The sequence below is a fragment of the Manis pentadactyla genome, chromosome 7, assembly GCF_030020395.1.
Source record: "Manis pentadactyla isolate mManPen7 chromosome 7, mManPen7.hap1, whole genome shotgun sequence".
Classification (NCBI taxonomy): Eukaryota; Metazoa; Chordata; class Mammalia; order Pholidota; family Manidae; genus Manis; species Manis pentadactyla.
In genome coordinates, this window is record NC_080025.1 from 97,831,754 (window position 1) to 97,903,842 (window position 72,089).

Consider the following 72,089-nt stretch of genomic DNA (forward strand, 5'->3'; position numbering starts at 1 on the left):
AAATAAACCAAAGCATTCAGAACTTAACAAGCCTGCCCTCAGGGAAAATGACTTACCTGGAACCTAACCTGCTGGGGTATTATCAAAGCCTAATTGACTTGGGAGGTGGAACATACCCAAGCCCAACCACTGTAGCCATCCTGTTCCACCTAAGCAGGGAGAAAATGAGAAGCCCTTATGAAGTTCACAGCCCTGAGGCATAGCCTCACCAAGAGACTGAGACTCATCACTGGTTCTAGAACACTTCTCCTTCCCCACACTTCACTGGCAATACTAAAGGCCTATATACAGTAGCTCCTTTGCCTAATACATCATATTTGGCTATCAAGAAAAATTACAAGGCATACTAAAAGGCAAAAAAAACACAATTTGAAGAGACAGAGCAAGCATCAGAACCAAAGATGGCAGGAATGTTGGAAATATTGGACCAGGAATATAAAAGATGATATGATTGATATGCTAAGGGCTCTAATGGAGAAGGTGGACAGCATACAAGAACAGATGGGCAATATAAGCAGAGAGATGGAAATCCTACGAAAAACAAGAAATGCTAGAAATCAAAACCACTGCAACAAATGAAGAATTTCTTTAATGGGCTTATTAGCAAGTTGGACAACAGGTGAGAAAAGAATATTTGCACTAGAGTATCAATAAAGGTTCCAGGCACAAGACTTCTCCATGAGGGACTTTGTTTTCTCTTCTTAAGAGCCTTTAACAATATATTCCTCCCTAACAGAAGTTTGGATGAGTAATTAATAAAAATTGTGCAAAAGCTAAGCATTAATCATGAAAAAAGATTTATCATGGTAACCATAACCATGGTAACCATTATGCACTTCTGGCAGACCACTGGAAAAGTGCCACACTTTTATCTTGTTTAAATCATGAAGGTTATATGTGCTCAGATAATGTGAAATAGAGAAATTTTCTTTGACAGAAGTTTCCTGAACCTAACCTGCTGGGGTATTATCAAAGCCTAATTGACTTGAGAGGTGGCTTAAATTAAATTTAAAAAGACTAGCTGGTTCTGAGTAAGCATGCTCCATCATGTTTTTCCCACTAAATGCAGCTATAAAACCTGGAAAGAATGTGATGAGGAGCTATTGAAGGCCTCTGAAGAGTAACTCCTTAGAGGAAAATTTACACCATTAAATGCTTACATTAGAAAAGAAAAAAGCTCTCAATAAACTTTGTCCTTAAGAAAATAGAAAACAAGAGCAAAATAAAACCTACACAAGCAGAGGAAATAAAATAATAAAGAGCAGAAATCAATGAAATTAAAACCCAAAAAACAAAGAGAACCAGTGAAATGAAAACTTGTTTTTTGAAATAGCAATAAAATTGATAAACTTCAAATAAGACTGACCAAAAAGAAGGAAGGAAGGAAGGAAGGAAGGGAGGGAGGGAGGGAGGGAGGGAAGGGAAGGAATGAGGAAACTAACAAATTATTATTATTATAAATAAAAGAGGGGAAATCATTACAAGCCCTGCAGATATGAAAAAGATAATAAGCAATACTACAAATGATTCTTAGATAAACAGCTAACAACTTAGATTAAGTGGATTTAAAACAAAAACCATGGATTATCAAAACTCAGCCATAATGAAATAGATAATCTGAATAGTATTGTATCTGTTTTTATAGTGAATTCTTAGTTAAAGTTCTCCTGAAAAAGAAATCTGCAGGATCAGATGGTTTCATGGGTGAATTTTATCAAACATTTAGAGAAGAAATAGCATTAATTGTATACAATTTCTTCCAGAAAACAAAAGAGAAGGGATTATTTTCCAACTCATCTTATGAGACCAACATTACCTTGATGCTAAAACCAGGCAAAGACAATACAAGAAAATTACAGACAAATATCCCTCATGAACATAGAAACATCCTCAGCAATGTATTCCAGCAATATTCATCAATAAAATCAAAACCGGCAATGTATTGCAAAGAACAGTACACCATGGCAGGTACAGTTTGTGGCTAGAACGCAAGGCTAGTTCAATATTAAAAAATCAATGTAACACACAATAACTTGGATGAATCTCAAACAATCTAAAGAAGAAGAGAACATATGATTATATTAATTTTTGCAGGAAAAGTATTTGACGTACTTTAACACCTATTCACATTAAAAAACTCTCAGCAAACTAAGAATAAAAGGAGCTTACTCAATTTGGTAAAGGGCATCTATAAAACACCTATAGCTAACATAACATCAATGATGAAAGAGTAAATGCTTTCCTGCTAAGGTTAAGAGAATACAAGGATGTCCACTTTCACCATCCAAATGTTCTGCAACTAATGAATGGATAAACAAGCAGTGGTAGATTAATACGATGAAATGTACAGCAATACAAAAGAACCATTGATACACACAATAACTTGGATGAATCTCAAAGATACTATGCTTAGTGAAAGAAACCTAGTTTCAAAAGTTTACATATTGCATTATTCCATTTATTTGACATTCTCAAAAAGACAAAAGTGCTGGAAGACAAATCAGAGGCTGCCAGAGGTTATTGATAGAGGAAGAAATGACCACAAAGATGCAGTTTCTATCGATTTATTGAGATTGTGGAACTATTTTATAAGGTGATGATGGTAATGGTGGTTACACGAATCTATACACATGATAAAGTTCATAGAAATGTACACACACACACACAAGAAAGAAGAGTTTAAAGAAAATTCCTGAGAAATAATTCAAGTTACTTAAATTCTTTTAAGTAGGAAAATATGTAAACAAACCATTGCAGCTAGAATATATGGCTGAAGAAGAGGGTTCTCCAATCTCTCTGGGTAACAATTCTAGGACCAACCAGCATCCCTTTTCCTTCATCCTTTAGATTTCCTTCCTGCCATCTGTCTTTCTGTGTGTTCGTCTTTAAACCTACTCCCAGAAAATGTTTTCATGTCAACCACTGGATGTAAGTCAGTGAGTTACCTTGTTCTCAACTATTTGAACTTGGTTTTCATTCAAGATATGTATTAAAAGTTTCTTTCTCCTTTAAGGTAATTTCAGGCATATCTGAGCAGGAAGGAGTTGTTCTGGGGGCATCCTTCCAGTACCTCTGAAATCACTTATTTAGGCAGCTGCCTCTCTGCTGTTGGGTAATGTTGATCCCACTGATGGCTGTCTGGGAACTTCTGTTTTTCTCAGCATTGGCTTCAAATTAAGGCTCTTACCTCATGTCACAAAACATAAGCCAGTGGAATTAAGGGCCCGTGCTTCCTTATTCACTTTCAGTAGGAGAGAGCATTAACCTATCCTTCAACCACAGAATGTGACTTATTCTTTTCAGGAGACCCGAGAATAGATGGCCACCTCTAAACCAATAACAACTGCCAAGAAAAGTAATGGGCTGCATGGCTTGGTCTAATCAGTAGAGGGGAAATGTCCCTCCCCACCCCAGTGTTTATGTCAGTAGAAACATCAGTGATTTGGGAGCCTCCCAGACCTGGGTCCTAATCCTGGCTTGCTACTAGCTATTTGAAAGCTAAAGATTTTCTTTTTAAAATTCGTTTTTAAAAGCTGTGTATAATGCATTTGATAGTTACGAGGCACTCAGTAAATGATAATGTTATAGCTATTCAGGGACTAGCTCAGTCTGCTGCCGAGATCAGAAAGCACTGTTGTAATGGAACCAGATGTGAAGGGAAGCAATGCTATGACATGCATGTGGAACTTAAATAAGGACAATAAGATATTTCTAATTTATTATTCCCTAAGGTGAAACTTAAGCTAAATAAGATATATTTAGCCCATTAGTTTCTGAATTGTTTTTTAGCAACCTCTAGTATACGAAACAATTTAGATGAATTGTTCCTTTGTCCACTCATATGTATAGAAATAAATTAGTAGAATATTGAAGGTGTAGTGAATCACAGAAATGTACATAAATAAGGAGACCAGAATTTTAGTTATTGGGCCTTAAGGTGATAATGAAAACTTTCTACATCAGTGGTTCCCAGCCTTGCTTGTGCATTGAAACCATCTCCGGGAGCCTTTAAAAGCCGTGAGGGTGAGACAACATCCCAGACCAATAACAGAATCTCAGAATGGAAGCCAGCTGGCTATACAGCCAACATTGAATGCTAGGGCTGTCCAGGTCTCTGGTGCTTTGTGCTGATCACGGGGAGCTTTACAGGAATGAATGCATTATTAAAGAGCTTCCATTGAAGTCATGGAGGTGATACATACTCTCAACTGATGAAGACTCTTAAAACCACACCCTACTGGGAACTTCAAAGAAAATGCAGGCACAAATAGTTTTTAGGTGATCTTGAGAGAGCTGAATTAACTTATTTCTGCTTCTGCTGAATAATTTGATATTTTCTGCCCAGCAAGAGCTCCATCACTTTTTCTAGGGCTCTTCTCTATTTGCCGCTCATGGGTGAATTTCACATTCCCAAGAGTTGAAGGCAGGCAAGGAACATACTGAGAGATGGAGAGATTATGCAGAATAAAACAGAAAGCTGTATGATTCAAACAGACATTTGTAAAACAAAAAACAGTCACTCTAGCAACTTCAAGGAGTGTGGCAAGTAATTAGTCATAAATGTTTAATTTCAAATTGACAGCCTCACTCCCTGCTGTTTTGCTGGAGGGAATGAATATCTTAATTTAAATATGCCAAGATAATCTAGGTTTGCCTTTGTTATTATGAATTTAAATAACAATATCATTGAGCATGTCATCTCTAACTTTCTTGCATCTCTTTCCTGGAAACCCATTTTGAAGTTTATCAAATGAACGCTTTTTAGGTAATTACTGTTACTGCATTTTAATCAATGAGTCTTTAAGCAGTTTTACTGAATTATGGGACTAGTTTAATTATATTACAATTATCTGCTATAATTGTCTACATAAAGGAAGGGAGATATAAAAAGTTTCATTTTTCTTCTACCAAATTCTCACAATATTCTGATGAATAAAGTTATTACAGCAAAAACTGTCTTTGTGTAGAATTGCCCAAACCATTACAAAATATTTTATATAAGGAAAAGAAGAATACTATTAGTTTACCTTGAGAAAATAGTCTGCAAGAAAAAACTTAGAAAGCAGAAAAGAATCATGAATGGATGCTAAGGATGAAAACTTGATGAGAAACTGGATATTTCTGTAGTCTTAAAGTACTTTCCTACAAATCATTTACCAATAAAAAACAGCCACATTACTGTAGAAACTACCTAACAGACAACACCTAACCAAAGTATTCAGAGATAACAGCACTGGTATGGAACAAGTCATGTGCCTCCTGATATGATGCACTGAGAAGGACATGACATCATTGCTGTCGTATTCCTACCAAGAATGCACAACTTCAGTCTAATCATGAGGAAATGTCAGGCAAACTCAAGTGAAGCGGCATTCTACGAAATAACTGACTAGTACTCATCAGAATTGCTCATGACAGATGAAAGGAGTTAAAGAGACATGGACTGGATTTTATCTTTTTGCTATGAAGGACATCAGTGGGAAAAATGGTAAACTTGCACAAGTATTGTGGATCAGAGAATAATATAGTATCAATGATGATATCTGATTTGGGTAATTTATACCATGATTATATAAAAAATGTCCTTATTTTTAGAAAAACACATCTTGAATTATTTAGGAGTAAAGGGAAAGCATGTATGTAACTTAGTTTCAAATGTTCATTAAAATATATATCTGTATATAATAAGGACAGAAGGATGATGGGAAGGCATAAGGGCAAACCCTACAAGCCTTAGCCATCTGGCCCATTTAGGGAGTGTAGGAAGGTCTGGCTAAATTGGGGAGGATGTTAAAAGGAAAGCTCAAGCAATGTACTGTGGAAGCTCATGAGTGTAAGTCTTCTTTTGACTTAGGAATCAAGGCTCTGAGAATTTGTGCAACCCCTTGAGCATTTTGGAAACTTGAATTCAAGTTGCAACACTCATTTTCATTCCATACCTCCAACATTTTTAGGTAGAAGAAATCATATGAATTTTATTCTAACACATCCTGTTTAGATTGTATCAGTTAAAACAATGTGACTTTGACACTGTGAATCATATAAAGTGCTTGGACCTTTAGAAATATGTCATTTACTATTGTTATTTGCAAACATCCATGTAAATAAGTATGAGATTCAATCAGTAAAACTGTTTTCCCAGCCAATCATATTTATGTAGAAATATAATGAAATAAATGAAATGATTGTTCTCTTCTACATACCTAGAATATATTTTTATCCACTTCTAGAGGTGAGCAGTTATATCTGTGTGCAGCTTATTTTCTAGATGCTTAGATAAGTTCAAGTCATAATACTGACCCTAAAGTCTATTGGGAGATATTATCTTAAGTGTGCATTTCTTTCAATTGCTTTAGTTGGAACCAGTAGGGACCAGTTTCTGAAAAAAATAGGTCTCTATGCAGTAGGAAGTGATTCAGTGGCTGAAAAATTGCCCAATGATTTCAGCACCTGCATGTTGCCTTGGCTCTGAATCTGTATCATCCTACCACATCTTTCTCGTCTATTCACAGCTGGCAACATTGCACCAAGCTTTGTATGTAAGAGTCAGATTCATGAATGAGAATGTTTAACAAAGAATTATTGTCTGCAATGTGTTTGGTATTTGTGCTAGTTTATATGAAGCATGTTTATATTAAAACTTATTTAAAATGGAAAAGAAGAAATATTTTATACCTAAAATGGTAAGACTCAGTGCCAGCTTCAGTAGATAGAAAATGTAAGCTAAGTATCCATCAGGTATTTGCTAAGCCTGACCCAGAAGTTTCAGTCCAATGAATGAACGGGAAGGCAAAGCAGGGGAGGGATTTACATTAAACAGAGAAGAGAAACAAGAGCTTGGTCCAATGCTATCATCAACCCCAATCTGTTGCAGAGAAGAGGGTGAAGAAAGAGATTGGAGAATAGTGTTCCCATAGATAGTAAAGATAGATAAATGATTTGTTTTTGTTTTTTTTGACAGAAGAGAAAACTCATTTGATTAAGGATATTCTCTAAGAATTAAAAGGGAAGGCAAGTAGCGTAACCAACCCCATGGTCACCAATGGAAGAAATGAGGTGAATTATAGAGAATACTTGGGCCCTCAGGCGAAACCTGAAACTTCAAGTATTTTTACTTGGGGAGAAGATTCGATGCTCACCATCCTGCACTCTTAGTCATAGGTATTCAAATTATTGAGGGTAGTGAAGCAGGCACTAGTGACAAATGGGTGCCTAAAACAGCAGACCTTACAGCCAAGTCATGAGATTAAACATATGTAGAGTCACCTCTTCTCAGCTCTTTTAAACTCCAGCAAGATAATTGAGAAATGTGTTCAGAGAAAGAGGGCATTATGAGCCTTCCTGTTCCTTTAACCTTAGGCTTGTAGGCAATGTACTTTCTGGATAATGCCTAATGCCTTAAAAACAACAACAAAAAACCCTGCTCAGGGCTATTGTGCTATCAGAAAATTACACTTAAACTATGTACTATGTGATTACCAAAAGCTCTCATGGCCGTAAACAGAGCCATGGTTTGGTTGTAGCCTCTTTAGAAGTAATATTTTTTATGTTTGTTACAATTTACTCTCGTATGGAAATGCATTTTTGATAAAGTTAAATATACCATTTCATCCACAAGAAGGCTTTATCAGTGGAGTTAGAGTTGCTGAGTAGAACTGTGAAATTACTCATACATAGAACTATTGCATTTAATGTAGCCAGAATGCAAACCCACTCACCCGGAAAACGGAAATTACTTCAGGCGGAAAGTACTGCTGCAGTAAGGATGAACCTTTTTCTCATTTCAGCTTTCTTTTCCATTTAGCTTTAGTGCCCATATCTTTGAAAAGCTCAGTTAATTTATTTTTAAATCACCAAAATATAATAACTTTAGGTACTTTTCCCAGAATTGTTTTTGTGCCGAATCCTGTACAATTTCCACATGTATGTACCTTTTGTGGTGAATGGCCAAATGCAAACTTTAGTTCTGGGGCAGTTTGGATGCTACAAGGTGAGCTTTCTCTTCTGGTGGATTAAGGAATCAAGTGTTTTTCTCTCAACAGTGTGTGAGGAAGTTTGAGTAGCTTAACCAAGGCACCACAAGAGTTCTTCCTGTGAGATCGAGGACTCAGGAGGGCAGGCAGGATACTTAATGATGGAGGCTTTGATGATGGTCTCCTGGGAGAAACCCAGGCTCTTGTTAGGAAACTTGGCTAACTCTCTCTCTAAAATGTCTATCTTTTGTTCTGTAGATTGCCTATATATTAAAAAACACTGTTTAAATCAAATTCCATTTTTTAGCTTGGTTATTATTTACGTATTTTTTTCATATTTTAATTTTTTGGTAAATGAAAAAGGAATATATATGTGCTCCATACTAAAACAAATCAAAGATGGTTTAGATCCATTTCCACTCCTTTGAGTTAACAATGTAATATAATTCTTCCTTCATGATCAAACAAAGAAACAAGTATAGGGTAATTACCTCCTTCAAATTAGACTATGGCATATATAGATGTATCAATGTGTCTCTTTTGTTCATCAGTATTTCATGGATATTTTCTAGATACAGCTCTACCTCACTTAAAAAAAATATAGTTGCCTAATATTCTTTACCCTCATGTACCATAATTTAGTCCCCCACTTCTCTTTGGTGGATATTCAGTTACACTCTTCTGCCAACAGTGTTGTAACAGACATCATGTACATAAATTCTTACATTCTCCTGCCTTTATTTCTTTCTGTTAGATTCCCCAAAATGGGATTGCTGGTCAATAAGTATTAATACTTTTAATATTAATAAATAGCTTATAATTCTTTCCCAAAACATTATAAAATTTTAAGTCCAACCAGCAAGCTTTGAAAACATTTGACTTCCCACATCCTTGAAATAACTGGATCATATTACTCTTTTAACTTTTGTCCAAGTCTTGGGCAAGGGTTATAGCAGTTGAGCTTGGGGTATCTTTGTATGTCAAACCCAAGGATGCTGTCAGACACTAATGGTGTTCTGCCAATGAGTCACATAAGCTAGTGTGAAGAGTTTCCCACAATCAAAATTGGCACAATTTAAGTGTCAGAAAGAATAATTACTGCAATGGATTAAAAGACATCATACTGAAATACATAATATGTACAAAATAGGTATTTTCTTCAATTCCCTTCATCAAAAGACCACCAGGAACACCTGTAACTGAACAATTTGAATTTATTTTTCTCACTCATTGCAGCAGGGGAGAATGTACACCATGGGGCACAGGGAGGACAGGCGTCATCTCAGTAAAAGAGTGTTAGGAAGAACCTATTATGGGATTTGGGCTTTTCGGTGGGTAGTTAGGGGGAGGGCCTAAGGAAGCAGAAGTTTGTTGTAGATTGGGTGTTGTCAGAAAGCAGAGGCAATTCTATGAATCTCAATAAACGTTCGTTATCTTTAGGGAGGGCAGAATAGAGTAAAGATAAAGGTGAAATTGCTTAAGAAGCATAAGTCACTGGTATTAGCTGAGAGAGGGAAGTGTTTGGTGTTTTGTGGGTGGCATAGTGACTCTGAAGTGGATGTTCTGTGAGGTTATTTACATTCAACAAGAGAACAGCATGGCTTAGCTGTAAGCATTAGATCAATCTGTAATAACACTGATGCCCAGCTGTGAGTGTCAGCTCATTCTTGGACATCAGGGGCTGCTTATTTTCCAGCTAGATAGGTAGGTAAGTGTGTAGGAAGGTAGGTAGGTAAATATACAAAAACAGAAAGCCACTTTTTTTAAAAAGAAAAACAAGACCCTCATCAGTTATCACTGGGGGTAGTTATTAGGTTTACTACTTCCTCTGAAAATTAGTTATGAAGCAGAAAGAATTGATTCCTTATCCTGCCTTTTCAGAATAAGCTCCATATCAGGATAACCCAATAGCCTCTTGATGATGAGGGATAGCTCTTCTTAGAGAAGAATGCAAGCTGATAAACATTGAACAAAAGATAAAACTAGTAAGTCGCCATTCTTTAACCCATAAGGAGAAAATTCATTCAGGTTCAGATTATCAGTGGATGCTAAAGCAATTAGAGACAGATAAATGGAGAACTGGCTATTTACATTTCACCAAAATATCACTTCACAAATTACATGCTGGTTACAACTGGGAAAACAACTTTCCAGCATAGGATCAGGTTATTACCACCTGACCCAATGAACAATCCTAGAACCATTTATGGTGAACACAAAACATTCTCTGCACCCTGATGTTGTGCAACAGGCCAGTGCACAGGGTCACCTGTGAAAATGTCTTGGCCAAAATGCTTAACCTAGATCTAATTAAGCCTTTAGATATATCTTCAGTTTATAGGAGATATAGGGAAAATCACAAGGAAGTAACCCAGGTGGGACATTCTCCAATTCAGCTGAATTCAGTGTCTTCAACAAGTCACACCTTACTTAAAAAAGGTAGAGGTGGGGTTCCATTCAAGATTAAAAGAAGTTCAAGAGATATAATAGCCAAATGCAATTAGTGGGCCTTGACTGAGTCACACTTTGGACAAACTATCTGTAAAAGATGTTTCGGGATCAAGTGGGAAATTAAAATGGGTATTAGATAATATAAAAGAAACTGCTAATTGTAATGGTATTATAGTTATTTAGGAAAATGTTCTCTTTCTAAGAGGGACTTATTGAATCTTTAAGGACAAATAGCATGATATGCTCAATCAAAAATATTGCATCAAAAGGAAAATAGATTAAGGAAGGTGACAAACTATTAACAATTATTATATCTAAACAATGGATGTAGATGTTCTTATGCTATTCCCCCTAATTTTAATTGAAAACATTAAAGTAAGGAATAACAAAGAAATTATGTGATTGTAACTTCTTTTAATGTGCATGCCTGTGATACTAGCAATGGAAATTTGGGGGTGAAGGGGAGATCCTGTGGCTCTCCTTTCCTCCTGCCTTCCCTCTCTCCCTTCCTCCCTTCCTCTTCTACCAAGGTTTGTAAACCTGGAGATATCACTGACTGCTTCCTCTTTCTTGTTTCTTTTACAGAAGAAGAATAATATTTAAGGGTACAGATGGAAAAATGAACAGTCTGGGCTTAAACCCAGGCTCTGATTTTGCCAGCTCTTTCTCTTTAGCAGGTTTTGTTCTCTGCATTTATAGTGTGGATGGATGTGTGTGTGTTTCATTTCATCCTTGCTGTCCTTTAGAGAGGATATTCAGATATGCAGAGATTCATTTGTTCAGCAGTGTTTATGGAGCACCCAGCTGTGTAAAGGTGCTGATTTAGGTGTCAAAGATACAGCATAAACAAGACAGATAAGGGTCCCTGGTCTCCTGAAGCTGATATTCTAGGGGAAGACAAGACAGTAAGCAGATAGATAGATAGATAAACAGAAGAGAGATAGACGGCACACAGAGTAACTAAATAAACAGGAAAATATCAGAGAGTGATAAATGTTATACAAAGAATTGAAATATTGGGGTATTTGTGTTCTGGTTATCTGTTGCTGTATAACAAACTCCCCCAAAACTTAGTAACTTAATAAAACAATAGCCATTTTATTTTCTCAGAATTTTGTGGGTGAGAAATTTGGAGAGGGCTCAGCCAGATGAGCCTTCTGTTCCACATGGTGTTATCTGGGTGGTATTCAGCTGATGGTCGGTCTTGTCTGGATTTTGGTGCCCGGTGGGGTGGCTGGAAGGCTGGGGTTGTTGACTGGAGGAGCTACACATGGCCTGTCCAGCATGGCAGTGTCGGGGTAATCAGACTTCTTACATGGCAGCTTAGTGCTCCAAGTGTGTGCATTTAAGAGGCCTGGACAGACATCGCACCTAGCTTCAGAAATCTCACACAGCCCCTTCCACCTATTCTGTTGATGAAGCAAGTGGCCACGGCCAGCCCAGGTTCAAGGGGAAGGCAATTAGACGCTTCTTTTCAAAGTAAACATGACTTAGGTAATCAGGAAGACTGATGGAGGAGGTAACATTTAAGCTGAGAGCAGAGTAATAGACAGGATAGGGCCTTGAAGATAAAAAGAAAAGTTCACCAGTCAGGGGACCATGGAGAGCCAAGGTGTGGTGTGCTTCAGGAGTAGGAAGTGACCAGCAGCACATGAGCAAGGCGGGGAGTGCCAGGAGATGCAGTCAGCAAAGCTACGGGAGACCAAATTGTGTAAGATTTGTAAGCCACCCTGAGATATTCGGACTTTATTTTAAGTGCTTCTTATCCCAAGAATCAACTAAAGGAGTTCTAGCAGAAGCCAGTGGAATCTGTAAATTCTCTACAGAATTGCATGTCAGGGAAGAGGCAAGAGCAGAAGCAGGCAGGCTAAAAGGCATTTGCAGTAGTCCAAGGAAATGATGGCCTGTGGACCTGTGTGCTCACGGGGAAGGTGACCCGCTTCAGTAATTTGATATATCCATACTATGCTTATTGATAGATTGCATCTTGATAGGTAGATATTGATAGATTGGAACCATCTTCCTGGGCTCAATAAATTCAGTCACTTTCTTTCTCCAGGCCTCTATCATGTGACTGCCTGGTCAATTTTTCAAAAACTTTGCATAATCATTTCATATCTCCTTTCTAACAGCATGGTACCTGATCACTGTGACCTTAGAGTCATTTCCTTCATAGCTGGTCTCTTGCAATCTTCTTTTCCAGCTTAATTTCCCATTAATTCCTGGTAGGAACCCTTGCCCCCAGCCAAATTGTTATACTTGCTCAAAACTGATACATTTCCATGCCTGTGAGCTGACCCAGACCTTTGCCCCATCTATCCCAAACCTTCCTTACTATTCAAAGTTGAGCTGGAATCTCTTCTCTCTGGTGACTGCCTTAGAAGCAAGAGCCCCCTCTCTCTCTGAGGAGTCCCATGTTTGTTTTCCTCGCCCCCTCCCCATTTGGACCTTGTATTGGCTCAGTCATATTTTACTAACTATATGCTTTGTATATGAATATAGTGGTATACTCAGTCCTGTTTTCACAAATACATAGCCAGTATATCCAGTCAGCCACTTTAGTTTAAGGCTCTCAGTTGAATTCCTGCCCTTCTCCTCATTAATCTGCACTCAGACACATTCTGTAATCTCTCCAAGTTTCTGTTTGCTTTTCAGTAAAATGGGGATAATAGAATGTATCTCAAAGAGCTGTTATTAGAATTGGATGAGTTCAAGAACAGTGATTAATACACAGTGGGCCTCCATTAATCGTTATTATTGCTTTTTGTGTTGCTCACACTGCCACTTCATAGTGTGGCTGATGGATTTTAAGTAGGCAGAGAAATATCTGCAACAGGCATTATACCACCAGCTAGCCATATCATGCGTGTTTCATGAAGACTACTGCCTTCCAGCCAGCATTTATTCTCGGTGCCTCCCTCTGCCTGTCTTACTTTGGACATTACTGTTTTCACTTGGCCGATGATGCCAGAGTCCATCTGGGCAGTGCCAAGTTTCCCCTACCCCATGGGAGTGCTCATCACAATGTCTTTCTTGCAGTGAGGGTGTCAGTGATGCAGGAGGGTAGGAATGGTGACAGGAATGACCACTTTTGCAAACAGATTTCTGGAAGGTAAATGATTCACAATATGGTTCCAGAAATCAGCTTATCTGAGCAGCATGACCATCCGCTAGGAATGACTCAGGCACATATAGTCTAAAGATTCCTTCTCCATAGTCTCAGGTTCTGGTAAACCTCATCCCCACAATACTGAGCAGGCTCCTTCCTGGCTTAGTGCCCCCCTCTTTTTTACTGGAGTATAGTTGACGTAACATTATAATAGTTTCAGGTGATGATGGTATAATCTATGTTTTTATTCTTCCTAATTTACCCTCTGATTTCAGTAGTCAAGCTGTTGTTGGAGGTACTATTCTGTCCTTTCCATGCTAGTGAATCTGTAGAGCAAGGAAGATACGGATGAGGGAAACTGCATAGTTGTTGCTGGGTGTCAAGCAGGAGTCAGTGTCTGCACGGGGGCTGCGTGGCACAGGCTGATGGATCGCTGGGCAGGAGATTCCCTTTGGACTGCAGTGTCACAGAACTGGTGGGGCAATACTGTGTTCTTTGTTTCCCTCCCCCATAATGACGAGGTGGAGGGTTTATAATGCGGGACCAAAGTGGTGCAGTCAGGTTAGTCAGCTGGGATCTCAGCAGCAGATAGCACACTCCAGTAAAGGACTGAGGGGAGCTCTAGCGGGGGCTGCTAACCTGGGTGCAGGCAGATGGAGCAAAACAAGGGCTGGTGCAATACTCCAAGGCCGGCCACAGTGAGAGCACTTACCCTCTAGGCCAAGGCTAAGAGAAAGGAGGTATTATCAGAACGCAGAGAAAGTACCTGTAGATCTGAGAGAGAGCCCCCTCATAGACGCTGTATCTTCAGGAGAGGTGTCCCTAGCTCATGGTGGCCGTGCAGGGAGCAAGCTGGAGGAAACGAAGACCTGGCGTCCTCTTCTCCCCGTGCATCTCCTGATGGCTGAACCCAGTCTGTTAGCAGCTAAAGGACAAAAGCACCTGCTGATGCCAGTCATAAAGGTCAGGCTCCCTTGGCACAGAGCAGGGTGGAGAAGCGTAAAATTGGGTCTGGAGAGCAGAGGAGAAATGTTTAGCATATGGGGTTTGTTAGTTTAGGTATTAGTGATTCTGATGGATCAGGAGGATTGGCCTGTGGAAATGTATTTGAATGAATTAACTTAGCATTTGGGGGCGTAAAGAAAAGAGGATGTGAACTTGAAAGAGAAGGAAGGGGGTGGGAACAGAATGGTGTAGTGTGCTGTCTGGCATGTGGTTTCATGGAGCCCTGCCCATGGACTCAGGCCCAAACCTTAAGAAGGCATAGACTTTTCACAAGAGAAACATCCCATCCCCATCTACTTGTCCCTCATGCAATCTCACCTTCCCCCTTCATTAATCCCTAAACCCCAAATTGACTCTTTGAGCCAAGGAGGAAGTCCCAGCTTCTAGAACTTGGTGTAAAATGAGTAGGGAACTATGCCCCCTATTTCACTGAAGTGAGGTGGAGAATTTCAGGGACTGTGGCACTTTCCCAGCAAATGGGGATTTGTAATTTAGGAACTTTAGGAGATAACCTTTAATTCTCAAAGAAGATATCCAGAGTGGGAGCATAATGGCTCATCGAGACCCCTCACGCCCCGTCCCCGCCACACATACACCAGAGGCTCTGGGCATAGATGCTAACAAGTGTAGCTCAAGAGGAAGAATATGAGAAGACTGTGCATGAACTCACACAAGACATTTACAGGAATTCTCATAAAAACAGAGATTTGGGGCAAAGTGGGAGACCCTGCATTGGCTGGTGGGCACAAGGGAAACATAGCTCTTAGAATTAACATGACCCCATTTATATCCGCAGGTGAATGAGGTCTGGGGCAATACAAGTTCAACTGCAACAATTTTTGCACATTGGTATATGTTTAGTTATCTTGTACAGTAGTTAGCAGTAACTGTCTAACTTTTCCCCCCATCTCTGTTGTATACATATTCTATAAGTTGTATTCCCAGGACAGGGGTTCTTAAACTTACTTTCTTCCACCAACTGCTTTGGTAGTCTGGTAAAAACCCCTCCTTACAAAAATGTTTTTAAGTGCATAATTAAAAACATAATATTACAAAGAAAATTTTAATATTGGAATAGAATTGTCAAATATTTTGATGTGATATAATAAGATAAGCACTTCTTTATTAATGCATTAGATAACAAGATCTAGTGGTGGGTCTAATAATCACCACACTTTTGAAGTTTCGTAAGTATAGTGCCATTTTGAGATTTCCATATCAACTTTAATGTGATGTGAAACTTACTGTAATTTCTGTGGGCTGAAGTCAAAGATCCCACTAATACACTGTGGTTATTGCCTACTTTCATAAATGAATGAAACACTAAATAGCAGTTAAGGAGTAGTGACAACAAACGTGTTTTTCATTCAAGTTCATGGACATCCTGAATTCTATCTATGAAGAACTTTCGCTAGGATCTCTTCCTTTCTCCGTCTTCTATGTCCTGTCACAATTGAGACAAAAACAAAGGCAGCATGAGGCTAACATTTTCAGATGTATGATTTCAGAGGAGTCTGATCTACCCTGTCTCTTGACTCCTCCTCTCATGCCGTGAAAATTCTCGATAGACAATAATGGGCTGGAGAGAAAGGGCTGGATCCATCCTTGAAGAGATGAGAAGGTTCTGGGAGACTCCACCAGTCCTGGAGAACCATGTCAGCTCTGAGATTCCCCTGAAGCTGTGACTGTGGAGGACCTCCTTCTCCCACCACAAGGCCAGCCTGTTAGCCAGTGAGCGTGCAGTTGGGACACCTTCTCTGGTCGATCCCTCAGTAATCTGCCTTGCATGTCCCCCTTCTCATGTGGACTACCCACTAGAAGAGAAGGTAGTCCATAGTGGGTGGACTTACCTCATAGGCATGGTCTGAAGGGAGGTCCCACCCTCTGACCAAAGTTAGACTAAACGGAATTTATGTAACTAACCACTTTATACCTGTAATACTGGCAAACCAGCTGCAAAGTGGAAGATGCCTGGGCTGAAATGAAGTCAAAAGGGGAGACCAAGGGCCATAGTTGCAGAAAATATCTGAGAACTAACACAAACTCCATACCCCCACATGGACACCAAATTATTTAGAAGAGACAGTAGTTGTATTCTCTTGCATACTTGGACACGTCCGTCTTCAGTAATCCTGCAGGATCCGGGACAGTTAAACAAGTCACAGAAGATGACAGAAGACAACATGCTTATAGGCATGGCTCAGGAAAAGGCTTGTTACATCCAAAGTGCAGGCTGTGGTTCCACAGCAGCCTCCTGGGCCATGCTGGGCAAAGAGGCAATTAAAAGCTGGTAGATGACCCCATTTTGTTGGCTTGACCTCTAGATTACTCTTGTGATCTCAGAGAAGCCAGAACTATCTTGAAGGGGGAATTGTGGTTCTAATAGAAAGATTGGATTAGTCCATACCTTTAAGGCAAGTTACAGCAGGGCAATGAGAAATGCTGTTAACTACACAGATCCTAAATCCCTGTTACAGCCCTCATTTCTCCCTGTCCAAGTGCTGGGAGGTCCTAAGAGACGACTAGGAGCGAGAGGGAGATGAGGATGATGGGCAGCACGCTGAGGCTTCTCTTTGGGTCCAGCCTCTTTGAGTCCCCAAAGTAACATGGGTGAGAGCTGGTTTAATAATAGGCATTTGAGAGCCTATGCAAGAGGGGAGAAGATTCAAGTCCAACTCCTCTGATTTATAGATGGGAAACTAGGACTCAGAAATGAAGTAGTTTGCCTGAGATGAGACGTTTTGGGGTAAATAATACAAGAGTAAAATGCAGATTTTCTGACATCTGATCATTGTTCTCTTTCTATCATTCAGAAAAAATTCTAAGCAAACCACAAAGACCATTTATATCATGGCCTTCATCGCCCTGCCTCAGCAGCACAAGGGGAAGTGGTAGCTGTGGGCTCTCAGTGGCACATGAAGGCCAAACCTGAAATGAGTAGGACCAATGCCAGAAAGTACGAACTGACTAGGTGCACACTGCAAACTGGTTCACCCCAAACCCACTCACATACTGCTCCATGCCTTCCTGTACCATAGATGCTAGAAAGCTAAAACTTACCTTCCCAGAGTCCCTTCAGCTAGGAGAAACCATGTGAGATCTGAGTAAGACAGAAGCTCAAGATAGCTGGTTCTGCCTCCTCTGCTTTCTGTTTCTTCCCGACTGCAATTTGAACTTGTTGCTGGACGTGTATCAGTCTTTCTCAGGATGATGCGTCAGGAAGAGAAAGAGCCCAGTCCCTCAACGGCACTTCTGAGGTTCTGTCCTAGCCCTGATTTGCTTAAACCCAGACTTTTTCTCACATGATATAAATAAATCCCTTCCTTGTATAAGTCCATGTTCATCATGTTTTTGGTACTTGCGTCAAACATAATCCTAACTTATATTTCACTCTATGAATCAAGAGTGGACTCAAGGTATGCTAAGATAAATTTCAGTAGGGTAAGTTCACATGCTCATTGAATTTAAAGTTGATCTGAGTTGGCAAAGAGGCCCAGTTGAAGAAGGTAAGACTGTCTAGATATGAAATGCTGAGTTTGGATGGGGTCGTGTTAAGGGCCATAATGAAACCTGTGGATGTGCCTTAGTTGGATAACTCTCTAACATTAATTAATCAAGGCAGCATGATTCAAGGATGTCATTACTGTATTTGGGACCATCTAGCCTATAAATAAAATAGCCACCAGAGGGTGTGGGAGAGGAAATAGTGAGGCAGACACATTCCGGCAAATCAGTCTGCTTGAGGAATTTGTCGAAGTGCGGCCTGGTGGTAGCCTGTTGAGAAGACAGGATAAAACACAAATGTCAGAAGCAAGCCTTAAGAATGAGGTTAGAGAACTTTGGTTTCTTAGCCTAATTTCATCCCACGGGGGACAGTTATCTTCTGAGGTGATATTAGCTGTAGCACTGAAGTTTAAAGAATAATATTCTCATGGGTAGGTTGCTGTGTGTCTGCATCAGAGAGCATCTTCTGATCATTTGTTAAGTATAGCTGAAGGAACATGCCACGTGTGCTTCCTTCAGTAGTTCCTGAAGGGCATCTCATTTCATGGGTTTTAAATGATCTCCACCAGGACCCAACAAGAAGGAAAAAAGGAATTTGAATCAGAAAAGAGACTTGGAACAATTAAAAATGTTTCCAAATTAAAATCAAACACTATCTTCACTCCTCAAATAAGAAAAAGGACAATGAAAGAACAGAGCTAGGAATATCATGCATTGATGTATCTGGGAAAGCTCACAAATTCATCTGTCCTTAAGGTGCTGAAATACATTTATAAAATCTAGATCATTACTGCCCAATAGTGTAAAATCCTCAGAACTATATAAGGAGAAAAGTTGTCTTTCAAAATTTGAACTTTAAAGTTATTTGAAGATTAAAGAAAAAAAAAAACTTACCTGAAACTAACACTGAAACAATTAGAACCATGGGTATTTTGAAAAACACTTCTGGGGAACCCATCAGAGTTTGAAAGATCTGTGACCAGCACCTTAACAGAAACAGCAGGAATTCTCTAGCCTCATTTTGGGTCCATTCATGAACCTGGTCTGCCCTGTGGCTCACTTCTCTTGGGTTCCCATCCTAGTATGGAGCAAAAGGTGCTTTGGGCACAAACATGGATTTTCACTTGGGAAAGAGTCCCTACCACACTGTGCTAAGGCCAAACAGAGGCACCACGAATCTAATTCCTCCACTTAGCCTCTGATCCACCATTCATAGAAGCAGCCCCTATACCTCTTCCATCAACATGCTCTTTGGGGAAACATGTTCTCTCATACATTATTAATTGAAAATTTCTTGGGAAGACAACTTGGCAAGAGCTATCAGTCCAAATGTTTGCTTTCTTTGACCAAGAAATTCCATTTCTAGGAATCCAACAGTTACATCTACACACATGGACAAAAACAGATATCCAAAGTTACTTGTTACTGTATTTTCTATAATAGGAGGATATGGGAGAAAAAAAGCAAGTGTTCATCAGGAAATGACAGAATATGTAAGCTATTTTCTTCAAAAGGATGTCAGTAAATCCAGATGCAACCAGAGTTGGGGTAGACATCTAACAACCATGGGGGCAGCTGGTCTCTAAGTCTTCACACTGAGACAGTGGAGCAGACAATGGAAAGAACTTAGGTCTTGATAGAACTGAGCTGCAGAACTAACTTTTGATAGAAATGCCCTATCGCTGGCCTCTTTTTTTTTGAGATTATGAATTTTCTTTATGATTTTAGACAACTGAACTTAAGTTCTTTATTACTTATTATATCAGCCAAACATCCCAAGAGAGCATCCTTTGAGAAAGAAGGTATGGAGGAATGCTCTGAGATGACATTCCTGTTGCTGGATGAGGATGTTCTATGGCTCTGTATGCACCTTCATACGCTGAGATACCAATTACCATTACAATAGCTTGTATCTCAGTGAAGGGTGCCCTAGTTTCCCACATGACCATTTTTCATCAGCTTAAATGGACCCATGGAAGTAGATGCAGGGGAAACACCTCACAGAGGCCTGCACTTCCCATCTCAGACTAGAGATCCAATCTGTGGTAGCAAAGTCCCTAACTTAGCACTGTTTCTCCCACAGTCCCATGAGTGATCAGAGTTCTTAGTTTCAGGTCTCAGAATCTGTTCCAGTTTCTTCATGCAGGAAAGGATTTACTAAAGAGTAGACACTTTGGGAGTAAGTGCTTAAAAAAACAAAGCAGACTCTAGGTTGAGCTTCCAGAAACAATTCCTAAAATCTCACCACGTGACTAAGCTACCAAAAACATTGCTATCTTTGCCTCATCAGGAAGCTCCACAACCTGGAATCTTCCATCAGGGCCATGTGCTCCAGACCACACTGCTTCTGCCTCAGTTTGGGTTAGGGAGAGGATATTAACAACCTGTTTCTCTCCCCACATAACTTAGTTCTTTCATAACTTGGGGTTGTTTAAAACATTTTTTTAAATGCTTGGTAGTATATGTGGAGAATGTGGGACATCTCATAGTGTTATCACTCAATTTTGAATCAAGGTCTCCAACAATTGCATCTGAACTAAATCACATCTGAACCCACAAGTGAGTCTGGAAAATGGATGCCACATTCCAGCCTTTGGAGCCCTGGGAGGCTGGAAGTGTCCTGCAGTGGGACTGTAAGGACATCCAGTCCACAATATTCACATCCCCTAAAATGGAAACAACACAGCCTAAACTGAATATTATTCAGATCCAACCGTATCAGAAGTGAAGATGACACTCCTCAGGGAGCCTGCCAGACAGTCAGTGCTGTCACCCGAGGTGCAGGTTGCTCTGCACAGCATGTTGGCCATCTACATATTAGGAAATCACAATCCTCCTAGAAAGTCTGCCTTCAGTGGGGCAAAATGCACCTGTCATTGCCACAATCCCATTTATGGTTCTATTCTCAGCAAAATAAGGATTCTATTGTATGGGTTGTTGTGACTAGAAGCATGGGACTTGAGCTGATAATAATAATTATATATATATATATATATATATATATATATATATATATATATATATATATACAAAATGGTGACTGTCCAGAAGAACACAAAGCCAGTCTCAGCTCAGCACTGTGGGTGCTATTTTGGAATCTTCAGTTCGTGCCTGCACATGCAAAGTAGAGAAGAGAATTGCAGCTATTATCAGAATACTTTCACATTTTTAAAAATGGTGTTTTCCTGTAATTATCCGGATGTTTCAGATACATTTTGGGGTAATTTTGGTCGAAATGATCTTCATAATTGCTCCAGTTCTCTTTTACATGTATTTCTAGACACTGCTACAAATGCATAGCAATTGAAGTAGTGCTGTTGGTAAATCCTGTTTGAATTTCAGAGAAACTGGGAAAAAAACATAGGGATCAAGAAATTTCTCTCCCTTCAAATGTAATAAAAATAAGATGAGCAAAAACAAAAAAGTCCAAGAAAGTCAGATGCATCCAAACTAAGGAGGGAGCACAGACTCATAACATAACAGTTTAAAAATATCATCTACATAGAGAAGATTCTAGAAATTGGCTGTAGTGTCTACCTACTCCTTCAGAAGCAGTGCAATGGGCAAAACTGTGAAGAAATAAAGTTCTGAAAAAACTAAATGACACCCCCACTTTCGAGGGAAGGAGGCTGATGGTGTGAGGGATGGGATTTGGAAAACAAGCTCAAAAGAAAAGCGTCAGGAGTCTCTTTAATGGTTGCCTTCCTCCACCATGAGAGAAAAACAGATATTTATTCATTATAGGTGGGAAGAACTACTACGAATTGGTATTCTTTGTTTTACTAGCTGGGAGAAACAGAATAGAAGCAAGGAAAGGACACGTGAGATGAATTTCTAGTTTGTCTGTTTTTAAATGCCTCTTCTCCCTGCATCCCAGAAGGAAGCAGGAGACACAAGCAAGAAGGGAGGAGAGGAAATGATCACCCTAGGCAGCCTGTCACAGACAGAAGAAGAGGCTTTGGGTTTGTCTGGAATCTGGTCAACAACCTGAAAGCCAAAGGCCTTTCTCACTAGATCAGATATACTTTCAGCTATTCAGAGGAAACCTCAGTACAGCACTTTAACCTAAATCACAGAGAGACTTTGGTGACCCAAATCCCCCACTGTGACACTGACAGCCCTGGTTCCACCCTTCCTCCCCAAACCCCATTTAGTCCCGTCCTTGCCACCCTCTCAGGAAGCAGAACAGCAGATGGTAACACAACCCATGAATACAACAGGCCCAAGTTAGGCCTAAGGGGAATAAAGGAAAACATATTATACATAGGAAGATAAATCTGAGGCTTAGATTCCCTTATCCAAAAACAGATAACCTGAAAAGAGAAAAAAAACAAATTACCAAAATTAATAGAGGAAAAAGTAAAGAAAATCAAGTACTGGAAGCTGAGTTTGCTAATGAGGAATGCTTTTGGCTTTAAGTGGCAGAAAACCCAGCTAAAGTGGCTTAGACCATGTGGACATCCATTATTTACTTGAGGAGACACCCAGTGTAGGCTGCCCCAATATCAGCTTAGCAGCCCGTTGATTTCACCAAGGACCTGGTCCTTTTGATCTTTGCAGTCTTCACCATCAGTGAATTTGCAATATTGTTCCTCATGACCAAAAGATAGCAGCCACCACTCTAACACCCATGTCAGTACTCAACAGTGTCCACAGCAGGAAGAGAGGGGAGTCTTGCCAAAGGATGTGCCTCTTCCTTTTCAGAGAGGAAACACAGTCTCACCAGCCAATTTATCCCAGTATTTCATTGGCCAGAAAGGGGTCACATGTTCACCCTCATGCCAATCACTAGGAAAGATAAGAGAGTTCTCATAGTCCAACTCCTTGGCTGGAAACACTGAGGTCAGAACAAAATTGGGGTCTGTTAGCAAAGAAGAAGGCAGGGGTGACAACTAGGTGGACAGCCAAAATAACAGCCATTGTTCAATTCAAATTATTCAAGTTTGTTATGAGAATCACTAGAATAAATAAAACAGGTCATACACTTCCAAATTGTCAGAAATAGGAAATAAAAACTATCCCAGGTCATAAAGCAAAAAAAAAAAAAAAAAAAAAGGAAACAGCAATACTCTATTAATAAACAAAAAATCCACAATGTAAAAAAAGATGATACAATATTAAAAATATACCCAGTCTAACAAAAACATTACTAGTAAATCAAAACCTCTAAAAAGGGAGCAATGATGGGTGATGTGGAACAGCCTTAACTATACATTAACCCATCTTACTAAAGCAGTGTGATACCTGTGGGTAAAATTGTAATATTTCCAGAATCTCTGGCCTGGCTTTAGTGCATCTGCATATCAATAGGTGTTACCAAGGGGCGGAGAGAATTATGCATCTACATATCAATAGGTAATTATAAGGGAGAGGGAGGGTTTATCTGGACTGGAGAGGTTGGGTGGAGCTCTCTGCTGCTGCAGCCTGGTCAAGAGAGAGACGGGATGACTGCTTGTAAGAAATAAACAGGTTTCTTAACTTTATTTCTCCCTTTGACTGATTTCAGTTTCAGAGGTAGTTTGCCCTGGGATTTTCCCCTGGAGTTACATACCTGTGCTAGAATAGACAGAAAGACCAATGGAGAAAGTTGGAAGTCTAGAAATCAACAAAGATATTTATAGGAATTTATTATTGTAGATGTTAAAGGTAGCATTGCAAAGATTTGGGGGAAATTATGAATTTTTTCAATAAATGTTGAGAAGACTAATAGACAATCTAGAGAAAAATTAAATTAAAGCCCTCATTTATTCACTATACTAGGATAACATATGGAATTTATTCCAGGTCTTAATGTAAACAAACAAAATGAAATCATAAAAGGACAAATAAAAAAAAGGCAGATTTTTTTTTTTTTTACTATAGAGCAGGAGGAGTTAGCAAAATTTTTTCCTGTAAATGACCAGATAGTAAATATTTTAGGCTTGTGGGCCACATGGTCACTGTTGTAACTACTCAGTTCTGCCATTGTAGTGGGAAAGCAAACAAACATTATGTAAGCAAGTGGATGTGGTTATTTTCCAATAAAACATTTATTTACAAAAACAAAAGAAGGGCTGAATTTGGCCCTTACGCCCTGTTTTACAAACCCCTAATGTAGCATGCGGAGGGTGTTTTACACTAAGACTCAAAACTCAGAAGACACAAAAGAAAAGACTGATACGTTCAATTACAGATTAAAAAGTTCTGCAAGGCCAAAACAACACATTAAGCAAAACCAAAAAATAGATGACAAACCACAACTTGCAACTCATTTCACAAAGAGATAAAATCCCTAATATACAAAACCTTCTAGAACTCTCTCCACTGTCATTTGTCCTCCTCCATCAATCCCTTTCACAGGTCTATGTGCACCTTTTGACCCCCATTTTAAAAGAACTTTCTCTTGACCCCAGTTCCTTTACCAGTTACTGCCCAGTTTTCTACTACTCTCTGGAGACATTCCTGGGAAAAGTGGTCTCCAGTAGCTGTCTTCTTTCTCCTTTAAACTCTGCCCGTACACCAGAGCTGCTCTTGTCAAGACCCCCGCGTTGCTCAAGGTAGTGGTCAATTGCAGCCTGTGTCTTACTTTACTTTTCAGCAGCAGCTGACGTAGATACTTCTTGAAAAAAAAATTTGCATTTGGCTTCGTGGACACCAAACAATAAAACACTCTGTTTTCCTGTAACTCTCCCGTCCCTTCTAGAGCCACTTTTGCTCATCCTTTCTTGCCTCCTGACTCCCAGTGCTGGCTCACTCCAGGACTTGGGGCTCTTCTTGTCCCTTTACTCAATTCCTTGGTAATATGATCTATTGTCACAGTTTTAAATGTCACCTAAAGGTAAACAACTCCTGAATTTAGGTCCCAAGGCTAAATTTCTTTCTTTAACTCCAGATTCATACATCAACTGACATTTACCCTTGGGGTCTAACAGCCATCAGAATCCTAACGCATCTTCAGCTGAGCTCTAATGCCAACCCCAAACCGACTCCACCTGCGATTTCCCCCAGTACAGTTGGAGGAAGCCCTGTCCCTTCGGTTGGTCAAGCCAAACAATCTGGAATTATCCTTATCTCCTTCCTTCCTCTCTTCTCTCTCTCTCTCTCTCTCTCTCTCTCTCTCTCTCTCTCTCTCTCTCTCTCTCTCTCTCTTTTCTTTCTTCCTTTCTTTCTCTCACACTCTTTGCTCTACCTTTAAAATATATCCGGAATCCAACCACTTCTCACCTTTCTCCTGCTACCAGGTCTTATTGACCATGACTGTCTCTCCTGGATTATTCCACTAGCCTCCTAACTGACCACTGTGCTTCTACCCATGCCCCTCATCAGGTTCTCAGCACAGCAGCCAGAGCGACCTTGATAAAAACTTCAGTCAGATCATATCACTTCTCTGCTTCAAAATCTGAAGTGACTCTCTAATTCACTTAGGTAAGCATCAAAATATGTACAAAGCCCTTTATGTTCTCTCCTCTTCCTCTCCCCTCTGACCTTACCTTCTGTTATTCTGTCCCTCTCTCACTTGCTCTAGCTACAGTGGCCTCCTTGCTGATCTTTGAAAATGCCAGGCACAACCTGCCCTAGGGTCTTTGCATCAGGTCTTCCTCTGCCTCTGCTTCTCTGCCTCCATTATTTGCGTGGCTCCCTCCCTCACTTTCTTCAAGTCTTTGCTCAGTGTCACCCTCTCTCTGAGACCTGCCCTGACCACCTATGGAATCATAAGAAATATATTTGGTCTTTGTTCCTGGTTCCTGGCACAGAACCCTTGTAATTTTTTGAACGTTATGGGTGCAAGGAGTATCTTTTTTTCTAATATTTGGTCTTTAACCCTGGATCCAGACACTGAGCTTCTAAGACCCTTAGAATCTCTGGAGTACAAAGAGTGTCTTTTGGTTTGCTTAGTGAGATGATTGGTGGCTGGGGGACCCTAGATAGCCTCAGCTTGAGGGGGCTGGTCACGAGAAAGCAAGCCGTGATTGGAACTTGGAACTTTCAGCCTCAATGCCCCATCTTCCAGGGAGGGGAGAGGAATAAGAAATTGAGTTAATAATTTGTCATGCCTATGTGATGAAGCCTACATGAAAAAATCCCTAACTGTGGAGTTCTGAGAGCTTCCAGGTTGGCGAACACCTGAGGCGCTAGGAGGCGGCCGCCCAAAGGCGGCATAGGAGCTCTGCGAGGCTTCCCCACACCTTGTGCTACGTGTCTCTTCATTTGGCCGTCCGTCTGTATCTTTTTAATATCCTTTATATAAACTTATAAACATAAGTAAATGTTTCCCTGTATTTTTGAGAGTTTTCCTAACAGATTATTGAACACAAGCAGTAGGAGCCCCAGATTTATAGCTGGTTGGCCACAAGTACAGGTGACAGACAGTCTTGGACTTGGCGATTGTCACCTGAAGTGGGGCCAGTCTTGTGGGACTGAGCCGTTAACCTGTAGGGTCTACGCTGACTCCAGGCAGTTAGTGTCAGAGTTAAGTGGCAGGGTCTCCAACCATTATGCACTGAGAAGTGGAGAATTGCTTGTGGGAAAAGACCCCATATTTACTTGCAGAAGTGTTGTGAACAGAGTGAAATACAGAGGTTGTTCTTGCTGCCCAGCTCTCTCACAGACCTCACTGGCACTTTGAGTCTGCCAACAACTCTTCTCCGTAGAACTCATCACTTTCTAATCTTATGCTTAATGTTTACTTTCTCTAAGCCTAGTGCATATTTTGTTTTGATGTGCCTCAAGTGCCTAGAACAGTGTCTAGAACAGAGTAGTTCCTCAGAATATTTATCGAAAGAATGGGTAAAATTTATTTAACAAAGACTAACAACCTAGAAGAAAAATGGTCAAAGAATATTAATAGTTAACAAAAAGGGGAAAAATTTTTTGTAAATATATGTGAAGATGTTTAATCGCACTTAAAATAACAGAAATGAAAATTCAAAGTATCTGAAATACCTTTTTTTAACCTCTCAAATGATCAAAATCCCAAATGTGACCAATTGTTGCTTAGATTGTGAGAAAACAGCCATCTCTCTGACTGTTGGTGGGAGTCAACTTTGTATATCTCCTATGTAGGGCAATCGGCAACTATGTGTAAGATTTACAGATATCTTTTGAACTAACAATCTTTTGAACTGAGGACGTTTCCTACAGATACATCTTACAGGTAAAGAATATCTATGTAAGATTATTAATTTTAGCGTTATTTTAATAGTAAAAAACTGGAAAACAACTAAAGTGCCCATCAAGAGAAGACCAATAAAATAAAGTATAATACATCCACACATTGGAATAGTTTCTGTTAAAAAAAAAAAGACCAAAGATGCCTTTTAAGACCTGAATGGAAAGGTGTCCAAGATACAGTATTAAATAATAAAATTAAGGTGCTGAACAGTGTACATAGTATGTTCCTTTTGTTCATAAGAAAAGGAGAAATATAAGAGCATATGTTCATTTTTGCTTTTATTTACATAAAGAAATTTGGGAAAGATAAACAAGAAATTAATAAAAATGATCACCTGGGTGGGAGGCAGGAAATGGAGTAAATGTTGACACCACAGGGACATGAGGGGGCTTTTGGCGGTGATATGTCATATGTTTGTTACCTTGATAACGGTGATGACTTCACGGGCATATATATGTGAGAATGTATCCAATGGAATATTTTTTTTCCAATGGAATATTTTAACATTTGTAGATTAGTATATCTCAATTGTATCTCAATAAAGCTATTAAGAATAAATATGTTTTTAAAGAAAATAAACTTGATTTTGAAACAAAGGAGAGAAATGGTTCAGCAGCTAGAAAGAGATGCTGGGTTGAGTGATGTTTACTGGGGTCGGGGGTGTTGTTTTATTTTATGGAACAAATTCAAGGAAATTCATAAATTATAAGTATATATATTTATAAGCATAGAAAACTATAGAAAAGAGAGGAGACGATTAATGGAACAAAGTTCTGAAAGAGAAGAGACAGAATATTAGGAGCCCAAGGCCAGGAGAGGCGGCTGCACCTGGAGAAGGGATAAAGATGTAAGGATACATGTAGGGTACAAGGCTCTGTATTTTATTCTCTAAATGCTGAGTCCTGAGATTAAGCTCTTATATTTGAGTACCAGTAACATTATCTTAAGCTAAATTAATAAAATTTCCACAGTCTTACCCACTCAAGATTGATGCATCTCCCTAGAAGTAAATTCTCTCAAATTCACTGACTCTTCTAAGTCTAGGTTTTAACTGATGTGAATCTGTGATACACTCTAAAAAATAAGATTATTTTATTAAAAAGTGGAGTGCTTTCCCCCTCATCAAGGAAGGGCTCTAAATTAGGTCTTTTGCTCTAACTTTCCCTAAGACTCTTCACTTAAGCACCCCTGAGCAGTGCTGAGAGCCCTGACATTTGTTCCCTTGGCATGTTTGTGTAATAGGGAAAGAGAAGCATTCACCTAAATGAGAGGGCTGTTGGTCTTCAAAATTTATAAAACACACACACACACACACACACACACGATTGCCGGCTGCACAGTAACTGACATTTAATTCAATGCTTGGAAATAGCACAAAAGCAGTCAATTTAACAGAATCACTTGTCATTTTAGCATTAAAATAGTGTGTAACTTAACGCTTTGATTTCCCAACGCGCCATTTTATTTAGAAACAGACTTCTAGGAGCGTTCATCAGGGAACTTTCAAGACGTAGAATCCTGATCCTGTAAAAGTGGTTTCTGTATCTTTCAAATTCATTAAACGATGTGCAAATTAATGGTGATCGGTTTATTTTTTTACCTGTTTAAAGCGTTGTGCAAATTAGTGGTAATGTTTTTTACCTGTTTCATTTCAATTAAAACCCATATTCTTCAATCAACATCAATTAAAGTATTTAGGACTATTCAAGAGCTAGCAGGTAAAGGAGAAATTGCTGTTTATTTAACTTCCCGGATGCTTTGGACCAAAAATTTTCGTTTGATCTCTCTTTAAAGGGTCTCTAGAAGCCCGAGACGCCGCTCTGGAATCCAGCAAACCAAGGAAGCGGTTTTGCCGTGCGCCGCTCTTGGGAGTTTTCAGTCGCTTCGCTCTTTCAGGTCCCGACAGAACTTGGGCCCCCGCATTTGGACCAGTGCTTGGGTAGGGCTGGTGTTCCCGAAAAACAAGCTGGGGAAAGGAGCCGGAGTCACGGAAGCCCATTCTCAGTACTTGGGAGGAGGAAGAGGACGTTTGGAACCTGCTAACTAACTCAGTACTCCTGCCAGGCGCCCCGGACCTGCTTCAAGCGCAGGAGCATCCAAGTTGCCTCTCCGGCATAGCGCTCCGGAGTTGTGCCTCGCGCCGCTTCCGCGCCGCGCTGAAAACGCTCCACCAAGCAGAGATTCATGCACCCCCTACCCTGGCGCCCCAAGGGTTGGTGGTCCCGGTGACAAAGACGGTCTGGGCTGCTCCCACCTCTGGCAGTACTAGATGCGCTCCAGAGCACTGCCTCACTCGCCCAGTGCCAGGCCCCCCTTCCCCCGCAGCCCTGGGGCGGCAGAGTTGGGGTGTGGGTGGCTAACGGAGCCCACACAGACCCCCTCCCCCTGTCCCCGCCGCTCGGGGGCGGGAAGTGGCGGGGCGGGAGTCACCCGAGCGTGATTGCCCGAGGCCCCTCCTGCCGCGGCGAGGGAACGCCATAAAAGCCCTGGTGCGACCGCTCTCGACACCCCATCCGCCGGTTCTCACCCACCGAGAGGCGCGCCGCGCAGCAGAGCCCTCGCCGCCCAGCCACGCCCGCCGCCCGCCAACCACCGTGAGTGCCGCGACCCACGCGGCTTGGGGAGTGCGCGCAGGGCTGCGCGGGTGAACTTGCTCACCTTCTGCGGAGCCCTGGGGCTCTGGGAGGGTCGCGCCCGGCTTTCCCTCCCTGCCCCGCCGCGCGCCTGCCGCTCTTGGCGGCTGAACCCCCTGCTCCTTCGGTACCCCGTGGCTGGGCAGCGGCCCCTCCCGGGCTCTCCCGGCTGGGCGGCCCCTCTGGCTTATCTTTCGGCGGATGAGGAGGGAGACCACCACCTCGAACCCAGGGCAGCTAGCAGTTTCCTCGGGAGTCGCCGCCTGGAGGGGTTTCCAGGCAGCACCCCCTGAATGAAGAATCCCTGGAGCTCGTTGGACCCGCGCCCTGCCACCTGCCGGGATCCTGGGCATCCGAGCTGAGACTGACTGTCCCGGGGGGCAGATCTCTCCCCTCTCCCCCCAAATGCCAGCCGAAGTACTCTCAGCCATCACCGTCGAGCTCATGCCACCAGGCAGACCAAAAGTGTCAAGAGAAGAAACTTTTCTCCTCTGACGGGCTTGGGGAATTCCTTAACCCAGCGGGAGGAACTTCCAATCCTGTTTTTAAAGTGTCTAAACTGGCTCGGGTGCTCCTCCCGCTCTGCGCTCCTGCCTCGCGACTTGGCCAGAAGTTGCGCGTGGTTTTCGCGCGGAGCAGAGGGGCCGGGCCAGAGCTGGGGGTGCCCGCCACCCTCCGCTTCGCTCTGCGGGACTGGGTCGAGCGCGGGTTCGGGGTCAGGAGTGGCTGCAAGGGGAGGAGTGCGGGAGGCAGAGGAGGGAGATGCGGACGTGTGTCCTCCGAATCCCCAAGCCCTTACGCTGCCTTCTGTGCCCGCAGATGCTGGGTAGTAAGCGACTGGGGCTGTCGGGACTGACCCTCGCCCTGTCCCTGCTTGTGTGCCTGGGCGCGCTGGCCGAGGCGTACCCCTCCAAGCCGGACAATCCGGGAGAGGACGCGCCGGCGGAGGACATGGCTAGATACTACTCGGCGCTGCGACATTACATAAACCTCATCACCAGGCAGAGGTGGGTAGGCTCCGCGGGACAGACGCGCGAGCGCCCTGCACGCGCACCCGGAGGTCCTGGGGACCGTGGAGGACAGGACATTTCTTTCATTATATCCCAGAACAGGACAGTATCAGGCACATACTCAGCTCTCAGTAAATGTGCAGGGCACTGAATACTTTTCCTCTGAAACTGCAGTCACAGAGTCGTGATCCTCAGATTCAGGTCGCCTAGGCTGTGTGGCTGGTCCTCTCCTGCCTCGCACTCCCTGCTTTCTGTTGTTCTTAAAGCAGTTTGGGGATTGGACACCTGCGTGGGAAAGTACCCCGTGAAAGGGGTAGGAGTGCTGTAGGGGAAGGGGGAGCAGGGCGTCTAGTAACAGCAACAAAAACCAGCGAAGGAGAAGCAGCTGGGCTGTCCAAGACCTTGACACATTTTCCAGCCTGCCCAAAGCGAATTGAATGACAACATTTAGGAAAAGACGACTATTTTATTTTCTTCTGTACAGCGTTTTTTGCACTCTCAGCCTCTTACTTGAAAATCCTAGCCCCAATAAATAGAGATTTAACATTAAAACAGTGGATCTAAGATGCAGATACTTTTCCCATTTTGTAGCAGATGAGTTCTGAAAAGGAAGCGCTCACTTTTGTGCTTTATTAAGGAGAAATGTACATTGGTCTATTCACCCTCTGATGAATCTAAGGATTATATGGAATTTGAGAAATTTGTAAAGTTAATTTTGAACCCCCAGAAAGCTAAAATGAAATGCCTGATGTTCATTTTCCACATCAAATATTAGCGAAAAATCACATCCAAACTATTTTACAAATAATATAGGATTTAAAAATTGTTTCCAAAATTGGTTCATCTTAGTTCTAAATTATTGATATCTTATTTTAAATACTGAGATCAAGTAGTATGAGCCCTTTAAAGGCATTAGTATGTTTAAATTGTGTTTTGTTTTGTTTCTGTTTTTACCATATCTTTACTGTTTACAATCAAGGAATGGTTAGAAAGGATTCAAAGTGGAAAATTTTTTATTTCTTAAATAAAATTTCCTTTTTTCTGTTCCATCAAAAAAGGATACGACATCCTGAAAAGCTTTTGAAAAAGTCCCAGGTTATATAGAATCAGAAATACACGAAAATGCCAGAATTAAATGGTGTTGGTTTGTGACCCTTGAAATCTAATAATTTGAATAGCAGAAAGCAATAATATTTTATATTGTAGTAGACTTCTCAGAAAATTGCTTCAAATTCTTGTTTATGCTCTCATATTGAACAGAGAAAAGAACTTGTACAAATAAAAAAGATACTAATTTGTATTTTTTCTAGTAACCTTTGTTTTTCACTTTGTCAGTTGTAACACACAGAACTTATTTCTGCAAAGATGATTGCTATAAAGCTTTACTATGTATAAAGGTTTGCATTTCAAAATGTTTTCCTAGGCATTATGTCATTCAATTTTTACCTAAAGCTTTGGAGCATAATTATCTCCATTTTACAGGCCATGAAACAGTAACTCAGAAAAGCTTTGTTTAGGGTTGCTGAAATTGGAGCAACGGATTTACCTTGGATGTTGTCACCACCATTAGCAGTCAGTGTGATTTCTGACTTCTTTAGTAAGGAAAAAGTAAAGAAAAGGGATTTGAATTTAATGGGAAGCAATTCAGGTTCCCTAGGAATGAGTTGGTCGTGAAGCAGCTTCCCATCTCATCTTCATGTAAGTTCCTTCTTAGAAACCATTAGAGGCTCATAATCTCACCATCACCTCCTTTGTGTACTCTCATTGCCTTCTCATCACTCACTCATGTTTAGGTTTTTGAAAGCTACAGAGTCATTTGTGAACATATGTTTTGGTTTGACAAAAATGGTAATCTGATATCTCTTTCCTCCCTTTTTCGGCTCTGTCCATGTTTTAAAGCTATATGCTCCTGGTTCATTGCTTCCAAAGCGGCATCATTTATTCTAGAACTTGGATCTACCACATTTTGTTTATATAGTCCCCTAGATCCATGGTTCTCAACTAGGGATGACTTTGCCCCCCAGGACGTTGGGCAATGTCTAGAGGCAGTTTGGGTTGGCACAATAGGCAGTGGGTGCTCCTGCATCTAGCAGGTTAAGGCCAGGCATGCCTCTAAACATCCTGCAAGGCCTAGGACAGCCCCTCCAACAAAAACAATTATCCAACCCCAAATGTCAATCATGTCAAGGTTGAAAACCCAGCTTGGTATTCATATTTCTCCATCCTGGGTGAACATTGGAATCACGTGGGGGGCTTTTAAAATACACTGATGATGGCTGCACCCCTGATCATTAAGTCAGAACCTCGGGGTAAGGGTGGGGCCTGGGCTTTACAGTGGTTTTAAAAGCCCCCCAGGTGATTCTAATGTGCAGTCAAGTTTATGAATCATTTCCCCAGAGAGTCTGTCTGTGCCCCTGAAAGCAGTGCAGAAAGGAAGGATAGCCCAGAATTAGCCAGAGGAGGGAGAACAGTGAGTGCTGTCCTGGTGCTGCCCTGAGACTGCAAATCCGTCAGCAACTGGGATTCTTCTCTGGGACATTGGAAGTTCCTTCATTTCCTGGAGCATGAAGAAGATAAATGGGGGAAGGTTGCTCTAGAGTTTTAAGATTGGTAAAAATCAACTGATGGACAGGATAAATAAGTAGCTGCAGCAGCCTATTTCACAACTCTAGAAAAATGTTTGAGGAAATCTTACAAATGATGGTGGGGTTGGGTGGGTGGTGTTTGTTTTGTTTTTGTTTCCCTTGAGTCCCAGCAAGGGAGCTGGGAAATCTTTCCAAAAAATCTGGATTGAATTGTGCTTGATAGGCAGTTAGAATATATCCTCTGACAGCTTTGTTCTGCTGTTTCACCTGCTAGCTAGTCATTCCCTGCCAGGCAAATTTTTCACTTGTGAACAACATGGCTTCTGGTGTCCAAGGCCTTTTCTGAAAAAGGGAAAAATAGTCTGTTCAGAAAATACAACTTGGTAGAGATTTTCAGACCCTTTAGCATAAGAGAGAAAGGAGAGAGGACTGAGGGCCAGACAGCAGGTTACTACTCACTCACCTGGAGCAGGTAGCATACACTGAGCTGGCAGGAAAGCGGGGCCTTGCATTCCTGTATTGTCCTCTCCGTATCCTGCTACTGGAGAGAAAGAGACCATGAACATTTCCATGGACCAGTAGGATCCCTTTAGATTTTTCAGGGCAGATAACATCATGGCATGAGAGAAGACCTTTAGCTTTTGATATTCCAAGTAAATATGGAAGATGCAGGCCCCATGTTCTATTGCTATCTGAAAGAATGGGTGTATCTTAAGAGCAGGAACTTGCATTTGTGTATCACTTTGTTCCTTTCAAACCATTGTGACTCACATGGGATTTTCACAAAGACAGGAATGATGCTTTTATTTTTACAAATGAGAAAACTGACATTCAAAGACATAAGTGGGTATAGAACTTCAGCCTGTTGATTTTTCTTAGGGCTGTTTCCAAAATATCATCTGGTCTCTGTTAAGATTTAAACTGCTGTATATCATCAGAACTATAGCCAAATAACTAATTATGGAATCATTTAAAATCATACTTTGATATATTTTTATTTGTTGTCACCTAGTTATAAAAATATTTCTATACATATATTGTTTGTGGTTGTATAAAAAGGCAAGAATGTGACTAGGAATTTTGGTTCATTAAGTAGTAACAAAATTATGTATATATTTTGAAATTTTATTTCTGGTATTTCTGATAATGTATATTTCATACACCTAGATTACTTGCTAGCAGATGATCAACCAAATGGGAGACTATCTCATTTTTTCCAAAAGGTTTTTATGACTATTCCAAACTTTTGTTTTAAAATACTTTCCTTTTTTTTTCTTTTTAGATATGGAAAACGATCTAGCCCTGAGACACTGATTTCAGACCTTTTGATGAGAGAAAGCACAGAAAACGTTCCCAGAACTAGGTATGAAAAGGTTTATGTGAGGACATTGTTGAAGAATTCAAGGTGCCCAGGGAAGGGAAATCAGAGAGGGCTGCCTGGGGAGGAAGACAAGGAATGGGGTCTACCAGACCAGGTAGCTATGATTTGGGCAGAAATGGGAAGCATTCGGGCAGCATGGCAGGGAAGATCGCTCTTTTCACATGCTGACTTGCCCATCTCCATAGACATCTCTGGGGTATTATTTTCTACCCCAGATTATTTTATTAAAATCTTAAATATAAATGTCTTTACCTCAGAAACAGCTCTGGGTTAGGATTGGGAGAGCATAGAGGGGGTTCCAAGCTCTACACTGAAATGACCAACTGTCCATATTTGGCTGGGACAATCTTTAGTTTTTATACAGCATGTGGACTGTCTAGATATCCTATGAAATGTCCCTCATGGCTCTTATCCCAGTCTCCCTGGTTTTACAAGAAGCTGTACAAGATGAATCTTGGGGGCAGGGGCTCCTGTTTACTTTTTGACATAATTTAAGCTCAATGGAAGTCACATAATAATTGATTGCATTCAATGAATGCATGTTAACAATGTATTATTATTCAGGCCTATCTGTAACCTTGGGCCTTTCTTGGAGTGTGGAGCTGTCTTGGGAAGAGGTGTTCACCAATATCTAGGTGTCAAACCTAGGATTCTCTGGTGCCTCCGGCACGGGCAGTGCTGCTGACAAGCAGCCTGGTCCGCCTCCGTTTTCATAACTCCCTGGCTTTTCCATCCAATACCTCCTGCTTCTACCCCCAGTAGGATCAATGGCACCTAGTTCATCCATTTTTATAATAGCTTGTCTGCCTTAAACCCAGAGCACCACCGCCAAGAACCAAACTGCCCAGAAGAGGTCACTAGAACACTTGCTCAGAGACTGGGACAGACATGCTGCTCTTCATTGGGGTTCTCCCTGAAGAACTAGCGGGATGACCTGAGCTTATTGCCTTCCTGCCACCCCACTCCAACTCTGTTCTTCTGTGAAAGGGCCAGTGTGAGGGGGCAAGTCTATAGTTGTCAGTTAATCTTCTCTGAAGGAAACAACAATTTGGACTAGAATCACACTCTAGTGCTCTTTTCCCTGGAGGTATCAGTCCAGACTTAAACAGCAAATGCAGGGGAAGCAGATGGAAAATTCCCAGGGGTTATTTTTAAACACTAAGCAGCAAATGCTTTTTAATGTTTCATTGACATGCTTATGATGTTTGTCACAGTAAAAAGCTTAGGGTAAACTGAATCTACTCAGGGTAAGAAAAAGAATCATCCAGACCTAGTTACACCCTTGCTGCTGCTCTTTGTTTTGTGGTCCTAAGTTGCACAGTTGGTGCATGAAATAGACTTAATTGCACCCTGATGGACAGTCTCAATGACATGCAGTTAGATGGAGACAAAAGTTGGCAGCTTTGAAGTTGCCTACGAATGCTATTTTATTAAAAAGCATTCTTTATAGTCTAATATAGCATCTTCCTACCCAAAAAGCCTTGCAGGAAAACAAAGGAGGCATATTCAGAATTGGGTAACAAAACTTTCTTGTTACAGTTTTGTGTGATTCCTGTGGTTTTGATCTTCAGAAATATTGCAGAGTTCTTCAGCATCTTTGATAAATTTAGAGCCTTCTAAATACTCCGAGATTTGTCTGAGACTCCTATTAAATGAGTGGAAGCTCCTTAGCTGGGTCTTTGCACTTTATGCCACTATCTCCCACACTGACATTCTACTTGGCCTCCTATTTAGAGGGCCAATGAGAGCCTTTCTATAGTTTCTGATCATCTTTTGGTCCAGAACTAAATGTCTCACTCTTGCAAGCTTCCCAGGAAGTTGGGAAACTTCTCTTACATGTTTTGCTTCTTATGTTTGACAGGCTGGAAGACCCTTCTATGTGGTGATGGGAAATGAAACTTGCTCGCCGCTCTTTGCCTATTTTTCAACCAGTATTTCATCCTGTGAAACTAGAGTCTGCCAGTTCTCCCAATGCATGCAGCCACTGTGCTCAGCTCTGCAGTTTTCCCTTTGTTGTCATTGTATATATGTGTGTTTAAATAAAATACCATGCATTCAAAAGCATCTGCTCTTCAATGAAAAATCTGTTGTTGCAATACTGAGAATTATGTTGTTATTCATTAAATTGCAATCTCCCTCAAGTAGCAGATTCAAGGTTTGTTTCACCAATATTAAAGCAGTGGCTGTGGAAGATATAAAAATATGATTTATGATGAAGATGACTCAGGTGTGTGTGTGTGTGTGTGTGTGTGTGTGTGTGTGTGTGTGTAACAATAAACTATTTGGAAACGTTGAGCAAGGGGCTGATAATGTGGAACAATTTGCTGAACCCCTTTGCCCACCTCATTCCCATGGAATCCTTGCTAACCTTATTAGCTCCTGCTATCAGCAGAAAGGAGTGCAGAGCTTTCTTCAAAATGTCCTGTATCTCCTCTAAAATGGTAGCCACTAGCCACATGTGGCTTTTGAACACTTGAATGTAGCTGTTGCTAACAAGGAGCTGAGTTTCAAATTTTTCTGAATTTTAATTGAAATAGCCGCATGTTCCTAGCAGCCACTATGTCAGACAGCTCAGATCTATACATTTACTGTTAGGCTACTACATTTAAATTTGTGTCATAAACAGAAATACACTTGAGTAGGATGATCACTTTCCACACAATATGGGGCATGTTAATTCATTTCGTTAAAGGTCATTAAACTTTCTCTCTCCTACATACATGGGCTTAGTTTAAAATTTGTTATTAGATTCTTCCATGTGATTTCTAAATCAAAGAAAATGTGTCTCCCCTTAAATTCGTACTTTGAGCCACTGTAAAAAATATACACAAATATTTTTATGTGATGTGTTGAAACTGCTTACAAAAACCCCCTATATATCGTGACTTAAGGAATCTTATCTATATATAAAGAACCCAAACATTCTTCAGCCATTGTTATCAATGATACTACAAACATAATCTCCCTTAATGAAACTGGGGTAACACTGTTCTGCAATTTTCCTAAATTTCTCTTCTTGTTTATTTGTGCTTTGAAGAAAACATAGTAGTCAACACCTCCCAACCCTTATCTGTGGTTTCGCTTTCCGCAGTTTCTGTTACCTGCAGTCAACCTCCATCCAGTAGCAGATGATTGTCCTGACGAATCATCAGAAGGTCAATAGTAGCCTAACTCTACCTCACACTGCCTACGTCATCCACGCAGTTCATCTTACTGTAGGCACTTGATCTTAAGTTGTCACGGGAAGAAGGGTGAGTGCAGGACCGCAAGATATTTTCAGAGAGAGAAACTATTTTCATATAGTTTTTATTATAGTATATTGTTATAATTGTTCTAATTTATTATTGATAATCTTACTGTGCTTAATTTATAAACTAAACTTTATCAGAGGCATGCATGTATAGGAAGAAACAGTATATACAGGCTTCGGTACTCTGTCGTTACAGGCGTCCACTGGGGTTGTTGGACTGTGTCCCCTGAGGGTTAGGAAGGACTACTGTGCCAAAATATAAAGCGTGTCTTAAACCTTAAAATGTTGAGAAGGTCATAACATATTATAAAACCTCAGAAGTTTTTTTATTAACCTAGTATATTTGATTCCTTTACTGAAGCTAGTATTAGGCAAAGAAATTTGGTAGCACAAATATGCTGAATGTTCATCACCATACACAGAACTTTTGTCTACATGGAGCTCAGCAAATAGGAATAATGTATAGGAGCCATTGAAAGATAATACAGCAATTTCATTTTATATAAAAGTTTAAACCTCGTACTGCAAAATGTGGATGCTGGAAAGGCTAAACATTAAGCAGCCTACCTTTTACATGTAACTCAGGTCTTGATAGCTTGTCTCTCACCTCATCTGACTAGAAAGAGGACTGGAGCTTCACACCGTGTGAGCTCTGCGCTCCTGTGCTTCTGGGTTCTCTGGCCTTCAAATTCGCCAGACTTCTGAGCTCTCACTCATTCAATATGGACAATGAGTTCTGGCCACCTTTCCTTTTAAGTCTATACTGGGATAAATGTTCAATTTAAGATAATGTTACAGTAAGTAATAGTAGGGATGTAGATAAGGATAAAGGTTTTGATGATTGCTGTCGGGTTATAAATCCCTTGCTATAGACTGGATGTTTGTGCCTTTCTACATTCATACATTGAAATCTAATCCCCCATGTGGTAGCATTTGGAGATGGGGTTTTTGGGGGAGCTCTCATGAATTAGTGCTCATGTATACAAGGGACTCCAGAGAGCTGTCTTGTACCTTCCATCATATATGGGCACAGCAGGAAGACAGTTGGCTATGAACCAGGGAGCAGGCCCCCACCAGGCTCTAAATCTGCTGGTGCCCTGATTTGCAACTTTCCAGCCTCCAGAACTGTAAGCAGTAAATTTCTGTTGTTTTTAAGCCACTCATCTATGGTATTTGCTATAGCACCCTGAATAAACTACACTATCCCTAATAAACAAGAATTTGCTTCAAGAAATACAATACTGGCTAACTTAAAAAAATTGAAAAGCTACATTCCAAGAGATTCCCTAGTAGTATTTCTTAAATATTTTCAGCCTGCTAACCCTCCTTGAAATAGGTGTAAAGGCACCAGGTCACCCACCTGTCATTGCAAATAATAATGATCCTCACTAGAGCTACAGTAAGAATAACCCAGCCTTCATTGGTGAGATGTCTACAACAACATAATTATTATCAAGTTTTTACATAAGCCTTTATTAAGCTCTCCTCTAATCCAAACTCTATTCTACATTCTAAAAGGAAAAGAGAATAGAGGAAGAGGCCAGAAACCTCTGTGGGCCAAGGCTAACACTTAGGCCCTTCAAATTCTGCATGTGCAAACCTGTTACTCCCTATTTCAGGGGCAGAGGAATCTCCTCCCTCTCTAACAAGAAATGGGCACAAAGTGTTGCAAGAGCCATGAAGGGGTACCACTCCAGGCAGCCAAACCTGCCGGAGGTGCTGAGGCCTGAGCTGAGGATTGAAGGGGGGGAACCAGTTGCCTGACGAAGAGTGTGAGACAGGAGGGAGAGGACATGCAGATCTGAGAGAGCAGTGCCTATTTGGAGTACTTTGTAATTATTCTTGGTGTCTATCCTTGAATTTGACCCTATGCTAGGCCAAATCAGGACTCTACTTCTCAGCCTGAGGACTCCTAAGCATTATCCTATGGACACATTTGCAAGTTCAGAGAATAAATGTTGTAGGGTTGGTCCTATTCTCTAATTTAGGAAGGAAGAGACTATTTCTTTTGTAATATTTTAGTTTCCTTAATATCTTCCATCCTCTTTTCCTTGCTTAGATAGAAGTCAGGACAGAGGAGCAGATAGCACCTGGAGGGCCTTGCATGCCATGCTGCCATACTTGCTGCTAAGTAACTGACGAACGCACCTGTCCAAAGCTAGGCCCCCAGAAGGCTCTATGGCTCTACTGATGACAGGAAAGTCAATATGATGGCAGTTAATTGCCTCCCTCTGTCTTTGTACACACACATGCATTATGCTTACAGCATTACTTATTACTGTGTGGGCATGCAAAAATGTTTTTTCTCCTCCATGCAGAACATTGGGATCAGTTACAATGTCATCAGACCTAAACAAATACCTTTCCTGTCATCATAAATGAAAACAGCCTTTTGAGTGAGTTGTTTCAATGGAGTATTCTTTTATTGTGGTCGGTAGGTAGGAGGATTATAATATTGTCACAACTAAATGATTGCCTTTTCTTCTGCCTATTAGAAAAATTAGTACAGTGTGAAATCATGCAGAAACTTTTTCTCTTTTTAAAATCAGAGTGGAATAACATATAATTAATCATATGTGTCATCCAGGGGCTCATTTCTTAATATGCTAAGTAATAGCTATCGATTTAAACTCATCCTAATACTGCAGGCTTGAAACACTGAAGTTCAGAGAATGGGTGATTATGGTGACAATGCCTTGTTGGCTGACACATAGTAGTTGCTCAGCAAGACCATTTCAGTCTGGAGTTGATTGCAATGACAGAGTGATCCTGGTGGAGCCAAAACAAACACAGTGTTTGGTGAACAACCTCAAAGGATTCTTTGTGATCCTTTCTGGAGCTGCAGGTACCATATATGCAGGGTCCTGACAAAAGTACAGTTTGTTTGGCCACAGCTTGCTGGAGCTCTCAGAGTTGTTTATAGAATAGACTGTTCTTTTCCCTCATTTCAAAAGCCTGATTCACCTTGGATTACCTTTTATGTCAAGTTCATGAAGAACTTTTTTTTCAACCTTGAATATTGTGGTACCAGACTTCTCTGAAATACCTTTTGGGTCCCTAACAATTTTTCCCTGGCTTTGAGTTTAATGATTTTTAAGTTCTTGCAAATTGTTACCATTTACACTGCTAGCATATTGACATATTAGCATATTACACATATTAGTAATGTGTTAGCTCTAACATGGGATGCATCTTGCACCTGTTTTTGTCTTTAGGCAAATTATTTTAGTATTTATTGGACCTTTTCTTGAAAACCATTTTATCTACAGGACATGAATTCCTTTAATTCCTAATCTATTCCTAATTTCAGGATTCTTCATTTGCCCAGAAGTTAACTGAGTTTGAAACTTGATTTGTTCCATGTATTTATTTGAAATTTGATTTGACTCATTAATTTGGCTGCTATACTCTCGTATTATGAGGCAATTTAAAGTTTAAATGAGAGCTTTTGACTAGAATATAAAAATCACATTTACTCTTTCTTCTCACTAAATAATACCTTACTCTTTGGGTATTAGAGAGAACAGCATTATCCAAATGACTTTTCAATTAAAGTTTACCTGAAGTAATTTGAATTTTATTTGTTCTGAATTCTGCATCTTTTCTATCACTTTCAATTCTTTTCAAATCATAGCAACCTACTAAATTAACTAGTCTGTGAATTTTAATGCAAGAATAAGCAATGTTGGCTGAACATATTTAATATAGTCATTCCTCTGAACAGACTGAATTATTGACTAGTTAAAATGGAACCAGATGATCTCTGATGAGTTTCTAGAGTCCCAAGGATGTTATCAATTCCTGAAACATTCACTGAGTAGTCTCTCTGTGACAGGTACTCTGCTGGGTTCTAAGAGTGATACAAAGACGAGTAAGACAATTTGTCTTTTCTTAAAGACCTAACAATTTGTGAAGGAGATAGACACATGCTTAAGTGACTAATACAAGGCAGATCATGATTGAGGTTTAAATAGAAGCATAAAGTAATTGCTCTGGGAGAAAAAGGTAGGCTGAACTCATTTTCAGTAGTGTATACAGGGAGTGGGGACTGTCATTTGAAGTGGACCTTGGTGAGCAGCAGTTGTTCAGTAGGCTGCTCTTTACTTTTGTGGATCTCAAGGTCATTTTTAACTACATTATACTCCTGGAAAAGAGGCTGTGCAGGTGCCTAAGCAGGCTCCAAGTGGGAATCTGAGATGGCTGTCTGGGGAAGTGGTGGTTGGCCATCCGTCTCGGACTGAGCCTTGGTTGGTGGGCCTGAGTTGATACAAATGAGAGGCAGGATGGGAGAGTGGAGACCATGGAGGGGATAGGAGTGTGCCTGATACTCTCTGAACAAAATGTGGGACTCATTTGGGTTTAGCAATGTGAGAAGAGTAAATATACAAAGCTGGGAGTACCAAGCATGCTTGTGGAAGAAGTGGTAATTTAAGCAGGGGAAAGGCTGCATTGGGATCTGAGTGACAAAGTACAACACAGGGGAGACCTTTCTCTCCGCTTGCACACACAGACCCCAAGGTAACTTCATCCCCTGGGGCTCAGAGTACTCTCAGAGGTCAAGTGCTGTGCCCAGCAGCACAGGAGGAGAACCTCTGGCCTTCGCAGAGCCGGGTTCTCATGAAGGGCTCCGGCAGTCATGCCTGGTGCAGGCAGGGCAGCTTTGGGGTGTCACCTGGTGGGGTGACCAGTCCTTCTGGTTTGCCTGGGACTTCCCCAGGTTTAACTCAAAGTCCTGCATTCTGGGAAGCACTTTGGTTGCAAGTAAACCAGGACAGTTGACCACCCCACTTGGGAAACACACCATTATTTGAGATCTTGTTTAAAGAGAAAATATGCTTTGAGTGTCCAACTACTTACAAGTGAGCATCCCAGCCAGCCATGAGCATTTACACACCTGAATATAAACGTTCAGCTGCATGTTATTTTCTTAATTGACCTTATAATACACTCTTCTTTCTAGATAATTGTAAAAGGTAATTTAAAAATACTCCCATGATAGAAAAACTTCAGCTGTGAAGACATTAAGAATGTCTTATAATTTCTAGACCAGCCACTTCATATTCTAGTACTGGAAATACATTGGTTCTGTGAATGCATAAATATTTAATTTCATGGATAATTAACTCTTTATAAGAAAAATGATTTCAACTTGAAATCCCAAATAGCTGTTTGCCTTCCAAAGTTGTAAGTTTTCAGATCTTGTTTATTGTGATAAAAAGTAAAGTGTGAGGGAGCTAGTATTTGTTGAGAAGCTAATAGAAACTGGCCCTTTATTTACTTTATTTTACTCTTTATACAACCCATGAGAAGCAAGTCTGGCCAGCTACATTGTGCACATGAAGAACTGAGGCACAGAGAGGTGAAGTGAAACGAGGCAGCGAAGCTGGTGAGGGGTGGGCTGAAGCTCCAGCCCAGGTGGGTTTGATTACCGGTGGGGATTTTAGGTCATTGTTTCTCAGTAGAATTCAACCCCCTCTCTCATTATTGTGTATGATCACTGTGGTCATAAGGGACAGGCAGCAGGAGGAACTGATAAGATAGACTTTGGTGTCAGCAAAGACTTGATTCTTTTATTATTAGGCAATGCCCTCCCTTTATCCTCCAAATGCATTTTGCCTAAAAGTTTAGTTTGTCTAGTACTAACACAGCTACCCCAGCTTTTTAAAAATTGGTATTTGCCTACCTTCTTCCATCCATTTACCTTCAAACTTTCTGAGCCATTAAGTACTGGTTGTACCTCTTGTGACAAAATACAGTTTTTTTAAAAAAGTAAAGAGTAAGCTCCTTCACCTTACAATTTAGACTTTGCTATGATTATTGGTGTATTTTGATTTGTTTCTACCATGTTATTTTTGTTCTGTTTATCATACTTTTTTCTGTTCCTTGCCTTCTATAGGGTAAATAAAAGTTACTTGTTCATCTTTATTTCCTCTACTAGTTTGCATAGTATATTTTCTAGCCTTCCTCTGAACAAAAGAAGGACATCAGAATGAGTTCAACTCCAAAAACCCTCTCTAGTCATTTTGTTTGTTTGTCCTTCCAAGCCAGACAGTGTTGTTTCTGTTTTTTAGATAATCAATGGTTACTTATATTTACCAATTTTTGTTCAGTGTTGCTACTTTCAATATATTCCTTGTTTCTGGGTTCAGTTTCCTTATTCCTAATGTACAGTCTTCAGTAGTTCTTTTAGACAGAGTCTTGAAATGGTAAACTCTTTCAGTTCTTTTAATGAAAATATCTTTATTTCCCCTTTATTCTTGAATGGTGCTTTAGCTGGGTATCATATTCGACATCTCCAGTTATTTTTTCTTGGCATTCTGCAGCTAGCATTCCATTGACTCTCAGCCTCCATTGTTGGTCTTTAGAAGTCTACAGCCATTCAAATCAGTTTTCTTCTGTAGTTAACCTATCTTGTTATCTATAGTTGCTTTTAAGAGTTTATCTTTGTCATAGTGATCTGAAATTTCACAATGATGTGTATAAGATGTACGAATTTGTTTTTACTTATCCTTTTAGGGATTTATTGTGTTTTTGAATCTAAGGATTTATGTTTTTTACCAACTTACAGATACTATCTGTTTAAATATTGCCTCTCTCTTATTTTCTCTATTTTGTTTTTTAAATTCTATTGCATAAACCTTCTAATTCTATGTTCCAAATTTTTAAATCTCTTTCCTATTTCCCATATTTATTTATCTATGCTGTGTCCTGAATAATTTCTTCAAATCTGCCTTCTAGTTTCTAGCTTTCCCTTCAGCTCATCTAATCTGCTGTTTAACCCATCCATTGAGTTTTAATTTTCATGCCTGTAGTTTTAAAATTATTATTTTTAGAATTTCTATTTTGTTATTGTGATTTGAAAAAATTTCTCCACAGTGCCTTATTTTTTTCTTAGGACTCTGATTCACTTTTAAGGGTCTAATGATTTAAATATATCTATATTATATACCCTATCAGATTATTAGTTTGTGTTTTAAGTCCTAGAGGTTCCACTGCCCCAGTGTATTAGACTTTCTTATTCTCACTCTCTTTTTCGTTCCCTATTCCCTATAGAAACTGCATACAACTTGAATTAGGGGAGTGTTCCTTCAGAGAAGCTTTGTGTTTGTACCTGCCAGGAGCCCCAGGAGAATCACCAACTATTTTATGTTAATTTCTTATTTTAGTGGTTCCTGGATTATAGGGGTAATTAATATAAATCTAACTCTCCAACCCACATGATAGGTACAACTTAGTGTTTTAGTTTCAGCTCTTTCCCCCTGTCTGGAACCTAGGCTCTGGCAGGCAAGCCAAGCCAGGGAAATTATTTGTTCCTTTTCCATCCTTTCATTATTTGTTATATCTGCAATAAGCACCTCTGCAGATCTTGCATTTATGCTAAAATCGCAGTTCCATCTCCTCACTTCACTTGGGCTGCAAGCCCAGTCTGCTGCCTTCACGTCGGCATTGAAACCGTGGTTGCTGGAGTACTTGAACTTCCTCCTGACGCAATCTCGGCAAGGATGAAGTATAAACACAGTTGCTTAGATCTTTGCTCTTTAGTTTCCTTTTCATTTCTGGTACTTAGATAATCCTCCCTTTTCTTGTGAGCTCTGTTTTGCGTTTTAAAAATTATATATTTGATTCAGTATTCCTGCTTTGTTTGCATGATCTTAGTAACTTTATTTTTACTGAACTGGATCTCATAGTTGCTAATTTTCTATTCATTGCTATGTTCCATGTTTGCACAAAATGGCAGCCCTCCCTGGCATATGTAAGAGAGTTATACAAGTACATTTAGACTAGTGCATCAGGAAGGCTGCCATCAAAAGGAAAGGAAGATACACATAAACTTGCAGCACAAATAACCAAAGAAACCACAGAGCAGTGAGAAAATCAGCTCCTCCCTCAGATGTGTGGAACAGAGAAGAGACTGTGTACTTCAGAGTTGTGTTTCTTGCTCCATCCCTCACTATCTGGATGACCTTGAGCAAGTCCCAGTCTCACTAGTTTCAACTTCTGAAAAAAATGAAGAATAATACCAATCTTGCATAACTCTTAGAACTAAATGAAGGAATGTATAAAATAATTATCCAAATACCTGACAGATAGTGAGTGTTCAATAAATTATAGTTCCCTACCTCCACCAAAACAAGAGAGAATAACAGTATATGTTGTCATTATCATTAATTAAAGACAGTTTGACAAAAAGGGATTTCAGCAGTTACTTTAGATGCATCCAATCTGGCCTTAGAAATCTGAAGTACTTAAGGATACAATTGGAAATAAGAGGTCAGTAAAGCTGTAAACCCTGACTTGTCCCTCACTCACTGCCCCAACACATTGATGATTCAGTCTCTGAGTCTCAGCTTACAGGATTTCTCTAACACTTTTGTCTGCCACTGTTTTTGGAAAATCAGAATGGGGTCATTACTTTAAACTGCTGTTAAATCTTATCAAAGAGTAATGACTTCTGGGTAGAAACCCTTGCATAACTGCAGAATGTTTCCTCTTGATGTAGCCCTATTCCCCACATCTCAACTGTCCATGGGAAAGGGAGGTGGCAAATGGAAAAGACAGCCATTCCTTCACACTGACAAAATCTGTGTCCAAATTCCACAAGGATCAAGAATTAGAAGGGACTTTAGAAACCACTGACTTGTTGGGGGTTGTAGAATCTTGTTCCTGGTATCAGTCCCTGGCAGACCCGGTTGTTGATTTTTCATAACCTTATGATGAATGCTAATTGCATCCTGAAGGAGTACAATGAAGTGGCTGTAATGAAACTGTTTATTCTAGAGGACTAAAAATGATCTTCTGCATTGTTAACATTGTATTTTCCAAGATTGGGATTTGCCAGAATGTTAAATATGGGCTGCTTTTCTCATATATAGTAAAGAAATTTTTTTGTGGCCATGTATTCTGCCCCAGATATGGAACAAACAAAAACAAAAACACCCAGGGTGTTGGGGATGGGGATTCTTTGTTCCACTCTCCTGTGACTAAATGTCCTTGCAGAGCATCCTTCGCACTGATGGTGAGGAGAGCTAAACTTGCCAGCTGAATGTAACTCATTCTCCTCTGTCTCATTTTAGGTAGAATATCTATTTAAAATTTGAAGTCCATATCTGAACTGTTTGCCTCCTCACAGGTTCCCCTTCCTCCTTCCAAGATACAATCTAAATGCAGGGAGAAACTTGGTGTTGGAGTAGGGACTCTTGGCCCAAGTGCCGTCCTTTCTCAGCACTTGTCCTTGCCCCCAGAGAGTTTATTTCCACTGGTATCTGGGCAGCAGTGGCCCCTTCCTTCCTCCATCCCCTGTTCTTGGCTGGAATAACTTGTGATCTCTTCTCATGGTGGGTCCCATCTAACGAAGCCTTCCCTGGCCTATTGCTGCACTGCTGACCCACTGAGGCCTGACCATGAATCCCAGTAGGCAGCTCGAACAGCCTAGTCTCAGCCCACTGCGGGAGGGACACTTTTTCCTTCACTTTGGCATGTGAGTCCCATCTGGCATGCCCAGCTGCCTTCTCTGTGACCTGAGGACTCGCGAGGTCCCTTCCCAGCCATACTCAGAGCACAAGGAAACAGAGGTGATTGTCCTATCCCCTGTTCCCTAATTTTCCACAGTACCACTTCTCTTCTGCTTCTCGAAACCTATGTTTGAGGACAGCCTGTCAATTTCTTCACTCTCTCTGGGCTTTCTGTATTCTCACCCCCCAACGACATCCCCACCACACACACTTGAGTTAACCCCAAAGAGCAGTAGCATCTGAACCCCAGTCTTACCTCATCTGTATTTTACTTTCTCCCTGGCAGATGGGCTTCCACTTTCCTATCTGATACACTTATGTCTTATTCACCCCCTCTTTTTTCTACCTTCTTTGTCTAGTAAGTACTCACCCTATCCTTCCCTAGAGCCATAAAACAGGATTATTGGCAGAAGGGGCTGCATTTTAAAAATGGATGGCTGAAGGGAGAGATGCCTCAGGAGGTATTTCAGTGATATATATCTGTGACACATATTCAAGGATAAGCCAGCATAAAGCATGTAATGAAAACTGTACATACATGGAATAGCTGGTCACCAGTATCTGCTGCTGGCCGATGACAGTTCTGCAGTGCAGCTCACATGTACCAGGCCACCTCCTGGGACCATGTGGCCAGTGGTGTGAGGTCCATGGGACAGCAAGTTCTAGACATCCCCCCAAGCCACCTCCAGATGCAAGTTCCTCTACCCACAGAGTTTTGACAAAATTGCTGTAACACTGAGATTTTGTGCTATTGGTCCCTCCAGCCACCTGCAAAGTAAAACATCAGTCTGCTCCCTCAGGAGGTGAGGAGGTGGAGGCCAGCAAAGTTAGTGCCTACCCAAGAGCAGGGGCTCAGATGCAGTTCTTTTGACTCCAGCTCCAGTGCTCTGTATGATTAATGCCTCATTGATAGAGCAGTACAATAACATGGATGGGTAGGGGGCGGGAAGTTAGAAAGATCCTCTCTGTCTGAAGTCCTTTTACATTCACTTCTTCCCTATTCCAACACAATATGATCCTGTTAAAATGCAGATAAAACATACCTGGGGTTGGGTATAAAAGGCAGTTTATTCATCATTGTTGGGCATTAACAGCTTGCTATAAAATAGCTTGAGAGTCTCTCTCCCAGGGATAGCCAGCTGAGAGCAGGTTTCAGTAAAGTTAAATAAAGAAAAAGGAGGACAAGGGGCCTTCACAAGGAGGGAAGATCTGGGTTGGGGAGTGATGGTTATCCACAGGGAACGAGCTTGGAGCTGACTCAGTGAGGAAGGGCTGCGAGAAGGGCCCTAGAGACTAACCAGACCCCAGCCTCCATGCGCCCTTGCAGGCTCTGGGCTGGTGCATCGCCTTCCGTCCCTCAGCGTAATTCCTGCCTCTGATAAGGTGATGATGTGGAAGTACTTTGTAAACATCAAAGCACCACACAAATGATAGTCACAATTATTATTGGTATTATTCTTATTGAAGAACACATGGGTCATTTCACAATGAATTTTTTGACTCATTATGAAGAGTCCTTATAATCTGTGAACTGTTTTCATATACTACATATTAAAAAGTGCCAAGGGAACAAATATGCTATGATACTAGTTCCTCGTCTGTGTAAGGTTTTCTTTTTAAAAGAATTTGAAGACTTTTTTCTTATTTATTTGAATAATACATTTTTTAGATTTTGGTAAAGATGTAATTCTACAGCCATTGTCCCTTAATCCTTGGCATGTGATTCTGGGAAGTGCTTGTAAGAAATGAAATGTTACCGATGTGTAGCGTGAGAGTATTGTGTGAATACCAATACCAAATACCAAATACCAAAGCGGAGCAGTACACTTGAAGGTGTTTGAGTTTTCAGCTCATAGAAAGCTGGGAGGTCATGATAAAAGGTCAGGAACGCCCTGTGGGGTACACCGTGCTCCCCCACTTGGGACTGAGGCAGTCCATTTCCTAGGTGCTTAGAGTCTGGGCAGATGAAGACTGATCTTCAGTGGGAATTAGCCGTAGCTGGAGAGCTGTTTTGTCTAGGGTCATGTCCCTTCTCTGGGTCAGTCCCCGCACCCCCAGGACTACTGAAAGCAGAGGTATACAGATCTAGCCCCCTTGCCCTAATTTGGGACAATCCAAAGGGCTATTCCAGCTCCAGAACTCTCAGCAGGACTGGTGGAGGCCCTTTCAGTGACTCTGGTCTCTCAGTCTAACCCTCTGCCTGTTACCATAGCGCTTAGCTCCCTAAGGAGCTTCCTGCCTGCAGACGTCAATCTCAGAGGGAATCCGACCCCTGCCCTGCTGGGGCTGACTGGCCAACACAGAGAGCCCAGAAGCGGGCTTAGTCCGCAAGCGAGATGGAGGCGGGCTGGCTGTGGCTGCTCCCTGCTGCCCTTTGTGGGCCTTGCCTGCATAAGGTGGAGGATTATTTGTACTTGTTCACTCAGGGCGTAGCTGATCAAAAATTAATTTAGGCAACAGGAAATGGTGGAGCCTTTAGGAAAAGCAATGCTGAATCAATAGGGAGGATGTTTGCTAAAGATCTTATTTTTAGGGATCAAGGTCTCTCAGTTGACCGATCATTAGAAATGTTTTCTACGGCAAAAGAATTTGCACTACTGGCAATATAATAAGATTCCTGTCTTTCTCTTCTATCAATTGCAGAGCAACGACTCATCCTAACAAATGGTAAGAAAAAGCTGAGGAAGTTAACTATAAGCTAAAAATACCTGCTTTTATCCATTATTGATTATTAAAATAAAACACCATTATCATCAATTTGCAAAGGTGAGAAAGTGGTAATATTTCATGTGGGCAAGGCCCTGAGGAAATGGTCACAGCTATAGGATAATGTAAAGGTTTCAATTCTCTCCCAAGTTAAAGTCAATGAAACACGGATAACAAACCCCATTGGAACCATTACAAGCAGATTCTAAAATTTATCTGAAAGAGGAAACAAAACAGAATATAGAAAATTGTTTTGAAAAAGGACAGGTAAGGACTTGCCCTACCAAACACAAAAGTTTAAACTATAAAACTACGAAAAAATACTTAAAAAGTAAAGAAATGAAGATTATGGTATTTTTGCAGGGGAAGACCAATTTATCAATGATACAAAATAGAGCCTGAAGGAAACGCACCCGTGGATGTATGGGGATTTGTTATATGAGAAGGCTGACATTTCATGTCAGTAGGGAAAAGATGAACCATTCATTGAATGTTTTTTTTTTGTCAGCTGGTAAGATAAAATCAAGCTTCTGCCTCATAAAATAACATAAATTCTCGCCATTAGTTGGACAACATTTTCTAGAAAGGGCCAGATATTAAATATTCTCAGCTTTACAGGCCAATTTCTGTAGCAAATACTCAACTTTGCCCTTACAGTGCAAAAGCAGTCATCAACAATACAGTAATCCCCCCTCACCTGTGCTTTTGCTTTTTCAGTTACCCACAGTCAGCTCATGTCTGGAAGCAGCAGAGTTGATCCTCCTGACCTGTCATCTTCAGGTCAATAGTAGCCTAACACTCCGTCACAGAGCCTCTGTCACTCACCTTACTTCAACTCATCAGGTAGGCATTTTATCATCTCACACCATCACAGGAAGAAGAAGGGTGAGTACAGTACAGTAAGATATTTTGAGAGAGAGAGAGAAACCACAGTCATATAACTTACTACAGAATTTGTTATGATTGTTCTCTTTATTGTTATTTATTGTTGTTAATCTCTTTCTGTGTCTAACTTACAAAGTAACCTTTGTCATAGGTACGTACGTATAGGAAAAAGCAGAGTATATGTAGGGTTCAGTACTATCCACGGCTTAAGGCATCTTGTCTTTTGGATAGCGGCCATTCTGACTGGTGTGAGGTCATATCTCATTGTGGTTTTAACTTGCATTTCTCTGATGATTAGTGATACTGAGCATCTTTTCATGTGCTTGTTGGCCATCTGTATTTCTTCTTTGGAAAATGTCTGTTCAGGTCCTCCACCCATTTTTTATTGGATTATTTGTCTTTCTGCTGTTGAGTTCCATGAGTTCTTTATGTATACTGGATATTAACCCCTTATCAGATATATCATTTGCACATATCTTCTCCCATTCAGTAGGTTGCCTTTCCATTTTGTTAATAGTTGAAATTTTGAAGTGGCTTTATGATGAGGATCCTACTTGTTCCTCCAGCCTTATCTCTGCTCCTCACATACCACTTAAAAAATTTCCAAACTCACCATGCTGGTCCCTCTGTTTCAAATACTACTCTTCTACCTGACTAATTCCTATTCAGTTGACAGGTTGCAGCTTACCTGGCATCTCCTCCAGGAGCCTGGCACCTCTGTTGATTGACATTTATCACACTGCAGTATAATTGCCTTTTGTACACTGGAGAGTGAGTTTTATGAAGATCAAAATCATGTCTGTCTTGTTCACCATTGTCTCCCCAACAGCTGGCACAATGCCTGGCACTCAAGAGACAGTTGACAAGTGCTTGTTGAAGGCTTAAAGGCAGAGGTGCCTAATTTGAGTAGCTCAGGCAATCTTTACATACCCTTTTTTATGTACCAGGGTACTCTCATATATTTGCCTTTTCAGCTTCAAATTTAGCCTATGAGTAGATCTGAGGCCAGAAATTATTTTCACAGTGGGATCCCTCTAATTAAACCTCTGTGAAAAACTGAAAATATACTGAATATCTATCATTTTAAAAATGATTGCATAAAATGTGGAGCATTCATGCTTTGAAATATCATATATCTCCTAAGGAAAAGAAAATCAGAACTGCATATACTGACCTGGGGCGATGTCCATGATACATTCAATGAAAAGGCCAGAATGCAAAAGGCCAGATTGTGTGCACTGGGATATGAATTCATTTCTGTAACAGCTGAAAGAAGCAGAAAGAAAGGGAGGAAATCCCAAATAGGAGTCTGTATGTTACATATGTGTGAGTAAACACAGATTGGTGTGAATGGATCCTGTCACTCTGTTAACCTTGGTTACCTCTGAAGATAAGGACTGGAGAAGAGGAAATGATGAATTTTACACCTTTGTAACATTTGATGTGTAAAAACTTTAAAGCCTATTATTTTTTCAACTTAATAATTAAATCCCAGTTTCAAGTACACTGAGGTTACCATAGACCCCCACATTTTCACAAGATACCACCTACCCAGGCTTCACAAACTTAAGTGTGCATGAGGAGGTTTGTTAAAACACAGATTGCCAACCCCCTTCCCTGAGTTTGATTTAGCAGATCTGGGATCAGGCCTGAGAATATATATGTTTAACAAATTTGCAGGACATGCCAATTCTGCTGGCCCATGATCCTGACTTTGAATTTCACTGCTGTATATCCAGCTTCTCTGTAGAGAGAGATGTCAAGGGGACCTTCAAGGGCACCTGAGAAGGAGTGATACTAGCTCAATTTTCAAGTGTGATGCTTGAATACCATGAGTGATGGAGAAAATGTACTCATTCTGTTCAGTGGTTCTTAACCACTGCAGAACCTGCCCAGAGGCTCCCAGAGCAGAAGCTCTCCTCTGTGTTGCTTCTGTGTGCAGCTGATGTTGGCTGTCCATGTTCGCAGCCTTGCCATGTCTTTGCATAGCCTTATTGCTCCATATTCTCGTGGCAGACAGTTGCTTTTATGCTAGCTGCTTGAAACAATGCTTTGCCTTTATTGAAGATGGATATCTGCAGGCACATCAGAATGCAGCAGCATGCCTGGGTCCCCCTGGCCTAAGGGACACCAAACATTGGTGAGGGGTCTGTCAGCTCTGTCATGTGATGTGTTTGGTGATGACAGATGACAAAGCCACTGAAGCAGAAGACCTGGAATTGGGTGGGAATTACTGGGAATTTTCCAGAAGGAACCCGAGGGAGCAGCCAGATTGTAAGGAATTCATTGAATGCACCTGCTCTGCCATAGAGGCAAGTGGTTCTGACTACAGGCTTTGACATTTCGTCAACTTGATTCTGAATCCCAGCTCTGCCCCTGGGTGTGTGATCCTGGGCAAAGTGCTTGATGTTCCCCAGCCTCGGTTTCCCTACCTGTAGAAAGGGGATAATAATACCTGCCACAGAGGGTTGTCACTAGCTTTAAAGGAGGTAATGTTACATGTGAAGATCCTAAAATGTTCTATAGTCATTATCATCATTATTATAGTGTTTCATTGACAGAAGACAAATATACCAGAAATTCTAACATCTCTGCCATCAGAAAGCATCAAATAATTACTATTGGCTGGGCAGCTGTTGTGATGTGATTGTCATGGTCTGTGCCACGAAACATGCAAAATGGGCATCAGCAGCTTGTGGGAAAGTCTCAGAAACCATGGTGGGGCTCTCACTTAAGGAAGGCAGCGTCACTAACACTCCTGGTGCCTGGACTTGCCAGTGAAATTGTGTGAAAGCATGGACACTGATGACTGACGAAGAGTGATTTTCAAGGGCTGAATTCCCAGTGGGTGAAGACGTTTTAGGAATACCTTTATTGTATTATCCAAGGCCCCACCAGGACCAGAAATTCTCAAATTGGGGAATTGAGGAAAGTGTAATAAAGGGGCAGTTTATAAAGGTGTGGGCAGGGTTTAGGACAGTCAACAAAGGATAGTGGAGTGCCTCTGGACCAGAAGAGCAGGGGTATTTACCACCCCTTTGCTTTAATGGGCAAGGAGAGGGAGTGCTTATCTGATCCCCAAAAAGGCAGCTGTAGGGAGAGGGTGGCTGGGTGGAGCTGTGGCCTTTGAAAAGAGGGAAGGGACCTGGAAGGGAGGGAGCTGAGAGCATGATACCTCTGGCCTCTTACTGGTGCTCCCCATTGGTTGAACCAAGCAGAATCTAAATGGCAAGGAGCCCTTTTCTAAAGTCCTGTGGCTCTGTGTTCTGAGCATAGAGCATGGAGAGTGAATCAGAGGGTCATGCAGTGGCTGCCCACCTGCAAAACTATATATTGCTTACATTTTTCTTCTTAAGAATACATGAGAGCAATATATGATTTCTAAATCTTTCAAAGTATATCTAAAAGATTTCTTTCAGTAGATATAAAATACAAATTCCCTGATAGAAAGCAAGCTTCCATTTAGCTGTGGAATCCCCAAAGCCTGGTAAAGCTTGCAAAATCCTATCTCATATCATACTCTCAAATCAATTACAGGTAGATCATACATGTAAATGTAAAAGGTAAAATAATACAGCTTTTAGAAGCTAACATCAGGAAACAGTTTCTTAATTTGGTTAATCAGAGACTTTAAGAGGACACAGAAAGAAATAACAAGAAATGAAAATATGAATAAATTGAACTACATTAAAATTAAGAACTGTGGTTTATCAAAAAGGGCGATTAAGAGAGTGAGAAGGAGCCACAGAGTGAGACGTTACATGAAACATAAAACTTAGGTGCAAAACATAAGGAATCCCATAAAGCAATGGATCAGAGAAACAACCCAATAGAAAAATGGGTAGGCAACTCCAGCAAGTGGCCAATAAACATGTTACATGGTGTTCAGCCTCTAATAAACCAACCCAGTAACCCAGAAAATACAATTTAAATTCACAACAAAATAGTAGAATAAACTCATCAGAATAGCTAAAATTAAAAAGATGGACAAGATGAAACATGAGCTAGAGTGTGGCTCTGTAGGAACTCTTGTGCATGGCTGGCAATGTATAATGTCCTTCTTACCACTTTGGGAGACTGTGGAATCACGTAGTAATGATAAATGAAAACATGCTATGTTTCTCAATAATTCAGCTGCCAGACACATACCCAGGAGAAGAGTGTGCATAAGGATTCAAAAGAAATGAAGTGTCTGTAGCAGGAGGATTTGTAATGCCCAAAACTGGAAATTAGCGTAATGCCTACCAATAGCAAAACACTCTTCAGCATGTAAATGAATGATGTATGGCCACATGGATGGCTAGACTTATATTCAAAACCAGTCAAAATTATTGTATAATGTTACAAGTCAGGATAGTGGTTATCTTTGGAGAGAAGGGTGAGTGATTGGGAGGGGGCAGAAGGAGGCTCCTGTGTGATTGGCAATGTTCTAGTTTGGGCCTGAGTGGTGGTAACATGAGAGTGCTCACGTCGGGTGAATTGATTGGGCTGTACATTGATTGCTTGTACATTTCTTTTTCTGTTTGTGGATTATCAGTCAATAAAGTTTAGAAACAAAAGGCTTTATAAAAGCTTATAGGAATTAGAAGGCACCAGGTAAAACCTGATTTGGAAAGGAGAGAAAGGCTGGGATTGATGTAAATGACTGAGATTGTATTTTAACCCTCTAAGCACTGACTATAATAGATCATCATGTACTGCCTCCTGACCCAAATCTGGAAAATCATGTCCTAAAAGGAAATTGTTATAGGCTTTGAATTTCACTCTGTCATCCCTGCCCCTTTCCAACCAGGCTGAAATTAAAGCTCTATTAAAAAATGAATTCATTTAATGCAACTTAAATTGACTGGCTTATCTGTTGAAGCCAGAACTACATTTCACAGCCCTTTGCATACCAGCAAGTGCATATATAACACTTTGTTCTTTGCTGTTCCCAAGGTCTAAAGAGCCTGCCTATAAACAAAACAAATCCATAATACAAATTATGGCTATGGATAATATAAAGTCAATGGACCAAAATTATGTGTTTTAACAATTTCTAAATAATGTTCTATACATAACAGTATAATTTGAGGAACTCAACAAAGTGACAAAACCCATTAGCATTCCTATTAGTCCAGCACAATCTCCCTTTCTTCAGGACACCTAACATATCTCAGCAGAATTTAACAGTTGCCACAGTGTGAAGGGCAAAGAACCCAAAATTCTGTACACCAGTCAGTCTTCTCCAGTTTCAGCTCAGTCAGAGCCTCGCGTGCTGAGAAGAGTTTTCTGTTCCACGTCTACCTGGATCAGACAACTCCTCCACCCGGCACACTCAAACAAACCGGCCAGTGAAACGAATGAAGGTATGTGCGCAGCTTGGCTCTGACCACAGGGACACCGGGGAGTGGTCATCAGAACGTGCGGGCCACTCTCTGGGTCAACAGCCACCTCCTGAGTGCCCACTCCGTCCAGTGCCAGCTCAGTGTTGCCATCACAAAGAAGAGTAAGACTCAGTCCCTGCCTTGAGAGTTCATGGTCACCCATTTATTTCAGAGAATTTAGAAATGACATAAAAGCAAATTGAATAAGGCTAAGATCGTTTGCATTTAAGAACCTAGGGAGCATGTTTTATGGGTATTCTTCCAGTTACAGAGAGACACTACTTTAGACTGAATGTTTGTGTCATTCATGTTGAAATCCTCACCCCCAGTGAGAGATGGTATTAGGAGGCCTCCAGGGCATGACGAGGTCATGAAGGTAGAGCCCTCATGAGTGGGATCAGTGCCCTTCTAAAAGGGACCCAGAGAGCTTTCTGCCTCTGCCATGTGAGGGCACAGAGAGGAGACAGCCGTATACAGACCAGGAAGCCGGACCTCACCAGACACAGAGTCTGCCGGTACCTTGATCTTGGGCCTCCACAACTGTGAGGAATAAATGTCTGCTGTTTAGACAGTCACCCAGTCTGTGGTATTTTGAAATAGCAGCCCACCTGGACTAAGACCAAACACACACACATTTTTTTCTTTTAAAATCAAAACATGGTCATTCTCTACATACCAATTTGTGACCTGCTTTTTTCAATTAGTAATTTATAAATATCTTTCCCTTACCCTAGACTGCATGTGGGTGGAACCCTGTCTGTCTTGCTCACTCTTGAATCCTCAGCACCTGAAGGAGTTCACCAGCCAAGTGTCATTCTCTCCAATCATTTTATGTTTTTTCTTTAAAAAAAAAAAAATGGGAAAGGTTATATATTTTACTTCCATTGGGAGAGGACAACTAGTTTTTTCAAAAGCTTTCTATTGTTCTAAAGTCTTTTAAAAATGGTCCTTAAATTTACTCTAGAAATATACCTTTTCCTAAATACTTTTAAATTAAAAAAGAGAAAGGTGTATTCGTCAGCCCTTACCTGCTCCAGCGGGCCTGTGGCCCTGGGTGAGGGCTTGGCCACTGAACGCACAGCGAGTGAGCTCACCTTCCAGCTTTACCCTCATGAGGGCTCTGGTCCTCCCTTCTACATCTTGAAAAAAGAAAAAAACTGACTAACTAAAAATAGGGCCTGCTTCCTAGGGCTGGGGTGAGAATGAATGAGCTGATGCTTGCAACAGACCTAATCGTGCCCAACACAGATAGGTACTCACTACCTACCAAGTATTTTTTCTTAGCTTTGCTGCTAGTACTGAAGAGACTAAAATTCTCTGAGGCAATTTCTGCACTGAGGCTGATTTTACACAAAAGTGCTTTGCTCTAGAAGCATTTCCTTTTGAGTTATCTCTATTTCAAAATTGTCCTCAGTGGAACGCATAGAACTAGTCATACGTGCGGTAGACTCTTGGGTCCCTGGGAGTGGGCTCCCAGGACAGAGGGCTGTGTGTCAGCTGGAGCGGCAGGCACTCAGCTGGCCATGGCACTCATGCCGGCGACCACTGGGGTGTTGCCTTTTCCTCATTGCCTACCTAGTGACTCCTGGGAAATATTAAAGATGATGTTTCTTTAAAAAAAAAATTGTATCAAGCATGTGGAAGAATAAAGTCCTTATGCTCCTCGTTTCACCAGTATTCGTAAAATATTATTCACTCTCTGTCCATTAGGAAAATGGAGCCCTGCAGACCAGCTGTTTTTGCTTATAATGCTGACTAATGAAATCTCAGAGACAGACATTAAAAGTGAAAGACTTTATAATTAATGAGAGGAGTCTCAGGAAGAGATGAAAGAGATTCCCCCACCCCTTCCACAGATGGATAGAGATCTTATTCCCATAGAACTGGTTCCAATAATCCAATCTGATGAAATGCAGAATTGAAGGAAAGTAGTCACAAGAATATCAATCTTGCTTTTGTGTGTGAATGACTGTTACCAGCTTTTTCCTTTATCACACATCTGCCCTTGAAAAATAATACGAACAAAAGGGTCTTGTAAGATCCCTAAGACTTAGAAATTGTTGCTTGGACCTGTGAGAATAATGGTGCTTGTTATTCTCCATGATGCTCCACGCCCCCAAGATGCATTCTCTTCCTTCTAGACCTGCCCCTGTGCCCTGGAGGCTGAGCCACACGGAATGCATGCCCAGCCTCCCTTGTGGAGGGCCTTGTTGGCTTTGGCCTGTTGGAGGGCCAGGGCTTTGGTGAGGCAAACAAAGCAGCCAAGTCTCCAAAGTGAAGGATGCCTTCCCTCTTTGGTGTGTCTCTGGTCTGTGTTAGTCTGAGAATGAACACCTTGCCTGGCCTGCCCCACTCAGGAGATAAGGGGCAGGGCACTCACGACCACTCCCTCCCTACTTCTGTAAGTATAGCCACAGCCCTGCCAGGGAAGGACCTCAGTAGAGGCTCCTCCAGGGCTCCAGCCCTCCCTGGGCTCACCTGCCCCTCCAGCCCTAGAGATGGAAATGGTTTCCCACTGATACTGGTCTCTGAGCCCCAGCTTCCCTTGATGGTTCCCTTAACCTTCCTCACACCTTTGTAAGTAGTTCCCTCATTACAGTGGCTTGAGTTATTATATATCTGAGTCAGAAATTATTTCCTGTAGGACTCAGATTAAGCCAATAATCTTTAACAACAACAAAGTAATTCTGATTGCTTATCCTACCTGTTAACTTGTTGCTTCTGTGGTAGTGTCGTGACTGATAGCTCAGTGTTGTTGTGATTGGCAGCTCAGGGTTCTTAACTAGTATAAATAATTAAAATGTGACTGTCAAATCAGAAACAGAACAGAAAAGAACTTAAAATCCATGTTTTTGTGCAATTTCTTATTTTAATTTAAAAAATCCAGGGTTTTATCCCATTTAAACAACCAAATGAAAGAGAAAACTTCAGAGCACATTGAAAAGAGTTGGATGGAGTGTTTAGGAAACAACTATATGTGGCCCTGTACAAAAACAGGCCTCATGGCAAATTCAGGTGTTTTTTTTTTTAATTTAAAAAAGCAAGTCTCTGACTCTCTTTCCTCCAGGGTCTACTCTTTGATAAAGGGGCAAAGAGCTGTTGTTATGCCCAGAAGTTCAGGTGTGTGTCTTCTGTTAATGCTGCATGAAGCATATTTGGGAAGGGGCTTTATTTCCTTTGTAGGGGGTGAGATGGGGGAAATTGCAACGCAGTAATTCCTATACTGACACAATTCCTCCCCTGAAAATTGCAAGCACCCAACTGCTTTGCCCTCTGGGAAGTTGTTTAACCATCTGTGGCTATCAACCAGCAAAGCACAGCAAAATCCACTGTATCCACATTTTGAAATGGTACAGATTTAGTTTCGTGTGGTTGAAAGGGGCAGGAGGAGAGGTGAAGAAACCGGTGCTGTGGCTCTGGGCTGACGCCTCTGCCTTACAGGCTTGTCTGCCTGCACACCGGAGGCTATTGCTTCACCACCGGATCCAGCACTTTCCATCCAAAGGCCGTAGTGATGCTCCAATTCATCACTGTCCATCAGAGAGCAATACCTAAGGGTACTGACCCTCAGGACACTGCACCAGATAAAGATGCTTTCAGAAGCTATCATTTCTATGTCTCTCAGTTCTGTTTAGAAAACAAAATAAAGGTTTCCAGTGTGAGGTTCTGTAGCTGCAGAGACACTGATGTCTTGATTTACACATGTATAGACCTAGACTAGCTTGTTATATGAAAATGTTAATTAGTGTTATACTGCTCTTTCATTTGCATATTCTGTTAATTAACTTTCTCCTTGGGAGGGACCAGATTTGGAAAGTGGGAGCGAAAGAACTATGTAACCTCAGAGATAAAAAAAAATTGTAAAGGATGTATTTTCCCCAGCTACCCCTCTAATACTGAATCTCCAACTTGTTCCTACAGGGTTCTATCTGCTTCTGCCTGCACCCCTCTGTAATGATTTCATTGGCCAGGGGAGGGGATGGGTACTTGTGCTCAACCATTTGCTGGGTACTGTGTGATAGGTATTTCCTCCTTTATTCCCCACATTCACCCTAGCAGATAGATATTGCTATTCCCACTTCATAAATGTTGAAACTATGGCTCAGAGACATTAGGAAACTTGTTCTTAAAAAAAAAACAAGTATGTAGACTTCTGATTTCAGCTCCAGCATATGAAAAGCTTAGAAGTCATCACTCCCATTCTAACAATAAGACAAGGCTGGACAAACTGAAAATCAATAACTTTTCTTAGACTCATCAGAGAACTGAATTCACAGGGCAAACTGCCACCCCCAAATCCAGAGAGACAGGTGAATCCAGAGAATATTGCCAACTTTTGCTTACCTAAAGCAGAAGCCACTGGAGCCATAATCTGGTAATAAACACTTAGATGGTAATTTTGACAAATTGCTGGAAGCTGAGTGTGGACTACCTTGAGGGTGAGAAACTTCTAGCAGCTGTGGTTTTAGTAGGGGCCCCACTCTTTAATTGGGTTCTAGGAACCCCACCAGGTTCTCAAGGTGAACATCAGAGAAACATCCCCTTGTGGATAACAGATCCATAAACACATGGAAGGAAAAGCATCCTCATTGTGAAATACACTGAGGGCATTGTCCATAATACACTCCAGGGGAGGACACTTTGCCTAAGCCTTATCCCAGCTGGGGAAGGGCATTCCAACCACTCCAGCTCCCACTTGCCTGTTTTACCTAAAGAAAAAAACAAAACTAAAAACAATCACCATAGGTAACAGGAATCAGGTCTTCAAGGAAATAGATTGGGAATGCTACAACCAGGAAAGCAGAAGGGTCAGGAAGAAACACTAGTGAGAGTCACAGCCAAGAAACATCCAACTAAAAGAATGAGATTTAATTTGAAGATTACAGAATACTACGTCTTCTCCATACTTTCCTACTATACTAAGAGGGTTCCAGTGTAATAACAATGGACTGACACTGAAAGAGCTGCAAGACACAGACTGACTCTCTCTTAGGAGTATGTAGGGGAGCCCAAAGTCAACAGGGGAGGCAAAAGCAAGGAAACTGAGGAATTTGAAACCTCTGTACTGTAGCTACAGCAAATACTAAACACAGCCCAACTTCTAGCCAGATTAACATAAATCCTCACCCCAAGACCTATTATCTTAGTTCCTATTATCCAATAAAACATGTCTTATACTCAACAAAACATTACAAGGTGTGACAAAAGTCAAGAAAAAACACAGACTAAAGATACAAAGCAGTCATCAGAATCTGACTCAGGTATGACAGAGATGTAGGAATTAATCTGACAGGGGTTTAAAATTACTATGATTAAAATGTTAAGGGCCCTAAAGAAAAAGTAGGCAGCAATGCAAGAACAGATAGTAATATAACCAGAGAGATGTAAAGTCTAAGAAAGAACCGAAAGGAAAAGCTAGGCATCAAAAACACTGTAACAGAAAATAAGAATGCCATTGATGGGTTCATCAGCAGACTTGACATGGCTGAGGAAAGAATCAGTGAGCTTGAACATAGATCAACAGAAGCTTCCCAAAATAAAGTGCAAAGAGAAAAATAACGAAGAAAAATAAAAATAGAACAGAACATCCAAGAACTGTAGAACAGTATCAAAAGGTATAATATATAATACAAATGTCATTGGATTCTATAAGGAGAAGAAAGAGAAGGGAACACAAGAAATGTTTGACATAATAATGGCTGAGAATTTTCCAAAAATAATGAAAGACACCAACAAAGACTAATGAAATGATAAATCAATAAAGGTAAATATGCTACAATAACAGCCACCTAGGTATTATTTGCAAACTGAAGAAAATCAAAGATAAAAAGAAAATATTCAAAGCAGCCAGAGGAGTGAGAGTATCCTCTATAAATTCTATATCCAGTGAGATTATCCTTCAAAAGTAAAGGATAAGTAAAGACTCTTAGAAAATCAAAACCTAAGGGACTTCATCACTTGTTCTGTAAGTATCTTAAGCTGTTAGAGATGCTATAACAAAATACCATAGACCAAATGGCTTATAAACAACAGTAATTTATTTACACAGTTCTGGAGGCTGGAGAGTCCCACAGTTTGGGTGCCAGTAGGTTTGGTTTCTGGCAAAAGTTCACTTCCTTGTTCATAGACCTCCATCCTCTTATTGTAATTTCACAAGAAGTGAGTGAGGAAACTCTCTGGTCTCTATTTATAAGGGCACTAATCCTATTCATGAGGGCTTCACCCTCATGACCTAAAACCTCCTAAAGTCTCCTTACCCAAATACCATTACATTGGGGAATAGGTTACAACATTGGAATTTTGGAAAGACACTCACATTCACTCTATAGCAGCAAGAAATATTAAAAGAAGTTCTTCAGGCAGAAAGAAAATGATATAGGTCAGAAACTTGAATCTACATGAAGAAAGGAAGCGTATCATAGAATTGATTGATTTAAAAGTTAACTTTTTATTTAATAATAGTAATAATGTTTAAGTGTATATGGATAAGTGAAATGAATTACAGCAATGCCACAGGAATAGAAGAAATTGGAAATATTCTGTTATAACGTACTGTCATGTGAAAAGGCATAGTGTTACTTGAATGTAGACCTATATTAGTTAAAAGTGTACATTGTAAACTCTAGGATAACTATGGAAAAAGTTAAGAAGTATAATTGAAAAGCTAAGGGAGGAGATAAGATGGAATTGTACAAAATATGTATGAATTAAAACCAGAGAAGGCTGAACAAGGGGGAAAATCAAGCATGTATATTACTTACTGTTTCAGGCACTGTTCTGACCATTTTATAAATATTAACTCTTTTAATCTTCATTGGAACACTATGAGGCAAGTAGTAGTATACTTTTTTCCAGGTGAGGAAACTAAGACCAGAGAGGTTCAATGTCTTGCCCAAATCACACAGCCAGAAAATAGTGAAGCTGGGATTCAAACCCCAGGCAACTCTTCCTCTTAAGTTTATACCAAATGGCATTATTAATGTTAGAGCCAGACTTGAAGTCAAATCTCGCTGACTGTAGTGTCTGAGTCTTTACCCACTGTGCCAGGCATAAACTCTGCTACCTCCACCTGTAGATCTTTTCATCTTTGGGCAGCTCTGTACTTTTATTTTTAAATTCTTTTTCATGTTATTGACATAATGCATGCTTACTGTACAAGAGGAAGAAAGAAATTTAATATAGGAGAATGTAGGAAAGATAAAAAATAATCTTATTGTCCAGAGTAAATCACAGTTAACATTTCAGTAATCATGCATTCATACATCTCTCTGCCTGTATGCAAATATGTAGGTAAAGCTACATTAATAGGATATCATACATACGATTTTTATTATAAATACATTCATTTTCTTTTAGTCTTTTTTTCTTCTGTGCTCACCCCCCTCAACCTCTCTCCATTCTACCTGCCCCAAACTGGAAAATCAGTTTTAACATAAAATTATTGCATATATTTACATTTATAGGGATTTTACCATTTGTTTTACAGAATTGGAATCATATTTTATACATTTCCCTGAACACTGCTTTTCACTTAACAACACATCATGGAAATTCTTCATGCAGCCTGGCAAAGATATATAACTCATTCATTCTAATACTCCAAGGTTTAGATGAACCACAGTGAATTCCATAATTCCTTTAACTAGAGGGTCTTGTGGATTCAGTTTTTGACCACTACAAAATGCTGCAATAAAAACTTTACACAGAACTTCTTAAAAACAGACAGATTTAATTCTGTGTCCTTGCCAAACCCATTAAAATCACACTAAATGGATTGCTATAAAGGTGTAAATGCAAAGGACAAAGAGCATCAGTAGGAGAGGGGATATCAGTAACAAAGTGGACAAATGGCATCTACCTTGTCAGACCTCAGAAGGTGAAGGAAAGCCAAGGTGCAGTCTGGTATATTCTGAACCTCCAGAGAGAGGCCCAGGAGCTGACGGCATCGGGTGCCTCGGAAGTGGGAGGGATGCGGGAACTTAAGTGTTGAATTGGTTTTGTGTCTGAGAAGTAGTTGAACTCCCAGATTCTCTCCCCAACTTCATGCAACTAAGTGGCTACCAATCTTCCACTCTGGGTGAAGACTTGAATTTTTTCTCCGGAGTGGGTAAAACTGAGAGTCTCTAGACTAAGGGAGACTAGTAAGTACAGTTAGAGGAGAAGTATATATTGCAAACAAGAGACTTAAGTAAAAGTTTACATACTAAATGGCTCTGTTCTTCCACTACACTCTAATAATGCCTGAAAGCCAGATATATTCTAGCTAGTCAAGCAACTAGAAGTGTCTTCTCTGGAGAATGTAATCAGTTTAAAGAAAAAACCTAAAGATATTGATATCAATTGTTCCCCTAATGAAATAGCCCTGCCATGTCATCCTACTTAGAAGACTACAAGTGGTAAGCTCAAGTTCAGAGAGCTCTAAATTAGCTTCTGAATATCTCACTCTCAAATATGAGCTAATAGCTTAAACTCATCAAATATTTGAGGAAAGTCTCTAATATGAAAGAGGTCAAAAGCAACTATGATGAAACAGACCAGGAAGAAATAAAAGTTAAGAATAAATAAAGCCTGTATCAGGTAACATTGCATTCATGAAAGAAGATTAGGATACTACTTTTAAAAAGATTATTCAGAGAACAAAGAGCTTAAGGGGAACTCCTAGAAAGTGAAGCATAAGAAATGAAAATCTCAAAAGAAGGTTTGGAATCTTCCCCCAAAATGGAGCAAGAAGTTAAAGACATGGAAAATAAGATTGTAATGAAGATTAAAAGAGTTCATATTTGTTAAATGGCTAGAACAGTGCCTGGCACAAACAGAACAAATACAAAAGTGGCAATAATAATCCTGGAAAGTGAAAATGGAAGGAAAATCACCAAAGAAAGAATTCAGGAAAATTTATTAGAACTGCTATGAGTGTCAGTATTGAACAATCCACCAAAGAGCCCAACACAATGAATGAGGCACACCATTGTGAAATTTTAGAACTCTTAGAACAAAGAGAAAAGCCTTCAAGAGGAAAACACAAATTTTGTACCAAGGATCAAGAAGCAGTATGTCTTGGACTTTTCAGTAGCAATAATGGAAGCCAGAAGATAATGACTGGAATACCTTCAAGATTCTAAAGGAAAAGACTTCCAACCTAAAATTTCCCACACAGCCTACCAATTAAATAGGATATAATAACAATATTTTCCATAAATCAAATATCTCAAAATTTCATTTCATTTATTCTCAGGAAGCTGCTGGAGGACATACTACACAAAATAGGGGAGAAACCTTTCCTAAAAAAAGAAGAAAGACATTCTTGACCTCCTCCTTCCAGTCCTCCTAATCCCCACTATTACCATGACCAGTTGAATGTTGTTTTTATTTCTGTTTCTGCAACCTAAGATTCCACTGGATTTTGGCATCTACATCATACTTCCTAAACGAGCTTTCAACCCAAATCTTCAAACCCAGATCTTCTGCACACCTGTTAACTGCTAAATCTTAGCCCCTCCCCAACACATGCACACCGGTTACCTGCACTGAATTATCCCAAACTTGGAGATTTATATCAAGTTCCCTGGGATGTACTGTGAGTCCTGGCTTGTTTTATCTAAGTGCAGGATGCAGGATCTTCTATCTACTACTGTTAAAATCTGCTTGTTACATTTGTCCCATCGCTCCAGCTTGTTGTGAACTTTTTAAATCCTCATTCTGTCACCCAATGCATTTGCTATCTTTTCCAGACTCCCGTTTTCTACAGATTAAATCAGTGTGCCCTCTAAACTTTCATCCGAGGCATGGATACAAATGCCAAAGAAGCCAGGGCTACACGATCCAGGAGTTTATCTATCAGTGCCAACAACTATCCTGCCAGTATGAATTTCCCTACATCTCATGGGAGATAATCCTGAATACAGAACCAGATCTGTACACAAAAATTGTATGATGTCATTAATATGGAATATCTGGTTTCTCTGCTCCTAATGCAATTCATGAGAAGTGTGCAGTTTTAAGCCCAAAACAATAAATAAATCCTTTGAATAAGGTGGTCAGTCAGTACATTCTCTCAGCCTCAGTTCATGAAAACTGACTACAGAGAAAAATACAGAAGAATCTCATACAATCGTTCTGTTATAAAGGAAATCTAAAGTGAACATTGCCTTTAGTCACTATCACCCAGAAAAATCCTTTAAGAAAGAGCCACCTTGGAGACAATCTCAGACCCAGTAAGATCACCAATGCCAGTTTTTCTCTCAGCATTGGAACAGATTGCTGCCTTTTTAGTTGAACATCAATAAAGTAGTTAGTTCAATTTTAGTGGCCATAGTAAAAGAAAAATACTCATCTTTTAAATACCAGAATCCCACTTGATGTAGTAAGATGCTCCCACTGTGGGGGAGGGAAGTGAAAGCACTGAGTGAACAGCAGGCTTTCATCCCATTCTGACCTGGGGACACACACTAGTGAGTGGACTGGGGAAACATCACAAAGTCTCTCTCTCAATTCCTCCCTCTCTCCAATTTCCCAGAGTGGAATTTGCTGAAGTTAAACATGGGTATGATGGCTATTTACTATTACCACATTTAGACAAAGGAAGCAAGAGTGTGCAGATTTCTGAACCTGGAGTTCAGAAAGTTAGGGTGTTTAGAAGGATGATGCCTCAAAGTAAGGTCAGTTACCTCAGAATCTGTTACCTTGGAGGCTTCCAGGCTGCCCATTTCAGCAACAGGTGAGTGTCCATTAGAATCCAGGTCTGTTACAGTTTAATTGCATCTACTTTGGGGAATTACTAGGTGACTTGCCCCTGTATCTCATAAGGTTCAGAAAGAACCAGGTCAACAGGAAGGTGGAGTTTGGAGTTCCCTAACATAAAGAATGCCAAGAAGTCTTTGCTCCTTCATTGCCCCTCCTGGCTAGCAATCCTTTAGCAGGAGAAGAAAGGAGAGTCAGTGGGCTTGTCTTCCATAAGAAGGAACTGCAAAAAGAAAACCATGGGTGTATTAAAGGGTGTGACACTTAGTGCCACATAAGTGTGCTTGTCTAGTGCATTTTGTAAACTTCTTTGAAAGAAATGTGGGCAACTGTAGCGTCCATCAGCTTGCGAGGTTGAGAAATTAATCACCTAATTTCTGGGAGATTTGCAGACCCTGCCATTATCCTTGACTCCACAAGGAGGTAGAGATTGTTGGTCTTTCAACATACTCATCACCACAAGAAGAGAACATTTTTAGTCCAGGGTTATTTGGCCTGAGCCAAATATAGACAAATTACATGGTAACCCATCACTCAGGTTATGGCACAGTTGACAGTCCCAGAGAGAGATACATGCTACTGAAAAACACAATGCCTGTCTCTGTGTGAAAATGTGAGTTCACATGTTCTTTGGGTGCATGATGAAAGCACTTAGGTTCACTAATTTACAGAATTAAATGAGTGTTCACATTCAAGAGCTTTTAGTAGAAATGGTACAATTAAATGACCAATGTTTCAGCAAAGTACTTTAAAAATCTTAGTCTTAATTCATTTTAACCTGTTTTTAGAAAAATGTATTTAGCAGATAAATTTTGTCTTGAATCCAGACAAAAGATAAAATAAAATCACCCTTGTGATTTCTCACACACTAATATTAACTTATTTCCTATATTTTAAACCATGGCAGTAGACTTTGTACTGAAATCTAAAATTACATTTTAAAATATACCCAGGGCCTTGTCACTGTGTAGGTTAGTGGCTTCCCAGACTTATTGATCTCATAATGTCAAAACTTCTTTTTTTTCTTTCCCTCACAGCACTTAATCTTCCATTAGAGGGGATCAGTTATCAAAATTGACTGTAGAGAGCTTTAAGGCTGAATTAAAATTGCCCCAAGTAAACAATTGTGTCATTTATATTTGTTAGAAGGCGGTCACCACCTGGCTTATCCTCCTTGTGCTTTAGGGACCCAGAGTTATAGAGCAATTTTTCTAGTGGAAGTTTTTAATCAAACTATCATCTCCTGTCCAAGCCATCTTGTTGAAACATAACATTTCTGACCCTGGTAGTGTCATGGGAATTTGAAAGAGAATATAGATTTGTTTTTTCTGGGTTTTCCTTTTGGTTGGCTAAAAAGAAAATTAAATGTGTGTATTCAAGATTAAAATATTAAACTCTAAAGGCTCTTTGTCCCCAGAAGCAGTAAAGCACAATGTAAATTAATTAAAATCCCTTGGTATTATTAAGCATCTTATTCAACTTACTCACAGAACTCCAGGCAAAGGACTGGGGCCAGGATTTACTGGGCATTTGCTGCACATGCCGGGCTCTGTTAATTCTGTATTGTTGGTTAATCCACATATTACCTCTGCGAGGCATGCTTTGTTATTGCCTCCATGTTACAGATGAGGAAGCAGAGTGAATAGTAACTTGCCCGAGGATGTGAGTGCAGAGGTGGTTTCCAGTCAGGAAGTAGTGATTGCAGCATTTGTTTTTCTAACGTATTTCTTCTGTAATCATCTACCTGTGGAATAGGAAGACCTTCACATACCCCACTGACCCAATGACTATAAAAACCAGGGAATGGACCGGATGAAAATAGCATATCTTCAAATCCCAGTACTGTATTTCCTCTTGAGTGCTCTTCCTGTTCCTTTACAGGTTTTGAAGAGACCTTGGCTGAGCAAACAGGCTGGGCTGCTCTTGTTTAGAAGAGATATTTTTTTCATGAGTGCTACATGTAGGGAAATAAAAAGGAAGCATAAAATGAAAAAAGCACTTAGGCTTTTAAAGTCTTTCTAAAACAGACCCAGACTCTTTTATTTGTAATGACACTTGATATAAATCACCTTTTGGTGTTTAGGCTTCAGTAATCAGAGGATTGTGGGGTCTTTCCATTTGGCTTTGCTCTCCCCTATTTTTCTTCCCTAAAAAAGGACATGATGAGGCATTTTCTCTTTATTCTTTACAAATCTAAACTCTCTAAACAAGCCGTGCTGAGGCTATGTTGTTGACACTCGGCTTTGGGAGCTCACCTGGCTGGTGGAGCAGCTGCTCACTTGTGTTTGACAAACGTCAAAAGCCGGGATGAGTCCTTGGCTCAGGGATCATCTTACATTCTGCTTGGCGAGCAGCTCACAGTTCAAGCTGTTTAAATGATTGCACTGGGCATGGTGCAGCACTTTTTAGCCAAGATGGCTTTAACAGGGCAAAACCATGGTCCAGCCTTGCAAAGGCCATTCCAATCAGTGGAAGACCTATGTCTTCTATGTTGTGCAAAACATAGATACCTGGAGTCTCCTAATGTGCTTAAACTTCAAGCTGGGAGCTGGAACAGAGGATACATTCAAGAGACTTGATTTTCTGCATTCTGTCTTTTTATTAAGTTTTTCCAGCTTAGAAGTAACTTTAGGGTTCATGTAGTCTAACCTGGACTTTGCTCAGAGAGAAGAATGCCTTCAAGTTAGAGACTTTTATCTCCAGCCCTTTTCCGGGAGAGTTGCACCAGCTTGATCATCAAGAATGTACATTCTGCTGAATTCACTGGACCCACCAATATTTCCTGACCATATGCCATGGGATACATATTGCTTAGTTTTAGGAATGTAAAAGTGAGTACAATAATTTCCAGTCTTTCTCTGAGGAAGGAGGTAGTTAGGTATGATTTAGCTTGGGTTGGCAGATGGCCATCAGGCTAACTCCTGTTGGAACACAGCTATGCTTGTTGGTTTATGTGTGTCTATGGCTGCTTTCACACTACAGTGGCAGAGGTGACTAGTTGTGACAGAGACTGTATGGTCTGCAAAGTTGAAAATATGTACAGTCTGGCCAGTAACAGAAAAAGTTTGGGGACACCTGATTTAATTCCTCCTCCTTTGAGGTTTCATTAAAAGCAGTGGTTAGAAACTAGTGGCTGATAAAAGTGCTTGGCAAGCACCATGTTTTAAAAAGCAGAATCTGAATGTCTCTAATGGAGGCTCATACCATCCTGTTTTCCTAAACCCAGCCACCTGCACGTTTAGTCTGTCTGTGTGGCTCCTGAAGGCATTTGAGTTTGAGCCTTGATTCAAAGAAAGACCACTTAAGATGCAGAAAATGAGGATGGCTTGTCTTCACTCAGCTTCAGGGCTGAGCCTTAGCACAGGGAGAGTCTTTACTGTCAGTAACACCCCATAACAAAATCTTCAGGTGCTGATGGGATTATAGAAGCAACAGTGGAGAGCCTATTATCACACTCTTCTGGCCCCAGGTGCAGGTATTGCCTTCTGAACCTGGAACAGTATCAAGCATATGACAGATCCTCTATGAACAGTTAATGAATCAGTGGTGAAGAAGAAGGGCAGTGCAGCACAAACAAATAACAATGCCTTTTACTTGGCCAGAGAAGAAGTTGAAGTCACCTCATTGTGTTTCCATCAGTTGTAGTGACTCCTTTTAATGGTATAAAAGCACTTTTTTGATTGGGAAATTTGACCAAGCAAATGAAGACATCCCTATGATTTGTACAATTAGTATCACAGTTTTATTATCAGCACATAAATCTCTTTGACAGTCCCTAAAGAAAAAGGCTAGGAGTTGGATAAATGGCAACTCTGGCTGGGTCTTGCACAAGGCTGCTGGATCAACTTTCAAGTAATTTGACTTTTACCTTTTAACTCTTGACTGGTCTAAGGGTTCCTACTTAATAAAGATCTTGGTGATTGAGGGATTGTCATTATTATCCTATAAGCAACAAGAATCAACTTTTTATCATTTTTAGAGACTAGAGCTTCATATCACAAGTGATGGAATCCAGAGGAGCTAAGGAAGGTCCCGTCGCCACCACTCTGTTGGCCGGCAGCATTCCCATCTGAGCTGTGGCGGACAAAATGAGCTCACTCTATTTAAAATATTACCCTTTGTAAATGGTTTTAGCACCATTAGCAGCTAACATTTATTGAGTGCTTACTATACAGCAGGAACTGTGCTAATTGCTCTACATGCAGTATTTAATTTCGTTGTTGCTAAAAAATAAGAGGGAGATTGAATTATTATTTTCATCATGCATATTTGGAAATGGAGGCAAGATCAAAGAGGTTAAATAAGTTACCTGAGATCATACCTGGCATAGACAATTTACTTCTAACTCTAAAGCCACTTATCCACTAAACTGTCAATCCAATAACCTGCCTTAGTAGCCCACCATTTCAGTATCAAAATCCTAAATGGAAATACTGGCTGGGTGATATATTGCAGTGGGATTATAAATATATTCTTTAGTTAATTATTCAATGTATTCTTTAGTTAATTATTCAAAGCAACCCTTAACCAAAGTCCATGAACACCTTGCAAGTATATAAGCACTTTAGAAACACTATCGTTTATTTAAAGTTTGTCTGGGTGTGCATTCATGTGCCTGGGTGAGCATTTTTCTGGGGGAAGAGCTATCATCAAAATTTATGACCCACTAAAATGCTAAGAACAACTAACTTTCCAGTAATTCAATTGTTCTTTGATTTACTCAGTAAAAATTTTCTGAATATCAACCATGTGGCAGGTTTTATGCAAGGCAGACACTAAGATGAGTGATGCATTAAGAAAGAAGCTCTTGCTGCCATTTATTTTGCAG

General features: G+C 40.5%; 1 protein-coding gene across 1 annotated transcript; it reads left to right on the forward strand.

Annotated features, from left to right (window-relative positions):
* Positions 1-29,620: 29,620 nt before the first annotated feature.
* Positions 29,621-36,863, forward strand: NPY (neuropeptide Y). Its single transcript, XM_036877842.2, has 4 exons — positions 29,621-29,787; positions 30,646-30,833; positions 34,704-34,784; positions 36,664-36,863. Exons 2-4 carry the CDS (start codon positions 30,646-30,648, stop codon positions 36,686-36,688), a joined length of 294 nt encoding a protein of 97 aa, XP_036733737.1. The 5' UTR covers positions 29,621-29,787; the 3' UTR covers positions 36,689-36,863.
* The last annotated feature ends 35,226 nt before the right edge of the window (positions 36,864-72,089 follow it).

What these genes read in the sequence shown, in the direction of transcription:
- NPY (XM_036877842.2), top strand. Translation starts at nt 30,646, where the DNA reads ATGCTGGGTAGTAAGCGACTGGGGCTGTCGGGACTGACCCTCGCCCTG. An exon ending in AACCTCATCACCAGGCAGAG is followed by an intron (nt 30,834 to 34,703) that starts GTGGGTAGGCTC and finishes TTTTCTTTTTAG; the next exon opens with ATATGGAAAACGATCTAGCC. An exon ending in GAAAACGTTCCCAGAACTAG is followed by an intron (nt 34,785 to 36,663) that starts GTATGAAAAGGT and finishes TATGTTTGACAG; the next exon opens with GCTGGAAGACCCTTCTATGT.